The 61,586-nt window shown below is 38.6% G+C and overlaps 2 protein-coding genes across 2 annotated transcripts in view; both read right to left on the bottom strand.

Moving 5' to 3' along the window:
* The window catches only part of mtnr1al (melatonin receptor type 1A like), a 13,678-nt gene extending 7,253 nt beyond the window's left edge, over positions 1–6,425 (bottom strand). Inside the window, exon 1 of the mRNA XM_057349573.1 lies at positions 6,072–6,425. Within this exon, the coding sequence (XP_057205556.1) occupies positions 6,072–6,318 (247 nt within the window). The 5' untranslated portion in view covers positions 6,319–6,425. The remainder of the gene's footprint in view (positions 1–6,071) is intronic.
* A 4,783-nt stretch (positions 6,426–11,208) lies between these two features.
* Positions 11,209–57,218, bottom strand: fat2 (FAT atypical cadherin 2). Its single transcript, XM_057349661.1, has 24 exons — positions 57,058–57,218; positions 51,369–54,653; positions 49,663–49,974; positions 47,977–48,035; positions 46,503–46,814; positions 46,167–46,377; positions 43,307–43,446; positions 42,926–43,201; positions 42,362–42,566; positions 38,138–42,178; positions 37,846–38,042; positions 37,567–37,720; positions 36,842–37,075; positions 35,934–36,323; positions 30,878–31,089; positions 29,947–30,084; positions 29,571–29,714; positions 27,444–27,641; positions 25,446–26,247; positions 23,079–23,233; positions 17,843–18,275; positions 17,340–17,490; positions 15,010–15,527; positions 11,209–13,150 (listed from the first exon to the last, which is right to left on the bottom strand). The coding sequence occupies exons 2-24, from the start codon at positions 54,622–54,624 to the stop codon at positions 12,681–12,683; spliced, it is 13,008 nt and encodes a 4,335-aa protein (XP_057205644.1). The 5' UTR covers positions 54,625–54,653; positions 57,058–57,218; the 3' UTR covers positions 11,209–12,680.
* Positions 57,219–61,586: the final 4,368 nt, after the last annotated feature.

Genomic DNA, 61,586 nt, shown 5'->3' on the forward strand with positions numbered 1-61,586 from the left:
GTGTTTTACCTTTCTGTGTTTTTCTTATTTGCTCCTGTAAAGCTGCTTTGGAACAATGCCCATTGTGAAAAGCGCTATATAAATAAAATAAAATTGAATTGAATTGAATTGAATTGAATTGAATTGAATTGAATTGAATATAGGCAGATATCGATAAATTTAATTCCTGCATGTTGGAAATGACACTTTGGAACTGAAATTGAAGATTGTCAATTGTGCATCACTGAGATGCAATACATCATGACATTAAAAACAGCTTTGATGAAGTTCTACTATTTGTGATGGATCTGCACGCACTGTGCACCAGGTAAAAAGTACACAGTATATACTGTAAAGAAGAGAGCTACCTCTCTAATATTTGCACAAATATAATATGCTAGCCTGTGCAATAAATATGCCATGCAGTCTTACATAACAGCTACAGACTAAGGGCCACATTCCTGAAACATTCGTAAATATATGAGTAAATTCAGAGTAATTTGCGCGTAAAACAGACCTTCCAGAAAACTTTCCTCCGGATTCACAAGTACTTCATAGACGGCAGATTTCGTAGTAAAATTTGTGTATGTTAATAAATTCCAATCATTCGTAAACAGGGCGGCATGCAAGATCATTCACAATTAGCATAATCCCCACCTATGAATTACAGCTGCGCAAATTACTTCTAGGAATCTAGGAATGCTGGAATCCTCTGGACTTCATTCTCGAGGAGGTCCTGGCTGCAGGCTGCAGTACGGGGCGGTGCTACATATGGGGGCGGAGCTCCACGTGGAGCTCTGCTCCCTACGCGTTCCATTGGTTAGTGGTTGGGGTAATATTAAGGGCGGGTGTATGTGTCATCTCGCCCTAACCTCGCCTTATTGGTTAAACACAAGTAATGACGTCGATTCCTCAGTATGCGTCACTTCCGCTACATCTAGCATCTAGCAGTTTTTTTTCATAAGGTTTAATCCCCACGTTTAATGAACTTGATTGTCATTGATAAACAATTGAATAGTTCAGATGCAAAACCCTCTAAATGCCACATCATTAACTTGTGATGTTGAAGTGAACGTTTTTTTATACATAGCAGTTTGCTTCAAAAACTGCTAAATACCACATTCTGCCCTGTCGGAAATATATGTTATTAATGGATAAAATGCTTGTTTGACAATGCCAGACAGCTGTTTTACTTGCCAGTAATTGTATGTGTACACACATATTTACACACACGTACAGTAAATGTAATGCAAGCTGTTTATCGTTGTAATTTTATGTTGTTATATATGCTTATGTTGTAGTATTTTTTTAATCCTGCTGTATTCGTATACATTTTAATCATTTTTTGTAATTGAAATAAAGTGAATGATGTAATTCAGTAATTGTGTCTGCTTGTTTTTTATAGACAAGGAACATTGAAGCTATGTTAGATAAATAATAAGCATGATTGTATAAAGGCAACACACTAATTGGCTATTAAAATTATGGATGTATAAACCTAAAGAGAAACAATGTTTTTTAAATGTTTTTGGACTGTTTTCTTAGACATTTTCTTCACTTAAAAATAAAAATGTACATATTTATATGAAACAGTAATAATGTTGAGTAGACTTTTGTCATTTTTCTTTTATCTTTATATTTCTCTAAAATTTTATCTTAGAACATTCTGGAGGGCCCCGGATCACAGTTTGAAAATCCCTGGATTAAATAACAGTAATAGAAAAAAGTAGGATAATAAATGATAGGCTAAATAAATTTTAATAATAATAAAAATATTAAATAAAAACAAGTAAAGGACGGTAAATAAATACATGGACATACTTTGTTAAATGAAAAATGAGAAACAAATTGTAAACAAAGACTCTTGCTTACAAACTTACAAATGAATGAAACGCTTCCCCTGAAGTAACTTTCATTGTATTAAGTTTTTAATCATACTATTTATATTAATAAATAAATACAGAGTTTATATTACAATCGGTTTGAACGGCACCGCATTAAGTCGAACAACAATGTTTTTAACCTCAGTTCCTGGTTTCAAGGTCATTTCCTTGTAACCAATGGGAAGAGTTATGGACAGAGCGACACATGAAGGCCGTTTTTAACAATAACCCCGCCTGCTAACCAATGGGATGTGTTGAGGGCGGAGCTCCACGTGGAGCTCCTCCCCCATTTGTAGCACCGCCCCGTACTGCAGCCTGCAGCCAGGTGTACTTGTCATTCTCTGGTTTGGCTTCATTATATTGCATAAATGCATAAGATACTGATAGGCTACATGCTTAACAAAAAATGTATCAATTAAACTGTGTCCAGCTGTTTTTAGCCCGCTAAAATAATAATACCTGGTGCTCTTCTGAAAACGACAAGCTGGTTGCGCCTGAGAACGTTTTCGAGGCAATGTGCGTTATTCTAGATATGTGTTGGTTGCTGTGATTTAGAATATCCGCAACAGTTAGCCTACTTGTTACTAGTATCTTATTTCGAAGAATATTATTTAATATGAAAATGCAGGACCATTAATATTAACTTCTTCATTGTTGTGTATGATGGTTGGTCAATTTAGTGTTTGTTCAGCCTCTGATTGGACCGCTGTGTAAAAAAGGACAGTGACCAGCTCTGCGTTTTACCCAAATTTAAAAAGAAAAAAATGATAAAAGTACTCGTCAAATATCATTATGAAACCTAGTGCATCAAAATGCAGTGTCATCAGTTCAGAGCCGATCCTTCCTATACGCAGACTACGCAGGTTGCGTAGGGCTTCTAAACCACCAGGGGGCCCCCTGAGGACCGAACAAAAAAACACCATTGTAAACAATTAAGACGCTATTTTTATAACTTGCGGATCCAACTTTAGAGGCATCATTTGTAAATGTCCTTTTTAGTACTTAATTTATTTAATTACTATGACATACTCGGACATCATGCTGTGCGCGGCAGGTAATGACATGCGCGTGATGTGCCTTTACAAATGGCCATGGTTTTCCTTCTGGAACGGAAAAAAGGAAAAAACGCCAACATAGCAAAGTAAAAGAAAAAGAGGCATGTGTTTTTGTACTATTTTAAACTCTTTTTTTTTTGCCAAATTATGCAAGAACGTATTTACAAATTCAGTATTTGAACACTGGCATAAAGCATACCTGTCAACACTCCCGTTTTTCACACCCATCTCCCGCCACCCTCCCGTTTAGTTATTTCTCCCGTGAAACTCCCATATTTCAGTTATTTCTCCTTTGAAACTCCTGGACCAACGGGAACCGGGGGACGCGTGAAGGGACAAACTGCTCGTGCTTTTTCAAACCGCGTTTAGATTAAAGTTATTTCATGTCTGACGTTGAGATCTCTGGCAAAAATTTTATGCTAAATTAAGATGATACCTTGTCGACATACCATTCATGGATTCATGGCCCTGTGAGCTGCATTAAACAGTCTCTAGATTTACATTTAAGAATTTGACATGAAAATTATGTTATGTTAGATATAAAGTAATTAAAAGATTTAAAACGATTTATAACAGAGGGGTGCCCCATTTGCCCTGCGCAACCAACCAGCCAACCCCAAACCACCCCACAACCTTGGACGTTTGATATTCGTGAATTTAGGGACCGTCTCCAAAGTACACATACATTAATACACGTTTCTAACTTCAGTAATATTTAAAGGGAATAACTTAGACCACAAAACCAGCTCTACAGTGTTCATGTGTTTGTCAGCTATAATGCACACCTTTTGATTTTTTATATTTATGACAATTAACTGTCAAATCATATTGTATGAACACAGTACTTTCAACACAGTAAATATTGCTGTGTTTCGCTGTGTATATTAAACCCATCTACTGTGGGTTCATTCAAAAGATATATGATTATTTAAAGCTCAATAGCATTTAGAGGGAATGACTTACAGGCCCAAAACCAACTACAGTGTTCATGTGAGTCTGAGCTATAATACACACCACTGCATTTGGTTTGCCCAAGATAATATGTAATTTTTTTGTTTGTGCCATCACATTTAGAGAATTATTGATGTGTTTTCGTATACTTATCTTTATTAAGTAAACTATATTTATCATGCTTTATACCACGGGGCTGTTGAATGCTTCATTCTGATTGGCTGACAAACGTTCTATGGGTATGCATTAACTTTCGGTAAATGCACACCTATGAAGGTGTTCCAGGTCTGCTGACCGCATTACAGTTCCATCACTTCGCCAAGTTTAGCCTACTGTCCGCCAGTGAATATGTATCTAACAACAGACAAAGTGACAGGCAAATTCCATTGTCTGAGAAGAAATAACTATTATATTTATGGACAGCATGAACATTTGAACAACAATGGCGAGAGCACAGGACTGTTCAGACGAAAAACTAAAGCGTATATCAAAGGTAACGGCAAACTACATGACACAATCAGCGGGTTAAAGATAAAAACGAAGCACAAAAATAACAACAACAACATGTTAAATTCGTCTGTGGAATGGGTAAACGGGACTCAAAACACACATGTAGGAAGCTTTGTAGGCCACTGCGAGAACCGCAGCTGGCGCAGAAACCTCCGAGTCACCTTTTTCTCTTAATACTTTTCTTATACGACAGGGGTGTTAAATACGACGAAAACAAATCAAATATAGATACTTGACTTTTCACTCTCAGTGAAGCAAACGCGTGTGCACGTGCACTGTCTGTCTTCCTCTCGCTCTCGGAAAACTGCATATGCAGCTCAAGCAACGGCTTCAGATGAGATGCGTAAGAAATTAGTCCTACCAGCAAGTGCATTCCGGGACAAATACCATACAAATGTCTTGAGATAAAACATCGTAACAACGTCTTGTGGTGTTGTGACCGTGGTATAAGCGGAATAATTGACTCAACCCGAGGTGTACCGGCCACTCCGCTTCGCGTCGTGGCCGCATTACCACCTCGGGTGTGCATTAACTTTCGATAATTGAACGGCCTGTCCTCAATTATTCCTTACTTATTTTTGTTAACCACCACATTTGCGTGTTATAGTTTTTTGACAGCTAGATGGTTCCAAGCACGTATTAATTAAGGTAAAGAATCATTTACATGTCAAACAAAATGTGAATTTTATTTTAGAATGAATTGTTCTTACTGTCACTTTAATGTTTTTTTGTCTTTCAATCTTTATTCGTTAAGTGTGTTAATTGGTTTATTATTTTTTTATTTCTTATAGTTTACTGTTATGTTTATATAGTTTGAACTATTATGTCAAGTGCCCTTCAAAAAGGTTTGCTTAGGGCCCCCAGATGTCTAGGATCGGCACTGCATCAGTTTGTCTAAAATAATACAGAACGTTACATGCGGTTTTACGCACTATTTACACGTATTATGTAGCAGGTTTACACTGCTTTCGAACCAACTAACATTTTGAAAATACGAACATTTTCATGAATCCGAAAATGTATGTTAGAATTACTTTACGAACGATTTACACAACAATTTGTTCTGATCGTGTTTCATGAATGAGTCCAGAAGTTTAATTAATAGGGGGCTTGTCAAAAGTTCATGAACTCTCAGCCAGCATTAAAAATGTCTGTATAATGTCTTTATTTTAAGAGAAACCTTTGACAGTACATTTTGTCCTAGAAATTTATTTGGTGGTGTATTATTTAAAAAACACAAGATTTTGTAAATGTAATGGGTCCAATTTACAATAATGAATACTACACTTCAGTTAATATCAACAGTAATAAAATATACTTGTTGTTTAATTTAGAATTACATGACGAAGTTGTCAACATTTTCACATGAAAGGTGACTTCGTTTCAAGCACTTTTGAGATAATTCTATCGTAAACTGAAATAAAGGAAAAATCTTTTTTGTCTTTCCTGTTGGATGATCTCTATAAATGTCAATGATTATTGGTCAGACTGCCCCTTATAACCACTAAAAACCTAAATCTCTAAATGAAAAGGTCGGCTCGTGCTCTGTGCTCTTGAGATAAAACCAGTGGTTGCGATTCAGATTTAAGCTGAAATGGTCAATATAACATCTCAATCCATGTATTTTCATCTTGTCTTTTTTAAATGACACAATCGTGTAGCTTGAAACTGTTATCGTATGGGGGATATTTACCTGCCTTCCTGAGTTTTCGGTTTCTGAAGACAGACACAATGACCAACAGGTTGCCCAGTACGTCTACTATGATGGTAGTGATGAGAACACAGGAGAGTAAAGTCACCACCCAGGGAAAGAGATACTCGCTGTCCCGGTTTGCGGTAGAAATGTTCCTCAGAGGGGCATCCGTTCCTTCCACCATCCTCAATTCATCATCGTGGGACAGCGGTGAGGGGTCCTTGCATCTGTGAAGCAGCGCGTGCATTCAGACCACGAGCAGCTGCTGTTTGCGTTACACACTGGCGCGCGCCGTATAACACGAGTCGTTCAAACGCCCGATCATTGTACTGGTAAAACGACATTTGCATTGCGATTTAAATATCTTTATACTTGTGATATTTAGTTTTTCTTGTTAGTTGTAGTCCGGTTCAGTCATAACGCAAAGAGTCCTTATAGAGCTGGTATAAAGACGTGCTATCAAAGTCGTACCCTGCAGATTTATGCTAGGTTTTAAGAAAAAAGTTCTGTTTGACAAGCAGTGGGATATTTAATCCAGCGGTGAACATCAGATGTGCTGTGGATGATAATACGCAACTGTCAAGACGCCCATTTACGAATCTGATTCACACGTGAAATTAAGAAGTTATGTTGATTCATCCACCCTACATTCATAATGCGGTCTCCAAAAAGGCGCCGGGAAATGAAAAAGTTTTAAGGTGATCGGGAAATTCAGTTGGAGATCTGATTCACATCCGCGTGCTTCTTGAGTTGCGCTCGTTTGAATCTGGATGCCGGTGATGCTGCGTGATGATGTTCGAGCTGATCATGCGAGGGGGCACCTGATGGCTCCATCACACTGCCATGTGCGCAGGTGCGCACGAGAGCATCTTAAAACAAGCTCCGTAGAAACACTACAGTTCCAAGATCGGAAAGCCCAGAGGGCTCCTCGCAAACTTATGCCAGAATGAAAATGTAACGCCAAAAGCAATGTTTTCCCTATGGTAAACTGTTTTTGGTTGTTTTATTACAGTGTTTTAAAACAGTTTTCTTCTTAATAAACATTTTGTCATATATACATCATTTACAATGTGCTGTTTGAATTTTGATACACATCAGCACAATAAAAAAATATGTTAATGTGTCCGTTACGTTTCCACATTCATTCATCAGGTGCCCATTTAAAAGACCCGAAACATCTCAGAAGACCTGTGACATCAATTCATTCATCAAACAAACACATTCAATAACCTTTGGGTCTCTTTTGAGCTGGATGCTTGTGTGGTTGTCTCGTTCACATTTCCCATCATCCATCATGTGTTTTGGGCGCGCCCGTTTCCAATTTTCCTAAAATTTCACAAATCCATGCAGAAATGAATTTTTGCTGGTTTATTTGGTTTCTCCATTCAAGCAGAATGATGCTTGACTGCTGTAAAGAGGTTTGCTCAGGAAATTTTGTACTTTAAATCATAGCTGTCATTGAAACATTAAACATTTTCAACAAAAGAATATTTAATTATGTGATATAAGAAAAATCTACAAAAACTCAGGAGAACTACTTTGTCAAGCGGAACAAAGTGTTCTCGGTCAGGGGTGTGCTTGACTCCATGCATCACCTGCGCAAAGCAATCGGTTTATGACATCAAGATACCGCGACATCGTTTCTAGGCAAGTGCTTCCTGATCGATCTCGCGGTAGTGTGATGTGAGCCGTTCGGTCTGCGAAGCTAAGTACGAAGTCGAAAGTATCTATCAAATTGAGCAAGAGCTTCGCTTGTGAGACTCATGTAAATTGACCTGGATTTCTGCATTTATCTATCGTGGTTGATTTTCATACAGTTAGGACAGTGAAAGGAAGAAAATACTTATACAGGCCTATTGAATGAATTAACAAAAATATTCCAGAAACTCCGTTTGCATTAAATACATAACAAAATCAGCCTAAATATCTGAGATATTTGTATGTTTAAAAGGATTATCAACCAAATATAATAACTTTAAAAAGTTCAAATGCATAATGTATTTTAAGCATGAAATCATATGCCCACTTGGAGCCCATGAAGGTCTCATATGGGCAAAGCTATGTGGGACCCATATTGGTATCCCACACGGGGCCCATATGTTTTGCCCATCTTAAACCTATGCCCATGTGGAGCCCATATCTCCCAGATAAAACCCATATGGGGCCCACATACAAATGTTCAAATGTACGCATTTAAAGGAGTTCAAAGGCATAATATGTATTTTAAGCATAAAATCCGTGTGCCCACATGCAGCCCATAAAGGTCCCATAAGGGCAAACCTATATGGGACCCACATTTGTAATCCCACATGGGGCCCATATATTTTGCCCTTTTTTATCCCATGCCCATGTGGAGCCCATGTCGCCCAGATATAACCCACATGGGGCCCACATACCAATGTTGGCTGGGTGTGAGGTCTTGAAAATTAATTTGCTGAAGGACTGGGGATTTGCTAACGTTATGTGACTGCTGTGCTTTTACTTTGGCATAAATCTTGTGAAATTGCTGAGTAACAGTATAATTAAAGAAAACCCCTATCTGGCGAGCTAAGTCAAAGCGCTTTGATTTACGACCGTGTACCATCGGATAATTCGTTTTTATGAACAGTGCAAACAAAGTGCAATTTTTTAGCACATTAAAGTGCAAAACGCGCCTCTCTCACTATACATTTTAACGGGGGCTATGGTAACCTCCCCCGCTGTCAGATACATCTCTGCCATGAGCACTGACGCATTCGCGTCCATATAGGTGCATTCTTTATTTCATTAACTGTATACTTCTACATTGCACAGAAATGTCTACCTATGTGTCTGTATGGTTGTTTACTGATTTAGTGGCACACACCACTGAAAACATATGTAGAATTAAAGAGAGTGGTCTTGTGCTACCACCACTCGTCGCCAGAGGCTGCAGTGCAGCTGAATTTCCGGTGGATTAAAATGCGCTATGTTAAGAAAAATACTTGATGTTTCGTTTGGGTTTTGTTGTATATTAATTTGATGCACTTAAAGAAATATTGAGGAAAACAAACCAAAAATTAGTCTCGTATACGGTGGAATATGTAAATAATGAACGGTTTATTCGTTTTTCTGTTTTGAAAACAAAAACGAATAAATTAATTATCCAAAGGTAAACCTGAAGTTTGCTTTCCTGTAGCTCAGTGGTAAGAGCATTGCGTTATCAATCCCAGGTGGGTTCGATCCCAGGGATTGCACATGCCTATGTATAAATGTATAGGATAAAGCAATGTAAGTCGCTGTGGATAAAAGCTTCTGCCAAATGCATAAAGGTAAATGTAAATGAAGTTTACAGTAAGTTAGGAAAACAAACAAAAAAATTGAGGTAAACGGCAACAACAAATCTTTTGCTTTATGATGTTTCCAATTTGAAATAAGCAGAACCATCAAGTTTTGAGTTTGTTGTACTCTTGCTTGTTATTTCCTTTTAATTTTGAACATTTAGTAAGGTAACTCCTTTTTGATTTACAGTTAAATTAAAGGAAGGTCCTATTAAGACAACCTAAAAATTTCAGCTACATCAACAATTATCAAACAGCTTTCACAGAGAGTGATGCAACAAACACGACTGCAATGGCACCACCGACAACCTAAGCATAAGCACCACTCTTCTGAAGGATGGTAACCGCAAAATACAACAAACTCTTCTAAATATCCAAGAAAAATGAACATTCATCATTAACAAGGATTTATCCTTTATAAAAACTCATAAAATAACTTAATTTAAAATATTTACTCCCCTAATGCAGTCTCACTGAAAATCTTTCCAACAAATCGTGTTGAATTAACTTGTTTACATTAAGTTAAACTAACTCAAAAGTAAGAATTAGTTACAGGAACTCAAAATATTTTTTATATTAAAGGTGCAGTGAACTGGCTGTTGTTATTGTTTTAGACTATTGTCTGATGTCTACTTATGACGTTCGCGTGGTTTTTAGATTCAAAAACATCAAAATGAATAAGTAGGCTATTTTCTACCCTGGTTTTGAGGCCGGCTGGAGAAACGCTACGTAACGTTACGTAACATGATTTTACTCAAATTTACGGACTTATTTCCCGGATGTGATGGCAAGGCTTTGGTATAGTTTGTATAGCCTATAGTTGTATGGTGTTTAGTGATATATGACCGTACATGTCAGCATTTAAGACCCGCGAACCGGATAGAAGATCACCGCGATCGCAGGTCTCAAATGTTATAGTTTTCATGATAAATAAACAAACAGAAGACTCCCGGCCAAAATGACCCAGCACCAGAAATAACATCAAAACACTTCAAAACAGCCTCCATTATTCGCAAACGGTGGATAAAACCTTGAAAAATGATATATGAGCCCGCCAAATCACAGAGATGCCGATTACAATTATTACAAATGACTAGAGGTCCCCAGGTAATACTATCAGGGCATATCAAGCGATCTCTAACAAAGCAATAGTGACGCTTAGTACAAATATGTTTTACTCTCATAAGCAGTATTGCTGTGCCATTCCTATCGGATCCAATATTGACGGCACAGCACTGCTTTTTAATTTTAGTCTCTCCGACTTGTTCAAGGAATCCGTGTTGAAATGAAGCGAACAAACGCTCAATGTTTTCCCCACGTGAGCTGGAACTTCTTTAAAAATGCATTCCTACTGTCGGAATCCTAAGGAAGGTTGTGCAGCGACTGTGTTCTTCCACAACCAGGCACTGCACAATATTTTGCGATGTTTAACGGCATGATGCTTACACTCGCTCTATCTGGTTACGTGCAGCTTGTGTTCAGTACTGTCATGCGTGAACCAGTGGGCGGGGCTCGAGAAGTAGGCGTTGATATTCTTTCTGTGGAGGCAGGGTTCAACCTATCAATGTCATCATAGATAGGTGCATTCCAGGACCTGCCGTTCGCTGAGCCTCGTGTCAATAACAGATGTTTTTTCAGTAACAAGGGCATTTTCAGGTCTGACACTTACAGGATGTTCGCTTGAATACGATTCCCTCTTATATAACGAAAGCTTGGGTTAAAATTGTGGTCCTAGTTCACTGCACCTTTAAATTAAGTTTAAACTACTTTAACTATTTAATTACTTTGAACATTCGGGTTTACAGTGTACCATAAAACAATAAAAATTGTATGCATAGTACTGTACATTAAACAATTTTATTTTTGATAAAGATATTTCATAGTATTTTCTATAGACATCAGAAATGATAAAGACAACATAAATTCTCTCACAGAGGAACTCATTAAAAAGAGCTTTTGCCCACTTGTAACAAAATATAAAAAATGACATTGGCATTCGCAACATACCACACTATCACACCACTGCACAAACAACTGTTCATAATCACAAATATTACAATAGCTTCCATTAATATTTACATCAACACTGTACTGTCATTTTGAAAGACTACAGACTAAACACTACAATGAAGCAGTTCTACAGAGCACATGCAGTAAAGTGAAATGGCATGGCCCACCGCACAAACCAACGCACGGTCAAAGATTTAAAATTAATCACGTCAGTAGCGTTCACCTATTGTTTGCATGATGTGAAAGTCCCCACTCATAACTTTTGAAATCAAAACAAAAGAACCATAAAACCTCCGTCATTGTTATGCATACAAATCACAAAGAGAGTCACTTTAGAATAAAAAATGCAGTTGTTGTTGTTTGTAAATTTCACACGTTTATAAATTGTTCAGTTCACGTCTCATCAGCTGACTTGCTAAGTGTTTTTTTGATCTGTTCATGATTAGTAAGCATTATAACAAGTTTGTCAAGTAGCATAATGGAGCCTAAAAAAGCTGCATTTGGGATTTCTCATGGCTTGAGTTTGACTGCCTTTGATCACTGGAAACGTCTAACACTGCATAACATCTGCAGCATCAGAAGCTGAAATTTGTGCCAAGTTCACATTAAAAATGACCGCCTTACTTTAATAACTTTTCACCAAGTACTGCTATTTGGACACATTGTAACAGCCAAAACTACTTTAAAAGTATTATTTCTGAACTGTCAAGAACATCAGCGGTAATAGGGGTTAGTTTTGTTTATAAACAAACATGGTGTTTCACATTGCGGAGTTAGTTTTGATACAGCAAAGAATCACCAACATCTGCTTCAGTCTGTTTTCACAAATCAATATACTTGCATAGCGCTTTTTATTGTTGTAAAATATAACCTGCGTTGATAAAAATGTTTGGGAACCATTTGAATATTCTACACAGGTTGAGCACACGAACTTCAAGAAATACACACCTCGACTATGAAATCTTTTAAGCATCTGGTGTCCAATCTGATGACATGCAACACAATCAGTCATTTAAACAAATGGGATGATGTAGATTTTCTAAAGTAGAAATTAGGATACTAATACCAAATAGGGGGCATTTACAACCTCACTTTTGACTTTTTACGGTCATGCAATAGTTCTACAGGAATGTAAAGGGTAAAATAGTTGGAATAATTTTATTTTGCACTGATATATTTTTCTTTCCCTGAAAACAACTGTTAATACTGATAGTCTTAGTGCTTCTGTGGCTTTCCGCCATTGAGCTTCATATACTATATGTAAGACATCACCTTTCGCACCGTAATGCATTGCAGTCTCTTAAAACATGACCTCCTCACAGCTGCCATAGTCACTTTCTACCATATCCGAGCCGGCGTAACTGCGAGATGACCTGCTCGTTCCAGCTCGATTGGATCCGCCACTGTCCGCGTAGGAAGGCTGGGCCACGGTCAAGCGCACGCTCAGTCTCTTGTAGCTGCTGGAAACGTTGTCCATGCTGCGAGTGTGCTGGGTAGGGTAGTAGCTTATGGCAGTGTACTCGTTCGGACACTGAGGGGTGGGCAGGGGCAGCCCATCCGCCCCTAAGAAGTCATCTAGGTTTTGGTTGCTGTAACACGGAGGCAATGGGGCTCGGCGATCGACGCGCTCAAGAGGGAAAGGGAAGCCTCCAAAGCGAGAGTTTCTGCGGGACTCGGTAGGAGGGTTCGAGTAGGTGCTTTCCACAATGTCAAACTGTGGGAATTCTTGAATGGAAGGTCGGCCGTAGTAGTCAGGATCGGCTGGATACACTGGGAATGAGAATTCAGAAGGATTAGAGTGTTGTTGTAGCACTGCCTAGTCAATTACTTCTGACACCAGTAAAAATATTGAACAGATTATATTCTAATAGAGTTTACAGGGAATCACATGACGTTTTCACATATTAGACGAAATTCTTATCAATCACTCCTAATGCAAATTTTGTCACCCAGTGGCAGACAGAAATAAAATCTGAGTTGTACAGTAATGTTGTGTAAAACCAATAGAGATGTTGCATTGAATATGGCAAGTCATTTTTATACCCTTGTAAACAATAAGTATACTGTACTTCAAGGTCTTTTTTAAGTACAGCTACTTAAAGTTCAAGTATTTTTAAGTATTCTTTATTCAATAAGTATATTAATATCAATGCCCTGGTAATATACTTTTAAGTGTACTATTTCAATGCTACTTGAGTTTAAATTGGCCCTTTTTACTTTATAAGTATTCTTAAAGGTAGTAGTAAACTAGTTTACAACTACGGTTTTTGTATGTACTGCAACTATACTATATACATTAACTTATAGGTATACTGATAGTTTACTAGTTCAGTACTTGTAGCACTTTTTTTTGTAACACTTTGAAGTATACTCTAGTACAGTGGTTCTCAAACTGGGGGCCGTGGCTCCAGGGGGTCACAGATTCTGTGGCATTTTATTAAAAATATAGAAATTGATCATAAATGTTATGTAATCAAACCAAAAGAACTGATGTTCCAGCCTTGTCTGACTGAATATGTTTTTGGTTTAAATAAATTATAAGTTTAAGATTGTAAGTCTTTATTTTGGGGGCCGCAAAGCGATCATAAGCCCTACAAAAAGGGGGCCTTACAATGAAGAAGTTTTACTTTACAACGTTAGAAGTTTAGAAGTTTTATCCTGCAAGTAGACTTGTAAGCTTTAGCCTGCAAGTAGAAATAAACTTTACGTAATACTTATAGTTTACTATTAATAAAACATTGTGTAAAACCAAAAAAACTATTTAATGGGTGACTCAATCAAAAGATCAAAACTACAAGCCAGGCCTATGCAAAGAAAATATGTTTTCCCCTATACATAAATATTTTTGTCAAAATATTAAATCATTTAATATAGTTTAGAAAATAAATTGAATAATATATTATATATAGTAATATACCAATATATTGTAATATATATGGAATTAAATTGTTTTTTATATTGCATTATATTTTACAGTATATTCATATTTTTGTTTTGTAAGAAGTATACTTAGAATACTTCATTATACTTTAAAGTATTACTCCATGAAAAGACTAAGTACAAATATAGATCAAATATACTTTTCTGTCAGTATACTGAAAAGTCACTAAATGTACACTTGTAGTATAATTTTAAGAATTTTTAATAAAAAGTAGACTGAAAGTATACTTTCTTATTTGAGGTTTAAAAGAAGTCTACTAATAGCACGCTTGAATATACTTCATTTGTGTAGGGGTAAACATGTTGACCGGCAGCCTAGTCGACTGCTTCTCTGGATGACTGATCGACTTGTAATTATGAATAGTTCTGCAGCGTGTTCTCATTTGTACTTGAAGTTGTATTATATTGCTTGAGTGTTAGGGATGCAAAATTGTCCTTGAGATCACAACATGCAATGACAGTTATGATTTGTAAGCCATAGTTTTAGTAGAAGAACAGATAGAGAGTGCACTTAGTGCCGTGGCAAAGATTCAATATAATAGAATACGACCTACAGGACATATGCTTTTCATTCAACCTACACAAGCACACTCATCTATCTGTCCTCCACCTTACTGTTCTCTGCTTCTCTTGTCTTTCACTAAATTCCACATTAAATAAGGCTGCAAAAATGGAACGTGCATTCTTACCTTCATAGTCATGCTCCCAGTGGTTTTTCCGAATAGAGTCATTATCAGAGCTGGAGGAGGGTGGAGGAGGTAGATTGGGAGCCACGCTACAGATCACAGGACCTTGAGACCTATGCGTGCGAGGTCCTACCTGAGGACCGAGCTCCCGCTGGCTGGGTTGTTTCAGCGAACGGAAAGGACTGTTGTCCAGATCGCCTCCAAAGCCAACGAGGGTGCTGATCTCCATAGGAGAGCTGATTTCTGTTTCTTTCATCGTGCTTTTGGATAAAGTTGGGAAGTAACCGTTGGAATCCTGCACACAGGCCGACTTGTGCTTTTTATGGCTGATGTACCGCTTTCGAAGACACACGAAGGCCACGACGAGAAGAACGAGTCCCAGTATCCCTGCGCAGATCTCTGCGATCTCCACGTAAGGGGGGGATGTGGTGCGTTCGCAGTGAATGGAGTTTTCTGCCATTGTGCACGCGAAACCTCGGACACAGGGATTTGGGTTGCATGCATTTGCATCAATCTGACATCTGTAAAAAGAGAAAAAAACAGACTGACCGTGAGAAGAGGTGTAGGAGTTTGGACCACAGAACCATACACATAAATATATACAGTATAATACATTGTAAATATTGATGATTATGTTAACAAAGGACGTGAAAACTGATTTAAAGGGAAAGTTTGCAGCAAAAAAATCTTTCTTTTCATTAATTTTTTTGACCCTCATGTCAAGAAGATATTTTGAAGAACACTGGTAACCAAACAACATTGGCTCTCATTGACTTCCATTGTATGGGCACAAAACCACTAAGACATTTCTCAAATTATCTTCTTTGTGCTCCACAGAAGAAAAGAGTCATATACAGATTGAACATCATGCGGGTGAATAAATGATGAATGAATTTCATTTTTTAGGTGAACTATCCCTTTTAGTAAACATAGTAAAAAAGATACTTCTAGATCTTCATCTCTAACATGCCTTTGTAATTTCTTTTATTTTACTTGAAATATTTTTGTAATATTATCATTATTATATAATTTCATGAGAAAGATATGACAAATATCCATTTGATATGACAATTTGGTGTCCTACATCAGGGGTTCCCCCCGGGGGTCGCAAGGCCGCGAGGGCGGGGTCACAAGATGATTTCCAGAAATATTTTTTTTATTATTAGAAAAAGCATATGTAATCAATAAGTGTAACAAAATATAAAAATATTAGTTAAGTTAAAAATAAAACCAGGCAAATAAAAAGCCATCAGCCTTTGGAATTTCCTCCCCCTTGATCGTGACCCCTGATGTGATTACGTCACATTAACGACATCAGCGACCGCATTGGGTTAGGTGCAGCAAGACCATTTACAGCACCACGTTAAACATTCCCATGTGCACGCAGATTATTTTTCAGGCTTTAAATTTAGGATATTCTTATTTGTCAAAATGAAACGTTGATTAATATCGACCAAAGACAACGCAGGGAGGCCAGCGGAGGAGGGCGGAGAAGAGCCACAGTCAGACGGGCCATCGTCCTCAGTTACGAAAAGAGGCACATCCATCAGCACTCGAATCAGTTTGATGAAATCCGACAATCTGTAGTAATAGTTCATAGTTTATGTATAACAACAAGTAAAGTAATGAGTATAAATAACTATAAAATAATATTTTGTTAGACTGTGCTCTTTTGTGTTGTCATTATGCGTGTTTGGGTAGAATACGTGCATGTGCACGCAACGTTTGTATACTTTAACCACCTCCGAGGATAGTGGGGTCTCCAGTCACTGGCACTGTTATTTTGGGGGTCGCGAGCTGAAAAGTTTGGGAACCCCTGTCCTACATAATGGTTGTGAATGGAGTCCAACAGTCCCGTATACAGACATTAAATAATAGACTATCAACCCTTGCCGAATTATTGCATTTCTGATATTTAACATGAATCCATTAACATTTTTCATAACTGAACACTGTTTGTAAAATGTCCCACCTTGGAACTTAGAATAATGCACTGAGATGTTGGTAACCAATGTTTGTGAGATGCTTTGAAGCAAATGCAGCAATTTATTGATTGAAATTCCCACTTTACGACTACTGTGTGCAAGCTTTAAAGTTAAATATTAATGGGTCAATCAATAATGCTTGTAAATCATAACCTCAGAGGCACAAAGCTACATCTTCATACATATAAGAGAGTTACTACTGAATCCTAAAAGGAATTATGCATGTGTTCATGAACCGACCAAATTATATATTCTCACACAAATCGGTCAGACTTCTCAATGAATTCACCAAGGACACGAGGAGGAGACACATATGTGATCACAAGAGCTCCGCTGTGTGATTCTTACCTGTTTCCAGTCATTTGCTCAGAACAGTTGCAGATGTAACTCTGAGTGTTTGGCACGCACAGGCCTTTGGCACAGGGATGAGATGCACAGGGATTGACCGTCTTCTCACAGCGAGAGCCATAATACAGCAATGCACAGCTACAGCGAAACTCTGGAGGAAGAATGTAAAACTGTGTCATGTGCTTCTGACAGGAAAATGGTCAAACTAGCAAAGGCATATCAATAGGAACTCCTCAGGGCTCAGATTAAAATGTAAACTGACACTGGAGGTCTTTTGGAGGAAGATACTGGTGAGATTTTAATCTCCCTATCTTTATTTCCATATCTGAGTAGTGCTAATAATCTTGCGTGTATTGAATGACATGTCAGTATGCTTTCTGTTTGATTTTTCTATTTATTGTCTTCTTAAAATTGTGAAGCAATTTATTGCGAAGTGTTTAGAAATAAACAACGATATTAGCTGGCCCAGATCTTAGCGCAACCCTAACATATTTTATTCTCACCTCCGCTGAAGTCTTCAACACAAGTGCCTCCGTTCCCACAAGGATTACTGGCACAGCTCTTCACTTCAGAGCAGCACTGGTAGATCCCGAAGAGTCTGCCGCCCCGCGGGCCAGATCCCTCCTCCCTTCTCACCGCCTCTCCATTGAACTCCAAGATCTCCAAACAGCCGGTAAAGCCCGGTCGCTGGGCATCTGCGCTGGGATTAGAGCTGGCTAGCACCAGCGCTCCACCAGACTGGGTCAGTTTGCAGGGTTGGGGCAGAATGAGGGAATTGGTGTGGCTGGCATCTATGGTGAGCCTAAGGGTTGTGCCATTGACCTCCAGGGAGACGTGGTGCCAACGGCCATCAGCCACAGGGCGGTTGGCCACCTGCAGACTGGCGGGGGGCATGTTGCCACATCTATAGCTGAACCGCAGCTCCTTGTCTACCAGCTAGATAGACAAACACAGACAAAGAAGTTTCGTGAATGAGATTTCAGATCAGATCATATCCGTTACTTAAAGGTCCACTGTGTCATTTTTTGGAGGATCTATTGACAGAAATGCAATATAATATGCATAACTATGTCTTCAGAGGTGTATAAAGACCTTACATGGTGAAGCATTATGTTTTTATTACCTTAGAATGAGCTATTTCTATCTTTATACACCATGGGTCCCCTTACACGGAATTCACCATGTTGTTTCTACAGTAGCCCTAAACAGACAAACTGCTCCACAGAGCACGTTTTGTAAATACGTGATCTCCTTCAGCAAAGAAGTGAAAACGTGATGACATCTTAGTAGTTCTGTGTCAGCCACCATAGTGCTTTGAAAGGGAGGGGTGAGCGGTGGAGTGAGCCATTGGTTGCAATTCACAACCTCACCACTAGATGCTGCTAAATTTCATACACTGGACCCTTAAAGGGATAGTTCACCCCAAAAATGAAAATTCTGTCATCATTTATTCACCTTCTTGTGATTTCAAACCTGTATCACTTTCTTTCTTCAGCAGAACACAGAATAAGATATTTTGAAGAATGTTACAAAGGTACAATGGTGGTACTCATTGACTTCAATTGTATGGACAAAAAAACTATGCAAGTCAATGGGTACAGCCGTTGTTAGGTTACTAACATTCTTCAAAATATCTTCTTTTGTGTTTTTTAGAAGGAAGTCATATAGGTTTGAAATCACAAGAGGGCGAGTACAGTAAATGATGACAGAATTTTCATGTTCGTGTGAAACTTCAAAACTGGTTTCTCAAGCGCTTCCATTTGGACTTAAAATCACCTTAAACTCACATTATTGGTTAATCAAAAGATTACATGTCAGACCACTAAAAAAACAATATATTTTCAAAGCTGCAATGAATTGCAGTGTACACTCTTTTGGATGCTAAACTTGCTGTACAAATAACTTACTTATAGTCATCTCTGCACTTTAAACCACCACAGAAAAACATATTTGAACATCAAAGATATACCACACTTCACCTTTGAAACTTTTATTTAACTTCGCCTGATCTATAAAGAACGCCTGTAGCTTGCATTAAGTTTTATGGGCCGTTCTGAATAGAAAAGGAGCGGGCAGGTCTCATGCTGAGGTAGGTTAGATAGGTTGTGTTTTCGCACAGTGGGAAGCGTGGGCTCTCCCCGCGGGAGATAAGAAGCACTTTGAGCGATGAAGGTAGATGTGAAAGACCGCGCTCGAGGGAGAGCGACGTCGGGGCCCACTCCAATCAAAAGCATTTGGATGCATGCTGATATTATGCCGCTTCAGCGTTCCAGCGACAAATAATAGATCACTCCCATATTCATTCATTAGTTTCCAGTTCCGTGCATTAAAAAAACATAGCGGGTGTGTGTACTTCAAATTTGAAAGTATTACACCGATGCAGAGGGTATGCATTATTAACCATCATCTCCCTCACACAGGCCTCTTAATTGCTGCGGCAAAATCTTCAGAGTTTCGCGATGTGAGAACCGAGCACAGAGCCTTTTGCTCTGATCTGATAGCGCTCGGCCCATGGGTTCTGCTCATTTGCTTTCATTGGTTGGGTTGTGCTGTTTGATTTCGCTGTGCCGAGCGCAAAGAGAAAGAGGAGCTTCTCTCCCGGGAGGACTTATTGAAGGGGGGGCGTTCGATCTAAGATTCTGTTCCTTAAGGGCAATGCTGACTTTGACAGGTAAGACGGCTGTTTGTCTAGCAGAGTCCACATCAAAAACACGACCTTGCTTGTAAGTCAACAACAAAACAGCAGCTAACTTAACATTTATGGTCAAGAAAAGTTCAAACTTAAGCAGCGATGTTCCCTCACGACCTATTCACAAAGAGGCTATTAAAAAGGCATTGGTCTGTTTTTTTTTTTAAAAACCTAGAGCATGCTAAGTGCAGTCTAATACTAAATAAATATGTAACTACGCTTGCATCCATGAAGGTAAATGTGAAGCTGCCTTTAAATCTGAGAAAGTCTGTTCCAGAAAGGATCAATTCCCATTTTATAACTGGTCATTTCAATTGGGTTTCATGTTGTGCAGATCATCTACTAAAAACTAGAGTTAGATAATTCTGACATCCTTATGTTACTAAAAACGTTTTACCATTGAACACAAAATAACTTATTGTAAAAATACAACTGTATGCAAAAAAATACGCTGACCAGTCTATCTTATTTTTTATCATCACGTGCCCAAAATGCTTCTCATGATCTTAAATCATTTCAGTTTTTCTGAATTTACTATTTATAGCTTATTTGTTTAGGTAAAATTATCAATTTTTCATTCTGTGAACTACTAACAATATTTCTCCCAAATTTTCTATTTGAATTTTTTTGCAGAAAATGAAACTGAAGAAACGGGTCAAAATAACAAAAGATGCTGTGTATTTTTTCAGAACTTGAAAGTTCATATTCACTTTTAATCAATACAACAGTAATATTTGTACATGTATTTAAGTTCAAAAATAATTTTGTCACAATCCACTGTCTGCCCTTGTTTTACACCGGACTACACTCCCCATAATCCTTTGCACCCGTCTCACCTGATCCCATCATTTGGACATTATTAGTTAATCCCCATCATCTGTTTACTCCTGGTTATCTGTGCTATTTAAATTCTCTCCTTAGTTCAGTTCTTTGTCTGGTATTGTTTATGTAATGGTGTTGTGCTCGTCTGTGTCATCATCATCCTGGATATTATTAATATTGGAGTATCTACGTCTCTCGAGTGTTCTCTACACGGACTGTTACAAATTTTTTTTATATGATAACCTTGATTTTTATCACAGTTTCCTGTGTCTTGTCATGCTGTCAGTCTTTCACATTGCTGTTGGATGACTTTGTCACTCCTGAAGTTTGATTTTGTTGAAATTCAACAGACACTGGACTGGATTGACCACAATACACCTAGAAATGCAGATTAAAAGAACATTTGCAAAGGTCTCTTAATTTTTTCTGCTGCCAGTATATTCATTTCTTTCATTACAAAATGAAATTTTTATATTTTTGAAATGGATGACTTGGACTAAATAATGAATAAAAAGCAGCGAATCAGAATCCAGCACATATGGAAATTTCTTCAAAGCAGTTTAAAAAGCTTTCCAGGTTGAGACCTCAAGAAGCCGGATTATAAAATGCCAAGTGTGTGATTTTGCAAATTTTAGTCCAAGGGTGACTACTTTGAAGATGCTAAAATTTGAGATAGAGTTGCTACTAGTGACAACATAATTTCCACATGTGGAAAAAATATGACCCCTGAACACCCCTTTATACATACATTATAGTATAGCAGTGGTTCTCAAACTTTTTAGTTGTAAGGCCCCCTTTGTGTAGAGTGCATCGCTTTGTGGCCCCCCAAATAAAGACTTATAATCTTAAACTTAGAATTTTAATTAAACCAAAATCATATTCAGTTATACAATGCTGGAACATCAATTATTTTGGTTGGTGGTCTTATTTGTCATATTTTTCTTATGTTGGATAGCATAACATCTATGAAACATCTCTATATTTCATAAAATGCCATAAAATCTTTGGCCCCCCTGGATCCATCTTGTGCCACCCCAGGGCCCCCAGTTTGAGAACCACTGTAGTATAGTATGGATTCCTTCACAATTGGACCTGATGTGAACTAAAAACCGAATGATTGTGATCAACGCCTCATGCTTTGACTCCTCACTGTGTTAAACGCTAATCAGTTTCAGCATGTATATCATGCCTCAGATCTTGTTTCTGCTAATAATGTTAGATCGCAGCTGTCAGTATTCATAAATGCTACACCTGCTTAACTGACAAGTCACCTTTTCGTCTGTCTTTTGTCAGCAGAGGCTCAATTTCCATTTAAAAGTAATTACTAAAAAGACAATATTATAAAGTATCAGTTCGGGAGGTACTGTAATTCAAGTAATTCAGTTTTACAAGTTTCAAAGTTATCTCTTCTCTCCAATTAAAATTGGGATGAGACAGGAGCTGGTAAGAATTGCTGAGGTGCCCTGGAATGTTAAGTCTCCAGAGAGGTGCGCAAATTGTGTCATGTATCTCTGTGAAGTGCGTGAAGACATGTGCACCAGAGAGATCGTGGCTGACCATGTATAACAATTCCTTTTGAAGCCTCCTCCAACAATGAAATGGACCAGCTTGACAAGTTTCAAAACCCAGGGGTAAAGCTCTTTTGATGTTGCAAGCCACTTAAATGGAATATTCTATTGTGATGTATAAATGAGACGCCCTTCGGGACCAAAAATATAGGATTTTTAAGCAGCGGTTGCAGTTTCAAGGAGTACTTTCTGCATTACTTATCCGTCTTGAAATATATAGAACATGAATACATTACTGACTGAAGCATCAAAATTAATACTCCAAAAATGCTCAGTGCACAGCACCTCTGAGAGCAGTTAGTCATGAATTCATCAGAACACTTACAGTATTTCATATAAACAGGTTGATTCATGGCTGATATGCTTGAAGGCATAACCACATCAAAAGTTCTTTCATTCCCTCCTGCAAAGTGTCCTTGAATGTTAACATTTCCAATTTGCAGTCAAGTCAAGTTTCTAAAGCAAACATCTGGGCACAGTAATGTGCTTTGTGAACATCCGATTTGTCGTTGGATGGATTCAAGTTTCCTGTATATTTGCTTAATTTACACATCATGTAAGAAAGCTGAGCTTTGTTCTAACTTTGGGCTACAATTTGACAGGTGAAAAATATAAATTGATTAGAGTTTTCTTTTGTCAGTTAATTGGAAAGTGTCGTACCTCTAATGTTCCCCAGTCAGAAGCATTGGTAGTCATCACGGTGCCTTCGGGATGGGATGTCTTAAGTCGGAGAGATAGATGAAAGTTGTGTTTGTCTTCCTCCATGTGATAGAGGTATTTCAGATAACCTTTGCCATCAAATCTCACAGCAGATTCTGCAATACGGAAGGCATGAATTGAAAATACATTTTGCAAAACATAAATCCACCTGCTTGCCAATGAATGAAATATGGTATTATGCAAAGTACACAATATATATTTTAGACTAACCAATAACTGTCTATGTCTTGTGTCTTATAAAAAAATCTTGTTTTTCATTCTCTCCCTTGCTTGCTCCAGCTTTAATCCTCCTAGTAGCATGGCCTTGTAAACTAACGGTACTGTTTAGCATGTTGACAAGATGTTATGTGCTCTCCTAAGTTGCTTTGGATAAAAGCATCTACCAAATGAATAAATGTAATGTAAATGTAATATCATCCATCCATTTCCCTACTGAGATGGCAGAGAGTCATAAAAACAACTGGGCAGGTGTACACAATACTTCTGTCATTTAATGTACTGTAGAGCATCTTTCATACCCCTTAAATAATTTGGTGATGACATTCATAGACATCATTAACCTTCATGTCATTCCAAACCTTGACATATCTGTCATGGAACATAAAAGAAGATGTCCAGACGGCTATTAAAATGAAAGTAGACAGTAATCAAATTCAATTTGCACAGTGATAGTTCACCCAAAAAAGAAAATTCTATCACCATATGTAGCGAGGAAGGCGGGGCGAGAGCCGTGGGGCGGGTAAGGCGGGGCCGGCGGCATAAGTGGCAACGAGTGTCAGCTGTGCGACCGCCGGTCCCCGCATGCCTCACGGGGGAGCTCGGGAGCATAAGAGGACGAGCGACCGGACCATCGAGAGAGAGGACCCGGGCCCGGAAACTGTTAAGTTTGTTTATGTTTGTGTGGCCGGCAGTCTACCGTGAGGTGGCTGCCGGTCTTTTATTCTTGGATTATTGTTTGTTTATTTTGATTAAAGTTTTGTGAATGATCGCCGGTTCCCGCCTCCTTCCTTCCCTACATTGAACTGTGTTACACCATACTTAGGCTCTTTTTTGTTCTGCGGAAGAAAGAAATTCATACAGGTTATTTTGAAGAAAGTTGGTAACCGAACAGCACTGGCACTTATTGTATGGACACAAAACCAATGCAAGTCAAAATTCTTCAAAATATCATTTTTTTGTGTTCTTCAGAAGAAAGAAAGTCATACAGGTTTGAAATGACAAGAGGGTGAGTAAATGATGACAGAATTTTTATTTTGGGGTGAACTATCCCTTTAACTATATTTAAACCTGACATGTGAATCACATGACATTGCAATTTGCATCTTTAGGAGCCACTAGTGAAAAAAGCATAAATTAATCCCATTTTAAGTTTCACATATGGCACAGGGGGAAATTATTTTGGTCTTTTTCCTCACACAAAGCTATCAAGTGCATTCAGAAGACTTCAAATATAATACAGAAGTTTGAAAAGGCTATTTTATGTTATTTTTTGTCCTTTTTCAAGCTTCACTGACCCTCATCACCATATGTTTGTGTTGTATGGAAAAGAATAACCAAGGTTATTATAGTTTACTAAAACTATTGAACATTTTTGTTAATTGAACATCGATCTAGACATTATTTAAAAAACTTTAAGTTATTAAAATTAAGGCACTAAAATTCACAACTCAAAATAAATAAAAAGTCAACTAAAATTGAAATAGAGATAAATTCAACTTATACAGCAAGATAAAAATGAACCAATAAATAAAATGACAAAAGCACACAACAATAGAAATACTAAACTAAAGTTAATCAAATTAAAATAAATAATAAAAATTAGGGCTGTCAAACGATTATTTGCGCATCCAGAGTACAAGTTTGTGTTTACATAATACAGTATATGTCTATGTACTGTGCATATTAATTTTGTATTCATAAACACATACACATGCATGCATATATTTTTAAACAATATAAAAATTAATAAACATTTATATATAATTTAAATTATTGGTGAATATAAACTAACATCTAAATATTTCCTAAATATGTGTACATGTATGTGGATGTGTTTATAAATATATGCACAGTACACATGCATATATTATGTAAACACAAACTCTTATTCCGGTTGCAATGAATCGTTTGACAGCCTTAATAAAAAAAGTTACAATCATAATAACCAAAAATCTAAAATTAAAAGCTTGATAGGAATAGCTCCCAAAATTTCAAATCTAGATGACTAAGACCAAAGAATTTGGGAAATGATATATTCAAGGCCTCTGGGTCTAATCTTAAGTGAATTAAAAATAAAAAGACGCCTACCATTGCAGAAGCACACGCTCTCCCAGCTATGCTGTGGGGTGATGAAGTTAGCTCGTGCCGTTGCATAGTTGCTCATTCTCCCGTTCTTTATCACGACTGAGTTTCTGCAACCCAGTGGCGGGCACCCAGCGTCCACACAACCATCATGCTTCAGTCTCAAGATGTTCAAACCCAGCGCATCTTCCACAGCTGACAGGACCCCAGTCAGCCGCTGTGCAGGTATGGGCTGAACAGAGCCATCCTGAGCTCGACGGACCAGCAGTACCTCCGTGTTGACCGAGTTAGGCACTTGTTGCAAGCTGGCAATGTGCAGCTCCTGTCTGGGTATATTGAGTTCTGAACTCAGACTGCGCTGGAGGCCCCTCCAATGATCGGCCACAAACTCCTCAGCCGAAAGACCGGCCAACTGCAGCGTGAAGCCTTGATCCAAAACGTGCCGAGCGGCAGACCAGACGTGAACCTTTACTGCAGCCCAGACGCTAAACTTCCCATCAGAGACCGTGATGTTTAGTTGGTACAGGCCTGGCTCCAGGTCCTTCTCTACTATGATCTTTCCATCCAGTGGGTCCACAGAAAACAAGTGTCCGTCTAGGACATCAGATACGAGTTTGTAAGAAAGAACTTCTTGGGGGTCTTGGTCAGTGGCGTGCAGTTTGCCGATCACTCGTTTGGTGAACGTCCCTCCAGCAGTGGTGATGAAAACCTCCAGTGGAGTCACAGTGGGTGGATATCTGCTCTGCTCTGTGATGTTGATCTTCACCACACAGATAGAGGAAAGTGGAGGGTGCCCGTTGTCGGTGACCTGTGGAGATGATATTTACAGTATGTGTGAAGTGAGAATTTTTTTATATAGTTTGAAGAGTTGTGTAAAATCACAAGCTCACAGGCTGTTGTTATTTTTCTTAAAGGAAAACTGTTTTTTATTTACTCTTGTGTTGCTTCAAACCCTTCTTCCATAGTAGGGAGATTCTTTCTATATGAATAATGCGAATGGGGACTGAAAGTGAAAGTGACCTATTAGTCAGATATGGTGACCCATACCCGAAATGTGACAAAAATGAAAGTGCAAAATTCAGAATTGAATTGAGAATGACCCCTAAATTCCAATTCAATTCTTGAATTTGAATTAGAATTTGAATTGAGATTGCATTTCAAATTCAAATTGCAGGAAGTAGAATTGGAATTCCATAAAATTCAAAGAAATTCATGATACATAATTAAGGTGTTATTAATTTAACAATGAAGCTTTACAGTACATATTACATATGATTACAACATGAATTATTGTATGGACTTTATGTACACAATACTTTATTATAGTAAATAGGCCTATTTTTTACCACAAGTGAACATTAAAAACATACTCTATAAAACAGATCATTAAAATTATAATAACTTTCAAATTGTGGAAAATGATAGGATAGCACTTCATTTCCCAGAATACCTTGCTGTATCCAAGTCTTCAAAATGGTTGACCAAACATTTAGGACATTTTGTTTGGAGCTCACTCTAGTGAAATAAGCTAGTTGAGGGCCAGAGCTGGTTTGTACTTTTGTTTTTTGTAATTACAGCAATATGCAAAATGATAACACAGGTGAAAGGACATCTGTGCTCGTTCATTTTGGTGAGGAAGAAAAATGTATGTTAAAAGTATCACATTCTCACTGATATGTGATAAGAATGAATTTCTCTGAATTGCAATGAATTCAATTCCACATCCTGTAATTCAAATTCAATTCAACATCCTGTAGGGTGGAGTCAATTCACATTCAAATTCAAATTCATTCATTTAATTGAATTAAATTCTGAAATTCTGAATTTTGCACAGCCCTGATGGATAATAGACCTTGCCGTCTCCTATTGTGTTCCATGCTAGAACGAAACTCATGCGGGTTTGGATCAACACGAATTCTATGAAAACAGATTCAACATTTTCCCATCTCCAAACAAGCTTTTCACATGTCGTGGTAACTGAAGTTTACGCATGAAATCTTTTACCTGAATTTTCAGCAGATGCTGAGGCTTGACTCTTCTCCTCAGTGGGGAGGATACGGACAGCAGTCCTCCTTGGTCAATGTGAAAGCTCTTGTCCTCATTTCCAGAGACAATATGGAATGAGAAGGGAGGGCCGTTCTGAGGCGTATCTCTGTCTGTAACCAGCAGCTGCAGAATGCCACTGCCCATAGCCTCTCCTTCCTGTCAGCCAAAAAACACCATTAATCAAGTCCCAAATACTCTAAAAATCCAGTCTAGTTTTGACAAAATTAGCAAAAAAACATCGCTAGTTCATTCCTTGGCATTTCTATTATATTATTTTGCAGTAGTAACAGAACATACCAGGCTGAACAGAGACAAATAATTAGGTTTAATGAGGGTTATTGAACAAAATGGTTGTTAAACCGTTGTTATTCTCATAATCATATATAAGAAGAGACCTGGCTTTTAAAACTATATCTTCTGAATGGAAAACAGATTTAATTTACCAAAAAACACTGTAATCTTTGTTTTATAATAAAACATCTTTGTGTTGTCAAGTTGACAAGCTCTATTTAAAGGGATAGTTCACGCAAAAATAAAAATTCGGTCATGAATTACTTACTCTCTAGTTGTTCCAAACCCGTATAAATGTATTTGTTTGGTTGAACACAGAGAAATATATTTGGACGAATGCTTGTAACCAAACAGTTCTTGGACCCCATTGACTACCATATAGTAGGAAAAATGACAATGGTAGTCAAAAGTGTCCCAGAACTGTTTGCTGTCTTACATTCTTCAAAATATATTTCTCTGTGACTGTGTTCATCTGAACAAAGAAATTTATACAGATTGGATGAACTATCGCTGTAATACTTTTTATTAGTAAAACATTTGCAAGACCCACAGCAATGAAGCAAACCAGCATGAAGGTGACCAATAGTAATGATTTGTGAAAAAAATCAACATCATAAAAATGTGTAAAATTTACAAAAGACTTAAGTAACAAATTAGTTCAAGAATTACGTACGCTGTAAAAAAATCCCATAAAATGAAAATAAACCATAAAATGACAGTTAAAATTACATGAAAAATCTGTAAACAAAAAACATCAGGCATTTAAAAAGTACTGAAGATAGAACGATAAATGACGATAACATAACTACTAGATTAATACTTATTTATATATGGTCAGAAGAGAATTTAGCTCAAAATTATATACCAATATCATCTGTAAATGAGTTACCAAACCTGTTTTGTATCAAGTAGACTAAGAATAGTAAAATAACTGAAATTGTAAAGAAATGTCCAAATTCAACAATATAACTAACAAATAAAAATACTGTAAATTCTCTTTTTCTGTAGCACAATATTGCAGTATCACCCTTATATTTTAGGTTTCAATATCACGTGTTCAATGCAAGTTTGTTTGGCGCATCATTTTGGTTTTCTAAGACACAGCACAAGTTTACTGAAATTAAAACACAGCCAAAACAGATGGAGGTTTATTATTCCCTATACATGTCTACAAAGCGCTACCATTTGGACCGACATGTGCTTTTTGTCTCTGATTGTTCTCTTCAAATCGGCACAACTGGAACAGGTAATTGAAACAGAGTGCTCGCCTGGCAGACATGAGCCTAATTGTTACTGACCACCTACAGGGTGCCAAATAGCCTCTGCACTCGAAAGACACCGACACGTGGGGGTAAATGGGGTGTGAAGAATATTTCCAAGTCAGCAAACTTGGGTCTATAATTAGAAGCAATGAATACAGCTGACTACAGGGGTAAACAGCCATCCAAATACTGCCTCAGAGAATCATGGCAGGGAGGCAAATCCATTGCTGTATGGATCCATGGCTGATCGGCTCTTTAGCCTGAACTCTTGGCCTCCTGCGCCTGTGTGAGATTTATAACAACCATGAGAAGTGAACTGTGGCTGAAAACAAAAAAATGCTCCCCTAGAATGTGATGTTGGCATTATTCTGTCTTTTATGATGATTTTATCTGGTTTGGGTTTTGATGGAACCCAAAATATCCCACTGCCTACGATATCCCACAATTCTGTGTGTGCTGTTATAAAAAGGATCATCATTTAATTTAAATAACTCATAAAAAAAATTACTCAAGAGAATGTCGACATGTTTACCTGAAGAAAGAGGTCGCGGTTGATCTGCGAGAATATTGGTGGGTTGTCGTTGACATCAGACACAGTCACCGTCACCTGGACGGCAGAGGATAATGGCGGATCTCCTTCATCGTTCGCTTGCACAGTCAACGAGTAGTGTGTTATCTAAAAAGACAGACACCTAATCAGTGGGATTATAAAGATATAAAAATCTCTGCACATAGAGTCTTCAACAGCAGTCAAACATAAATGACTAAAATGTTCTTCTTTGATCAGCACATTCAAAGCAAACACGACCAACTCTCTGATAAAACAAGTGAGTACATGTCACGGGCGGTGAATCATACGTGCCGCCCGAATTTGCCCCCTTTTCTTCTCCAAACTCAACAGAACTCACCTCCTCCCGATCCAGCATGGAGCGTACTGTGATGTGGCCAGAGCGAGGGTCGATGCTAAACTGCTGCTTGGGATTACCGCTTACAATGGAGTAGAAAATGAAGTTATTTGGGGGCCCGTCGAGGTCGACAGCAGTTACCTGAGACACAATGAACAGGAGATGAGCACACCGAGTGGTATTAAGGGGACGTTCTAAAACGCTTAACGTGAAAAACGCTTAACGTACCTTAACAGCGATCAAGGAAAACAACGTTTCTGTCAAACGAATGGCACGAATGCTCGCGTGGCTATTGCGTCAGTGGGCTAATTGGCGTTGCCGTTTATCTGCGGACCAAGAGCTCGTTCTTTTGACAGCAGCAAGTGTTTAGTACAAGGAAGGTTTGACAGAAATTTGGTTTTCCTTGATCGCTGTTTAGGTACGTTAAGCTACGTTAAGCGTTTTTCACGTTAAGCGTTTTAGAATGTCCCGTATTAAGCAAAGCTTTAAAGCTGTGGATTACGGCACGTTTTTACAAATCGGCAGTCTGAATGAGAAAAAAACTGGGTGCTGATTTTTCTGATCACTTAAATGACAGATGCAGGAAATCATTTACTAGCAGCTGCTACTATAGCGTGGCCAAATACAGTCAGTCAGATTGAGAGCATTTGGCTTTACTTTGCTTCATTTAGCATAGACGGTGTGCAGAAAGTCTCAGAATTACATCAAAGCGGCAGAAGCGTATTTAGATTAGAGAATGACAAACAAAAGAAATAATTAATTTTGTTAACAGTGGTACCAGCAAATACAGATTCAAAGGTAGGCAGCTTTATATTGCGTTGTGTTCAGGAAATGAAACAGGAAGTAATCAGCAGGTCTGAGCATACGGACGTCAAGTCTGAAAGGTGTTATCACTGGAGGTGCAGTGACAGTTAATGAGAACAGATTGTGATACCTGCAAAACAGTGTCCCCAGGTGAAATGTCCTCAGCGGTCACGGCACTGTAGCTGCTGCGGTTAAAGACGGGCGTGTTGTCGTTGACGTCTGTGATATTGATGATAACCGTGGCAATGTCACTGAGCAATGGTTTGCCCCTCGCCCCCTCCACTGACAGGTAATACTGCCGGCTGAGCTCGAAGTCCAGTGTAGCGTTCACCGACAGCGTACCTGTGGCACAGAGCAACAATATCACATCCATTTCAGGCTGGGACGCTGAGTTCCTCACAGAAAGTGGCCTGAAGTGACCGGACTATTTGAGGTTATTTTATTTAAAATATTATTTCTTAATTGTTCTAATGTATTCTTTTATTATAAATAATATATCTTTATATATATATATACTGTATATATATATATATATATTACTTNAGAGAGTATATATATATATATATATATATATATATATATATATTGTATTATGAATTGAATACTATTTATTAAAATGTATGAATGACATTTCAATAGATAAGAAATTAGAGAAGGAAATGTAATTTTAATTTTAAATTTCAAAGAAATGTTGTCTTAAAAAATACATTTTTGGGGGTATCTTGGATACTGCTTCATGTTGAGACAAAATAAATATACTGTATATATATATAGAGTATATTCAGTGTTTCCCCTAGGTTTATGGCTTTGCGGGGGGGGGCTGTGGTCTCTATATTTTTTTGTGGCGGAGGTCCGGACAATACTTTTAAAAATAAATAATGTTAAATCAATCAATCTAATGTTTTATCAGGCCATTTACTTTATATTCTGATAGTCACAGTCTGTATGAAACAGAAGGTCTGGTAACTGAGAAAATGTGTTGTAGGCTCTGGTGCTAAAGCGAAGAACCAGTGGTCTATTTTAATATTTAAAAAAACTACTGACAACAAACTGTAACAACTGAAATAAATATATCATGAGCAGGAGTTACAAAGTTACTAACAGCCTTTCCATGCCATTCATAGAACTGATTCTAAATATTCTTTCCAATTAAAACATGATTCACAATGAAATGCTCTTAACATGCTGATTATTTATGCTATTAATATCATAAATGTTATATGTAGATACAAGACGTTATGTTTTATAATCTGTCACAAACCTATATAGCAAACAGTAAACTGACTTGACAGCTAAAAATACTTTATTACTGCTGCATTTTCGTTTACTTAAGTGTCCATTTATTTACCTGCTCTTTGTGTCTGCAGGTCTTATATGCGACGTGTCTTTGGCGGGAGAAGCAGCGCTCACGGAACAGAAAGGGTTAAAATGAAGCGCGTTTGGCGCTAAATAAAGATATATCGGCAAAATAATCAACATAACTTTCCCTGAGTGCGCGTGATGTGTACAACTAAGTTATGTAGACGCGCTGCTCAATTTAAACCACAGAAATAGTCTGATTTTTTTAATGGTTCATTATGTCTTGCGGTCCGGATGGAACGAAGGATAAACTGGGTGAAAACCTGTCATCCGGTGGTAACTGGGCTTTTGCTTGTCAGGGGCAGGGCATGCGTATTTTCACCACCCTGGGAGCGTTTAAAAACGCAATTTTTTATCTGCTTTTCAGGTGGTTGACGCGACATATTTTCCCACACGCGCTCTCGGTCCGCTGGTGAAAGTGTGCTTACCTGTGTATGTGCGCGGCGCGCGCTTCGGCTCGGAACTCAGAGAGATACAGAGAGCAGAGGAGAATTGTAAAGGCGCGACCACATAGAAACAGAAATGACATGCCGCCATGTAAATAAGATTAATAACATAATGATATTTAGTTTGTTTAGTACGAGAACAAGGTATAGACATGTTATATAGGAAAGGTACCTTAAATGACTTCTCTTGTGATCTAACTCTAACGCTACATAAAAAAAATAATTAACTTGACCTTCAAGGGAGGCGGGAGGTGCGTTGGAGGGGCGGGGCGCCCCCTAAGGTAATGGTAGGGGAAACACTATACTGTATATACCGTATACACACTGTATATATATATATATATTTTTTTTTTAATAAACTGTATATATATAAATGCTGATCCTATAACCTGGAATTTTGAGTTAAAAAATAAGCATGCTCAGGAGTTTTTTCTTTATGCTGCTGTACTTCTGGACCCTTCCATATTTTATGATTCTTATGTTTTGCCATATATCATTATTATTAGTCACCCTTTATTTTTGTCATTGGGTTTTGTAAATATCTAACCAATAAAAAGTAATAAAGAGTGCTTGTCAGCTTCAACAAGACAGTATTAAACCATTTAAAGAGTACAATGTTTTTTCCCATTTCCTGAAAATCAACGAATTTGGACATCAGAGGTTTTGGAAGGACAGCAGTGATAAACATGTTTTTAATGAAAGAAGCAGTAATGAAAGATTTACTGCTCATCTGCTCTATATTTCTCTACTAACAAATTTTACGTCATTGATTAGTACATACTGTTTGTTCAGTACAAAATAGTGCCAAAATAGTGCCTGCTGCTGATGAAGGTAGACATACGGACTAAAGTAGATACAACCGATACTGTGATACTACCACAGTACATCAGTTCAAAACAGAGAGAACACAGAGTAACTAATAAATCTCATGTACTTCCAAGAACTTGACTAAAATCCTTTAAAGTGATAGTTCGCCCCAAAAATAAAAAGTCTGTCATCATTTACTCACCCTCTTGTCATTTCAAACCTGTATGACTTTCTTTCATCCACAGAGCACAAAAGAAGATATTTTGAAGAATGTTGTTAACTGGCCACCATTCACTTGCATTGGTTCTGTGTCCATACAATAGAAGTGAATGGGGGAAAGTGCTGTTTGATTACCCACTTTGTTCAAAATATCTTTTGTGTTCTGCAGAAGAAAGAAAGTCACAAGGTTTGAAATGACAACATAAATGATGACAGAATTTTCATTTTGGGTGAACTATCACTTTAAGACAGCATTTAATGACCACATTTGCAGTATTTAGATATTTAATAAAGCAAATAAATTAAATCAAAAGTGCAATGCTGCCTTTTCTGTTTTTGCCATAATTGTTTATCTTTGACATACGGGTAGACACTAACATGTTTTATTTTGTCTCATACAGTCATAGGTTCATGATGGGCCTGTTTCTGTCCTTTCTGCCCCCCACATTATAATAATGAAACAAATGGTTTCCTGCCAGTGCAGGAATTCAGTTTTCAACAAGTGCAAAATTGCTCTCTGCAACATTCTATTATTGATTTTAAAGATCAAGTGCTGTGCTGTGTCATTTAGTGGCCTTCTTAGAGACCCACCACCATATTATTAATAGGGCTGTGTTTGTCCTTGGCATACGTTCTGTCAATAAAGGTGCGCTTGTGCTTGTGAAGCGCGCGAATTAAGGAGCTCTTGTCAATGTCAAGAGTGATGAAGATGCGCATCAGTGTTCTCTTTCAAAATGCATTTCAACAAGAGTGGCTCAGTCGGGCAAAATGATTATTTGTAGCTAATTTGAAATTGTAATTCATGAAACACAATGTATGGAGTGAGCAATGTGGGTCCTATTTGTATTTGCTGGAAATGTCAGAAATAACAAAATAGTTTGTCGGTACAGATATGACGTGTTCTTGTCAGAGATAAAGTACAATCTGACACTGAACCGTTTTTTGTAATAAGATGTAAAACTGTGACATCTACTGGAAAATTAAAAAACTGGAGGAAATCAATTTCATTTTTGCAACATTATTTTCTTGTCTACAAACAGCTATGAAACTACACCATACCATATAAAAGGTCATAATTATTTTTAAATGTTAACGTTGGTGACATTAGTGTTTTTTAACAGTAAATCACAACAGCTCAGGCTTACGTTACCATCGTCTGGCGAGGATAAACTTCCTACTTCCGTTGTTTAACGCTCTGCCTATTTTTAATTAATGGTGCAAGAACGAGTCAGGAAACATGATGGAGTTTAATAGATTACAGTAACCTGCAAACTAGTCATTTGCAAAAAATCAAGTCTACTTTAAGCTAGGCCATCTCAATTTAACAGAAACATTCGGATCTATCCACTACAAGGTAACGTAAGCTGCAATGATAATTATTAATAGACCTTTAAACAAGATGTAAACAACATTGCTCCAGAAGCAATTCCTGTTTCAGATTTTAACAGTGCACAAATGTTTAACAAAAAAACCCAACAAAACAAGTAGCCTAAGTCATTCAAAAGACAAAAATCATTCTAAAGACTTAATTATATGTTAAATATATTTTGTAAAAATTTAACAGGAAATGCGTAAATTTAGGTCATTGTTGTTAACTTCTTGCACACACACACACACGCACACGCACACACACACACACACACACACACACACACACACACACACACACACACACACACGTTGTAGGGACTTTCCATAATTCTTCCTGTGAGCAGATTTCATTTTTTAACTGAAAATCCATTTTCAATCATTTTCAATTACCAGTTCTTCTTAAATGTCAGTGGTGTTATGTTGTTAATCTACAGCAGTTTCCCTTCTATTTGATTCAGGAGTGTAAGCAACTGCAGTTATGGGTTTATAGCTTTTGAATGAAATTACCACTAAACAGCCTATTTTATTTTTGCATAATGCCTGGTATCAGAACTAATCAGAGTTTAGTATTGTTTTGACAACTAATAAAGAGATCAGTCCAAATCCCCATCAAAGTCGCTTAGGATAAAGGGTCTGAGGATTCAAGATAAGAGGACAGAGAGAGTGGCAAAACTATGTGGAATGAACAGATGGGAATGAACAAGCTGACAAGTGCCCAAGGATTCAAAACATGTCAGCACACGTTCTTCAATTTAACATTTACCCATGCTGAAGAATTTTCCCTCCCTCACAATACAGGAATGAGCCAATGAACAATGTGCAGAATTTTGCAGAGCTGTAATCTACAGTAGGCAAAATAGCCTAACTTTTAACCAACAAAATGATGTCTTAACCTTTAACCTCTAGTGTATTCCATCATTTAAACAAATCCAAACTGATTCCAAACAAGCATGAAAGAGCAACAAAAATAAACCAACCCCTTACCTGTCACTGGGTTTATTTTGAATCTGCCGTCCTCATTGCCTGAAATGATAGTGTATCGCACTGGCTCATTTTCTGTTCCATCTTTGGTAAGGGCAGACAGCGTGATCACTTCTGACCCGATTTGAAATGATTCTGGGATCTGTACGGAGTACTCTGAGCTCAGAAACAATGGTTGGTAGTCACTCAGGACGAATACATGTACGGTGATCTTAGCAAAGGAGAAAAGGTGGCGAGGGAGGCCTCGATCTGTGGCTTTCACAGTCATCTCAAAGATGGGCTTGGTCTCATCAGATAAAGATCTCTCCAGTCTCAAAATGCCTGAGATCTCATCTAGGGAGAAGAATCCACTGTCGGCACCTTGAAGAGAGTATCTCACCTCCGAGTTGATACCTGGAAGAGTTACGCAACATGGCATTTCTCAGTATTTTTCTATTAGAGCAGTAAAGCACAAGGAAATTAAAGTATGATGACTAAAAAAAATTGAGTTCTATTCACAACAAGTCAACGTAAACTAAATATTGCATTCTTTGATTTTGCTCATCTTGTGTTTAGAGAGGATCAAAATAACACCATTAAATCATTTGTTGAAGCCACATTGCATAGTTTGAAAATGGTAAAGCAGTTCGTCCCCGTGACATGAGCCTCTGTGTGTTCTCTGGATGTTCACACACATCTCCAGGTGTGATCTGTCCCTTCCAAACCATGTTTGTCTGTCACAGCTTTCAATCCTACATCAAGCACTGCGTACCTTTACTGTTCCACCTAGATGCATTGTGTCATGCAAAAAGTCAAGAGCTGGGGACTTTTCAATGCTTTCTGACTAAATAAACAGAAAATATGCGTCTATGCATTTGAAGTGGTTGTTCGTTACTCTGCAATGTGTCCGCAGAAATAGTTCCATACAGTACCTGTGTCCGGGTCTTTGGCGTAGATGACAGCAATGGGTGTCCTTATCGTAGTGTTGTCAAACACGGTAATCTCATAGTGGTTTGTGGAGAATTTAGGTGGGTTGTCATTCATGTCCTGCGCCATGAGCATGACGTCTGCCTGACATGAGTGTCCACCACCATCAGTTGCTTTGACAACAAGATCATACTCTGTTTCCCTCTCTCGGTCCAAGACAGCGAGTGTGAATAGCTCCCCTGTTCGCAAAAAAGTTTGAAACGAGACTTTGGTGACATGTCAGACAATAGGGTTAGACAGTGTCGTTTAAAATGTATGGTATCTGAGACAAGCCAATACTTGTAATTTGATAAATAAATGCAAGGATTCATTTTAAGGCATAAGTACATTTCAAACCATTTCTAATCTTGCCTTAATTTTTTTTAGGTTGCTGTCTCAGGAACTTACAATTAGACACAATCTTTTATCTGTAAAAGACATCTAGTATCTTGGTAACCAAAAATAATTGTCTTGTGATTGGGATCAGATAGGATTCCCTGGAAGAGCAGGTCACATAAAATAGATATCATAGATCAAGCACAAAGAATTCCAAAAATGTCAAACAGCCTGAGAAAACTATATCTTATCTTCTCTGCTGAATTTATTTCCTTGAATCTCCACTAAACAAAAACAATCTCAAATTGATTCAAATAGTGAATGCCTCTGAAACTTTGTTAAAGATTGGAATTACCCGTTTTGGAGTCAAGATGGAACTTGTCTGCATTTGGACCGTGAAGAGTAAATGAGATCTGTCCATTGGTTCCAATGTCCGGATCAGAAGCAGAGATCTTCAGAATGAACATGTTGGATGGGGAATTCTCCATGACTGCTTCAGTATAAAGTAACTAGAAGAGATGGGATGTTTTTTTCCAAATGCTGCATTTTCCAGTCAAACGTTGGCATCAAATTAACAAAAAAAATATTTTTTATTACCAATACATTTCCATTTATCTGCTTTTACGTGACTTACTTGCTCACACAGCGGACTGTTGTCATTGACGTCAAGAACATGGACCTCCACATTGGCAGAGGTTTGAAACCTTCCATCTGTGGCCATTATCCTAAGGGTGTATATGTCCTTGTCTTCTCTGTCAAGTGAACTTCGGGAAATCAATCTCCACTCGTCATCTGCTGCTGTGACTGAGAACTGTCCCAATGGGTCTCCATCTTGAGAGAGAACAACACCAACAATAATTGTACAAAAATTCATTTTTGGTGACCTTTTTAATAAATTAGCTTATTACATATATAATTTCTCTCACCTGTTATATAACATACAATCTGTCTATTATCCACAGACACATCTTTATCAGCAGTTGTCAACGTAACAATGGTCTCTCCAGGTCTGCTGTTCTCCAGGATGGATCCTTGATAAAGCTCCTCTGTAAACTCGGGTGGGTTATCATTTTCATCTGTAATGGTCACTTCGACTTGCGCTGAAGAGGACAGTTTAACAACATCCCCGTGATCGGTGGCTACCACATAGAATCTATAAACTTGTTTGGTCTCTGAGTCAGCTTTCTTTAAGGTAGTGATCCAACCAGTTTGTGAATCAATGGTAAACATGTCTCCAATGTCATCTGACTCTGACATGAGTGTATATGATACCTCTCCATTGACATTTGTGTCTGCATCATTAGCTGTCACTTGAATGACTGTTGTCCCAGAGGGCAAATTTTCTGCCAAGAAGGCCTCATAGGGGTCAGCCTCGAACGTAGGCTGATTGTCATTGACATCTTGAACCTCTATGTGCACAGAAACAAGAGATGCTATGTCTGTGCCATTGTGATTAGCTTGGGCAAGGACGTCAATTTTATATATCTTGGTTTTTTCATGGTCAATGTTTTTCTGCATCAAAACTGTACCGCTGTCTTTATCAACAGCAAAAACGTGGTCTCTGTTGCTGTCCACGGTGTTTCCGTTCACCAAGCTGTATATAAGGGGCATATCAGCGTCTGCCTTGACCGTTCCTATCTCGTATCCGATGGGGAGGTCTTCATATGCTGAGAATGAGTACAGTGGTTCGGTAAACCTGGGAAGAACCACCTCTGGCGGGAGTACTTTAACCTGTACTGGTACAGTGGAGTTGTAAAAAGGAATGCCTCCATCTCGAGCCTTAACTTTGAAATTGAAAATCCTGTTCTCTAAACCAACCAGACTCTCTTTGACTCTGACCACACCAGTAAATGGATTGACCTCAATAATGTCCTCTGTAACTTCCTCGGCTTCTTCTACCGTGTAAGTGACATCAGCATTTTTACCTTCATCTGCATCGTATGCCATTATCTCTATCACCGGCGAGCCTTTGTTCACCGTGGACTGAATGGAAACCTGATATTCTGAGGCTTTAAACTCAGGGGCATTATCATTCTCGTCTGTTAGAATAATCTTTACGGTGCAAAAGCCCACTCTTCCACCACCATCCTTAGCCATGACCTTAATAGCAATCACTCTTTGCGATGGATTTTCTCTGTCCAAGGACTGAGAAGTCACGATTTGTCCATCTTCACCGATGGAGAACTTCTCATCCGCTAGCTTGTTAATGATGGTGTAATCGACGCTGCCAAATGGCCCATCGTCCGGGTCAATAGCAGCCAGTCGAATCACACGTGTTCCTATTTCTGCGTTCTCTGCCAGATCGGCCTCATAAATGTTTTGGCTAAAATGGGGGCTGTGCTTGTTGCCATTGGACATGTCGATGTTAACTGGGGCGGTCTTCTGAAACACGCCATCGGAAACAGCAACAGTGAGGTTATAAAATGGATCTAGTTTTCTCTTGCACACATTTGAGAATGAGATGAGTCCAGATGATTCATTGATTGAAAAATATCTCCCTTCATTACCAGAGAGTATCTTGTATTGGAGATCATCCTTGCTGTCGGGGTCTGAGGCCTGAACTTTGATAGCTATGTGACCACAAGTGGCCATTTCATCAAGAGTGGCTTGATAAGATGACTCGCTAAAATTGGGAGGGTTGTCGTTAACATCTATTACTTTAACAACAATGATAGCCTCACTGATGAGTGGGGGTGTACCCTTATCTGTGGCTTTAACTTTCAATGTGAACTGCTGTTTGGTTTCATAGTCTAGGACTTGCAATGTCACCAAAAGTCCGCTTAGAGGATCAATTTCAAAACAGTCTGTTTCTTTGTCAATCAGTTGGTACGTTAAATCTGAGTTCCTTCCAGAATCTTTGTCTGTGGCTGAGACCTGTATAACAGATGTGCCAACCGGAAAACCCTCAGAGACATCTGCAACATAAATGAGCCTTTGAAAGACAGGAGCATTGTCGTTCATATCTTCCACATCAATCTCAACTTTGGCCTCGGAAAATGTACCGGTGACTGAATCTGTGGCACGGACAGTCAAAATATGCTTTGTTTCAGTCTCATAATCTAGAAAATCAGTGACACTTAAGACTCCTGTTTTGAAATCAATGTGAAAAAACTTGGAGGCGTCTTCTTCCTCTAGATTGTAGATAAGGCGGTATCCCTCTGGGTTTCTCGCTTGCACATGCAGGATAGTTGTAAAAGGAGTAATATTCTCAGGTAATTTCAATGGGTAGAACAGGCTTTGAAATATTGGATGGGAACGATTTTGCACTTGGATGTAGAGTGTTCCTGCCACTGACAGACTGGGCTCACCTTCGTCTGATACCAGCACAGTGAGCTCGTATTTATTCATTGACTCAAAGTCTAAAGGTCTTTGTAAAGACACATCGCCAAGCAATGGGTCGATTCGAAAGAGACCGAAATCATCCTCCAATACAAAATTCAAAGATCCGTTCTCACCAAAGTCATCGTCAGTTGCCTGCACTTGAAAGAGAACATCCCCTGGTTCAGTCTCCTCAGATATCATCAAAGAATGAGGCAAATTTGATATCCTGGGAGCATTGTCATTGATATCATCTATGAAGACCTTAACATGGGTGATGTCTACACGGGGTGGATGTTTCATGTCTTTGACTTCTACAACCACATCATACACATCCTGCTCTTCTCTGTCGAATGGAATGCCCGTCGTCTGCAGGACTCCGGAGGATGGAATGACTACAAATCTCTCATGTGGGTTTAAAACAGTGTACTGCAGAGGCTCATTGAGGTAGCTCCCGGTTGCTCTTAGGACAGCTACAATTTTTACAGATGTAGTGCTCTCCTGTACTGTAGCTACATGCATCCTCTCCTCAAACTTCAGACGTGTTTTTGTTGCATTGGTGATGTTGATTTTCACCATTGCAGTGTCTTTGTATAACCCATCTGAGGCAATGACTTTCAACTCATTGTAGGACTGTAGTTCAGACATGTCGTTTATCAAGATGATTCCAGCCGATTGATCTATTTTAAATATGTTATTATAATTACTATCTGAAATTTTGTAAGTGATGGTTGAATCCGCATCATGAGCTGTCACTTGCATTACTTCCATGTCTTTAAAAACAGGTAACATAAGGGCAGTTTCATATTCAGGTAAATCAAATTTTGGAGGACAATCATTAAAATCCAGAACACGAATATTCACTCTGCATGGTTTGGAAGCACTTAGCGAGGGCTTGCCCGAATCCCAAACCTGAACACTAAAGAAATACTCAGACGTTGACTCAAAGTCAACTGTAGATTTTAAAGAGATGGTGCCCATGCTTGTGTCTATTTTGAACACTTTCTGAGCTGCAGGCTCAAGGATTTGGAAAATCAGAAGAGCATTTGTGTCTTTGTCCGCATCTGATGCCTTGATCACCAGCGGTGTATTGTTGTCTCCAGTTATAATGCTGTTCACAGGTGCCGACTCAATGATCTGCCCATAGTAAGTGTCCTGATAGAAAACGGGGGCATTGTCATTTTCATCTATAACATACACGTAGACGACAGCATCAGATGAGACTCCTGCAGTATTTGTAGCTCTTATTTTCAGTTGATAAGAAGGATTCTGCTCAAAGTCAAGTGCCTTTTGGACAGACAACAGTCCAGAGTTGATGTTGATGTCGAAAATCCCACTGGGGTCTCCTTCAGTGATTTTGTACAACACTGAAGTAGGGCAGCTTGCGGAGACAGGTAACACTGGGGAGTTTGGAGCTATGGCCTCACTTATCTCAGTGATGTATTCATCGGAGGAGAACTTGGGAGGTGTAAATCCAGACAGCTTTACAGTGATGGTAACTGGGCAAAGGGCACTGCGTTGGGGAAATCCTTGATCTGTGGCTTTCACTGTGAGGTGATACTTCTCCTGAGGAAATCTGTCCAACATCTCAGCCACGCGGATGCTTCCTGTCACCTGGTTGATATCAAAGGAACCATCCACATTCCCACCTGGAGAGAATATGTGAACATATGAAGAAAATGTTGGCTTGTCAGAAACAAACAACATATAATTAGTATTTCTTAACCTAAAGGCAACATTTATTTTATATCTGTGCTTTCCCATGAATTCTAGTTGCTGCTTTTCTAAGTAAATATTAAGCAAATCCGAAATGCAAACATAACATATCTTACCAGTGTGAAACGAATAAACAATTTCTGCATTGCTTCCTGTATCCTTATCCAGGGCTTTGACTCTCAACACTTCTGTTCCAGCAGGTGCCAAATTACTTATGGTACCTTCATAAGTATTCATAAAAGCTGGGATGTGGTCATTACAGTCCTCTACGTGCACAACAACCTTCGCAAAGTTCTTTTTTATTGGGATCGTATCTCTGACCTGCAAAGATAAAATCAGTGTTTCAGGTGGTGTATGTCATTAAGATTTCAAAGAGACAGACAGGCAGTCTTCTGACCCTTTTAGTTAGGAATTTTGGGAGGTCTGGAATGTTTGGAGAATGTGGATTTATGGTTTTCCTTGGATTTTTACCCCTCCTTATCATTGTATCCATCACTCTTTTTACCTGAATTCAAATTTGTTCCACATCTAATTGCTAACATAAAACATCTTATGACATGACATTGTCATGCCAATTAAAGAACACTTTTTTCCAGAGTGTAGCTGAATCTAAAGGCCTATCATTAGCATTTACATACGACCTTGAGACAAGAGTCTAGTTAAGTCAAGAGTCACTTTACCATCACAATGAGAGTGTGAGTCGAAATGGTCTCGTAGTCTAGCTCTTCTTTCAAGACGAGCACACCACTTTTTTGGTCCAGGTGAAAATATTTTAGGCTGTCTGGGTTCAGGCTACTATGGATGGTGTAAAAGAGTCCACTGTTGGTGTCTGCATCCTGGGCACTGATGTGAAGGATCTCCTTCCATGGAGCTGTGTCCTCTGGCACTCTCACCTCATAGATGCTTTTCAGGAACATGGGCCGATGCTCGTTTATATCCATTACTCGAATGTAGGCCTGAAGGACAATCCCAGATAGCAGATTATTGTCTTACATTAATTTTAAATGCTATTAATATGTTGAGTGCTCAGTGTATGATGGATTTGACATGCTCGCTCATACCTGAGTGCTTATAGTCTGAATGCCATCTGTGACTCTGACAGTCAAGTTGTAATTCGACTTTACGGCTGCATTCATACGCCGGGCTTTGATAATGCTCCCTGTGTTCTTCTCAATGTAGAAGTCCTGTCCTTCATCACCACCTTACATACAACATCAGCTATTGGTTAAATTGACAAGTTTTGCACGTTTCGTGGTTTATCATAGACACCTTTCTTCAAAACCATAGCGGGTGAACCTGTACGCATTCATTCAAGGCTAAGTGAGTAATGTAAGGTTTTGTGACAGTAAGATTTAACTATGCTATAATTCACATGCAAGTCTTCAAAGGCATAGTTCACACACAATAAAAATTCAGTCATTGTTTACTCATATGGGTTGTGTTACCACATTAAAGCGAAGTAGTAAGTACCGTGTTTTAATTTCTCATGAACTAACCCTTCAAAGCCAGCATGAGCCATTTAAGTGCACAATAACTGGATGACATGCCCACATGAGCAACAAAAGCTTTGATGAAAATTTCACACACATTTCACAGTTTGACTACCATTCACACAATGTATCTGCATGACACCTGCATGAGCATTTGATCTTTTTATACAAGGTATGGGTATAAAGCAGAAAACAAGGTCCTATCAGGAGGGCACTCCTGAGTGACATTGTACATGTACATGAGATCAGCACTACTGTTTAAGGGAAAACATTTGGCATGTGCATAAAAAGAGCAGACGTCTTTCACATTGGGGGTAAATGCATGCCTGCTTTAACAGATGGTGTTTAGTAAGAAATCCACCTATTGATGGGTTTTTAGTTTCAAAGTGGCTTTTTATTTTAAATTTCACACATTAAGCAATCTTTAAATGGATAGATCATCGGGCTATGTCTAATGTCTAATGAATAATTCTTTTGACATTAACATTAACAAAGATTAATAAATGCTGAAACTATTTTGCTTATTGTTAGTTCATGATACTTAATGCCTTTACTAATGTTAACAACTACAGCCTTATTGTACAGTGTTACCAATGTGTCATTGTAAATGTACATAGTATGATACTTAATTAGGATTATGTATGACAAATCCAGAGAAAAGTGTGAGATTCTTATAATGTGTAATCCTGTTTCTGCATCATAAAATCTGTTCCACCGCATTGACCACAGTATCCTGATTAAAAGATAATGCTGCTTGTGCATAAGAGAGTGTTAAGGAATGTAAATTAGCACTGGTCCTGCCATAATCGTATCACACTTCTTAGCACCCTGTAGATAAAACAAGTTCTATAGCCAACAGGTGAACTTTGTGACTTACTACAGTACAAATAGTCCTGATTTATTTCACCCGCACCTCTTTTATCTGTGAGTGAGTCTGCAGGACTGAAGGTAAGAATGCAGGAGGAAAAGTGAAGGTCAGTGCTTAACTGGAGGCAGTAGTGGGTAGGTGGGCCCTAAGAGACTGACGGTGGAGCTATCAGGAAGGAGCTCCTCTGGTGCTCTGGCTTGTCATCTGAAGAAATGTTGCTCCACTAAGCCTTCTGGCACAGATCTTATCCCAGGGTGGGAAGCAACAACATCACAATGACACCAGACTCCCTGTACTCTACCATGTGCTCAAGACAGTCCACACTACAGTAGGATTTACATTCTTTAACCTTTGACTTCAATAAAAATGTTTGCCTAAAATTTGTGCTTTTGCTTAGCTGTTTTTATAAAGTAATGCTTTAAAATAGAGACGCACCGATATATTGGCCAAGTATCGGTCAATAAAAGCAGTTTTTCAAATTATCAGCTATCGGCTGATACAGTAGGTTAAAAATTGATCAGGGCTGATAAATCCTGTCAATCAAAAGAGGACAGGAAAAGGCAATGAATTTGATCTTCGTATATAGAAAATTTTAAGATCGGGTATCATGCTATGTTATGCATTCTGACTTCTTTACACTTTAAACATGCTGGCTTCTCATGCTTAACATGGTCAACTTGTTTAAAAACGAGTTGGACATATTACATAGTATTTCTGTGCTTGATACAATCCCCAGCACTCCAACCTGTTTCGGAAAGATTTTTATAAGTCTGGATCCCTGTTTCGTAAGAGCCATCCTATTCCTTTTATTGGGCAATTCTCCCGGAAAAGCACAGCAAGGCGAAAGAAATAGCCCGCCCACGCACCAACCGACGAGCGATAGTAAGACCCGCTTATCAAGATTGGCTGCGCTGTGGGCCTGCAGCTGCAGCTCATTACTCTTGCAATAGTGAGAGAAGTCAGTAGTTTGTTTGTTTACAGCATTTCAGTGATGGATGTTATATAACGGTGGATATAACGCTGGATTTGGAGATTGTTTGAAACTGATAGATGTCGCGGACCCGGTGCTAAAAGATGCCGGACATGAACTGTACGCAGTAAGTGAAACTGAGTGATATGTCTGTATTTTGTTGGCAATCAGTGCATACGTGCATAATGTAAAAAACACGAAGGGATTAATGCGATGATGTTGTGTGCTCGTGCTCTAGTTCCGTACCACCTGCCTGCCTCCAGCAGCTCGTCTTTTTCCGGAAATAATCGTACAGCTGTTTCTCTCTTTTATAAATTTGATCAAACTAAATACTCTTCGAAGATACGACGTATGCAATACTACTGTATAGGTCCTCAAGATTAATATGAGATTGGCAGAAACTGTGTGTGTTACCCGATCTTTAAAACAGACTACAGAGTTATACTCAATCATTTTTAGACATTACTAAAGTTAAAGAATGCAATTTTTAAGCACCAAACACAACTTTAAAAATGTTGATGTTTTTCAGACTTATAACTGGTTTCTAGCGGTCAACTTACAAACGTCTTAAGAAACAAATGAGTGTTGCTTACCAATAATGTCAAACAAAAGTAGATTCTTGGTTATCTCTGTGTGGATGATTCCCACCATATCTGTTACAGGATCTGTTTCCATAACCACATAGTTGAATGGGGGCTCATCGAAAGCCAACACCTCAGAGCTTGGCTCGGGTTTAGGAACCCACTCAACATGCAAACGGGCCTTAGACATTCTAGGAGGATTGCCTTGGTCTGTTGCTTTTATCTATGAGATTTTAGCAGAAAATGAAATTAAAAGGTGTAATTTTTCAGTTTACTCTTCAGATATAAATAAATGCATCTTTTATGTGATTTTTAAGAAGATTTAATGCAATATCTTAAATGTCATACCGTCAGAATACTGTAGTTGCCTCTAACAAACTCTCCTCTAGCTGTCACCACTCCAGTATGAGGATGAATATTAAATCTATCCTCAATACTGTCTTCCAGGCTGTACGTGATAATCCCATTAGGCCCCATGTCGTCATCACGGGCAACCATCCTGCAGATGTCCTGGGGCTCGGCTGTGCTCTGCCATTCGGGCAGTTTTACCTGGAAAAGCTTATGACTGAACTGAGGGCTGTTATCGTTCTCGTCCAAGACTTCAATAACTACGGTGGCAGTGGAGCTTAATGGAGGAGCGCCTTTGTCTGATACCATCACCTAAACAAGGGTATGGAGGCAAACAGACATCATCCTCAGGTGAGAAAATCACACGGGTGTTTCATTTGTTGTAAACGTAAAGCACAGGGCATTTGAAGGATCAATAGATAGTTTTAGCAGCAACAACGTGATCAAACATTGTGTGGCCCAAACTTAACTTCTGGTAGACCTCCGCAAAGAATCTATAACTGTTGAGTAGTTTTAATTTTATTTCAAACAATTAATTTACAATAAAATATTAATATAAACTAAATATAAAATAAATTGTTATATTACTAGCCACTTGCACAGAGTGATAACTAAACACAGACCCGAAGTTAACTTTGGGCCAAGTGTGTGCGTCCGACGAAACCGTTTATTGCATGCATTATCAAAGCAAAACAAATATATTTCATTTAATTATCATGCATAAAATAAACATTGTTATCAAAGCAAAAACAAATTTTAAAGAATTGGAGGTTTAAGTTTTGTGCCTTGATGTAGTATTTTGCTACTATGGAAAGGAATTAAATAAGACATTGCTGATATTAAAATACTAACATCTGCATGAATACTGAAATCTGCAAGAAATTAATAGAACTGGCTCCAAGGTTAATTATTTGTCTAAATGTATTGAAGTGTTAAAAAAACTCAAATAATTAATTAGTTACAATACAGAAAGACAAGTAAAATCCATTAAATTGTTATTAGGCAACAAACACATGATTTTTATCGATACAAAAATGTGAATTCTTCAACTGTTACCATAAGAAAGTGTTTTAACCGTCACGTTTAAAATTGTTCTTAGATTATCCAACATAATATTGCCATCCTATAAATCAGTGTTTCCTAACTTTGTGCATCAAGCATCCTTCTGTGTACCCTTTCTCTGGAAAAATGTAAATAATTTATCTTATATTGAACAATATTGCCTTTAGAACCATGCAACACATTTACTTTTAAGAAATACTATACATGAACTGTTCAAAAATACTGTTTTGAATGTTATTTCAGACTTAAATTTGGGGGGGAATTATTCCCACTGTCACCCACCCACAGTGAAAAAATGTGTTGGCTACCCAGAGGATATATACCATACAAAAAAACTGCATAATGTTCTCCAAATGAAGACTTAGGCCTTAGGATCATAACCTGTTAAACTTAAGGAAGCGAATGCACCAACCTCAATAATATGCTCTGCTTTTTGTTCTCGGTCCAAGGCAGCGAGAGTGTGGATCACACCTAAACAAACATAAAGGGGAAGAAACAAACAGATTGAGCAACGACAGAGCCTTTAGATGGACTGCACACCTGTTTATTCCCCCCATGTTGCCCGTTTTACTTTCTCTTCCCACAGGTTTTGTTTTAAAAGCCTTTTCTGTGTTTATCTACACTGTTTATTTTAGGTCAGCCTGTGGTATACGTGCCGTGGGAACAGTGCTTATTATTCACGTCCACAGTAACGTGGAACCACTGCAACCGAGAAGTGCAAAAAAACAGTGTAACGGATTAGCATGAGAGGTTTTCAGATATCTTTTCACGACAATCTACGAGAGTGCTCCATGACAGCGGATGTTAGCCTAGGAGTGGACAAAATGCACCGCTGCAAGAAACACTTGAAGTGTCATTTCGGTGGGAGAGGACAGCCCCCACGGCGTCTTTTAACCTCTGCTGCACTGAAAACAAATCCTGCTGGGATTTTATGACAGCCTGTATTTAGGCAGGTGATCCTGGAAGAGCAAGTCCAGAAAGCATGGTTTTGACATCAGTGCCCACCTGTGGGAATCCTACAATAGAAACGGTACAATAGATGCAAAATGCACAGATTTAAAATGTCTTAAGTGCTTTAGCATTCAGATATAAATCAACAAATACGAAAACATTACCACAAACACCCTTTGTTTTAATCAGAGAATTTAACATTTGATGATGTAAGCCGTATTCTCAACCCACCCAAGGACTATTCGTCTTATCTGTTTGCCCGTTCTAGAATATATATCCGTTAATATACCGTAAATGAGCTGTTATTGTGGCGCTAAGCTGTTGAGGCAGTTAGCTTAGTCACGGTGTTCTCTTTAGTGATGAATCATCTGTGCTCGTCCTGTTCTGGCATGGAGAGACGTGAAGAGAGAAGTTCATTCCTCTCAGCCCTGAGGGAAACAGCTAAACTGAAGTGAAGTGTGATTTGTCGCCATCTCTGCAGCTGATTTGAAATGCAGCGTTGATTTTATTACACTTTCATATTCATTTAGCATTCTCCTTGATCCTCTCTTGTAGCCTACTGTACGTCCATACGGCATTCATAAAAAGCTCTCTGTGTCTTTTAAGAGTAATAGTTCAATGTCAGACTAGTTTAATGAAAGACGTTTTCGCTTCAAGCGCTGTGAAAGAGATAATGCATTGTTGTACACTCTTAACATCTACAAACGCCGCAAGAGCATTTCAGTGTGATGTATCCTTTATATAATGCACCCCAACCCCCTATGTTCTGCTTTGTAATTCATGTCTATTAGCTCAGGGTGGAGCAGATAAAACAACAAAGGGACAAGACTTGGTAAGACAAGTGTAAGCTTGCAATGCTGGTTAATGCGGTTCCAATTTTCCTAGCTACTGTTCAAAGGCAAGGTTAAGCTGCAAAAAGGGTCGGAGGTGTTGCATTTTGTGATTGTGTGCCTGCTGAACAACTATTTTCACCCTTGACCCACAATTACCCACACTGATCACAGTATTCACAGTAATAAGAGACACTATTCGTTGTGCCCTTCACGTGGCATACCACCGTTACATAAAACGTGTGCCTAGACATGTTTACTCATTGGTATTATCACATGAGATGAATCACCATCAACAACATACTTAAAGTGTTTACCTGTTTTTGCATCTATGCTGAAATACACACGCTGAGAGTCAAGGATCTGGAAAGTTAGTTTGCCCTCGGAGGACTTGTCCATGTCGGTGGCAGATACTTTGAGGACAGATTTGTCCTTTGGCAGATTCTCTTGCACCGAGGCGAAGTAAACAGGTTGGGAGAGCTCAGGGGGATTGTCATTAATATCCAAAACCTCAATGTAGACCTCAGTCCAGGATAGCAGTGGTACGGTGCCCAAATCTTTTGCATAAACTGTCAGCCAGTAGTGAGGCACAGCCTCACGATCCAGAGGAGCTGCGGTTAGAACAACACCTGCAAAGCAGAAACAGAATCGATGGGAAATACCAACGTGAAAAGAAATGACCATTATGACATTCTGCAGTAAATTGAGCTATCATGTATGATTTTGTTCAAATTTTGTTGAGGTCCAATAGCCGCATGCAGTTATGTTTAATGTTCACCATCTGTTTTCTGAGATTTCTGAAAATTGTTGTTAAGAACATTTGACGTCTGTACTTAAATTCTGAAGTATTGCTAAAATAATAAGGAATCCACAGAACAATGTTCTGTTGAGTATGATGTGTACTATTTACAGCCACAGAAAAAATAAAGTTTTTCTAAATTTACTAGTTATAGGTATGTGTGAAACAATCATTTTGGCTTATTCTGTGAACTACTGAGAACATTTCTCACAAATTTCAACTATTTGTAAATATTTTTTTTCTGTGGCTGTAAATACACTATAAAGTGTATAGGGGGTATGCCTTTATAGAAATGTATAGAATATGAAAAAGACAAACATGATATATTGTTTGGCATATGTGTAGTTGTGTACTTTGTCAAATTTGTCAAACTTTGTAAATAGTATTTGTTTCTCAACTCAACTCAACTTTATTTATATAGCGCTTTTACAATTTTCATTGTTACAAAGCAGCTGTACGTAAGACATATTGACTATAAGCAAAACAATTAAAGTTGTACCTGCAAAAACAAGAAAAAGTTGAAAACACAGAAGACAGACATACCCACATACAAAACACTCCACACACACAATATGCACACGTACTAACACACATAGACATAGACACACACACACGGACGCGCACGCACACACACACGTACACAGACAAGTACGCGCACACACACAGACACGCACGCACACACACGCTCAGTGAGAGCACACATTTAAGATAAAGGAGAGAGAAGCACAGGTCAAATATAACAGACTATAAATTCCTTTATGCAATATTAATTAAGTAAAACTTTAAAATTCTAAAGCAGCCCCCCCCTGGCCAGGTAAATACTGCAAAAAACTGTGCAAACGGTGGCGAGGACCCCAAAACTCTAATCGAGAAAAAAAACCTCAGGAGAACCCAGGCCCAACCAGGGGATTCCAGTTCCCCTCTGGCAAAAGCTGCTGCCTCTGCACAAGCTCCAGAGAGCTTGCACAACAAGGCTAAATAAAATAAATAAACTTACTGATAAGGTAAATTATAGTTTAAGATTATCATTAATAATCTAATAGCATTTGAAATTTTTTGGCGAAGACGTGTCAGGTGACCGCGTCCTTCTTTATCCAGCTCTATCATCTCAGCTCTTGTCAGGTCACTGCTTCCCATTCTCCGCTCTACCATCAGGTCTGGCCATGAAGATGTGTCTCTGCCTTAGTGAAGCATGTAAATGAAATATTGTAATCTTAAACATACCTGTTTCTTCATCAATCGTGAAGACGCCATGCCCTGAGCCATCATAGATGTAATATCTGACCACTCCATCTCGTCCAAGATCATTATCCACAGTGGTCAGTGTCAAAACCGTGGTTCCTATGTTAGCGTCCTCCATAACTACTGCGTTATGAACAAAGAGGGTAAAGGTAGGCCGGTTCAGATTTTCATTGACATCCAACACTTCAACCTCAATGAAACATGAAGACGATAAAGACCGGGGCTTTCCATGGTCTACAGCTCGAACGGTTAGATTATAAAACTGCTGTTTTTCGAAGTCCAGTTCACGCTCCAAAGTCAAGCAGCCTGTGGAGGTATCCAGAAAAAACGTTCCAGTTTCACTGTTCCTCAGGTTGTAGCTTATAAGACCTCCGCTCTCCAGATCTAAGTCAAAACTTTCCACCCATAACAGCACCGTGCCTAAGGGAGCATCTTCAGGAACTTTTACCTTGAATACTGTGGGTACAAACTTAGGAGGATTGTCATTAATATCTTCTAGCACAACCACCAGATCTGCAAATGAGAAAAGCTGCGGGTCCTGCTTGGCTTGATCTCGTGCCTCAATTTTTAGGTCATATCGACAGAAGCTTTCTCTATCTAAATGGCCAATTACCTTCACCTCCCCTGTGAATTCATCAATCTTGAAGAAATCTGTGAAGGTTTGCAGTGAGTATTTCAACTCCCCATTGTCATCAGCGTCAAAATCTACTGCTTTTACCTTAAAGATGCTTTTGTCAACCTCTGTGTCTTCTGGGATCCTTATAATGTATCTTGGCTGAGAAAACTGTGGTGGATTATCATTGGCATCTAAAATACTGACGGCAAGCAACTTCCATGTAGCCATTTGTGGAGAGCCTAGATCATACACTGTGATGTTCAGAATGTAAAATTCTTTTTGCTCTCTGTCCAGTGCACAAATGACCTTGAGGTCACCCGTGTTCATGTCAGTAGTAAAACACCCGTCCTCATTTCCACTGGAAATTGCATAGACAAGCTTTCCATTAAAGCCGGAATCATTATCAGTGGCATTAAAGTGCAAAACGGACCCATTGAGAGCAAAGTCCTCCCTGATGTCTATCGAGCTTGGTGTGCCCATGATAAACTTTGGAGAGTGGCGGTTAATTATATGAACATCAGAGATCAACTCGTCGTCTTTGACGGATAGTGAAGGCTTAAATGATTCGATAAGCTTCTCTGTCACCTGCTCAGTAATTCCTGTGTCTTTGCAATATGTGGTGGCGTCAGTTCCCTTGGCTGTGATATGCACTGTTACAGTGTTGGAATCAGCCTTATATTTTCCATCTGTTGCTGTTATTTTAAGTATATATAGAGAATTATCCGTGTCTACATAATTGGAGGGAATGGCCTTGGCAAGTGTAATGGTGCCAGAAACAGGGTCGATAGCAAACAATCCGTCGTCATTTCCAGACTCTATCATGTACATAATCTGCTGCAGCTCATCCAGATCAAGTACTGACATCTCTGCAATGCTCTCCCCCACCGCGAAGTCTCGGGGTATGGAGGCATTGCACGCTACCCGCTCAAACACTGGAGCGTTATCATTGATGTTGGTCATGGTGATGGTTACCGAACATTCGCTCGCTCTGCTAAAAGGGCTGCCGCTGTCAGACGCCCAGATTCTGAGGTGGTACCACCGCTTCATGAGTTCATAATCGAATTCGTCAAAGGTAGAAATTACACCGGTGAATGGGTCTATAGTGAAAGGCACGGGAGATGTGTTTGCTATTGCATAGGTCACAAAACCGTTGTTATCTTTGTCAACATCAATGGCAGAGACGGCTAAGATGCTTGTTCCGATTGGAACATTTTCAGGAAGAGAAGCTTGGTATGAGGGCAATGTGAAACTAGGGGCATTATCGTTTTCATCAATTACATCTACTGTGACCCGGGTTAACGCTTCTCTGTTGTTTACCATGACATCAAACTCATAATGAGATTGTTTTTCAAAGTCAAGAAACTGTGTTGTTACGATTACACCAGTTTCGGCACTGATTTTGAATTTATGGCTGTCTGGGTTTTGCTTGATGCTTAAGGTTATATTTTTGACATTCTGACCTACGGACACTCTAACCACATGACTTTGCGGTGGAGAAAATTCGCTAAGTATGACTCGATAGTGTTCCTGTTCAAATTTCATAGGTTCAGATTGAGATGCTAGGATGTGCACATTTTTTATTGTCGTTAGCAAAGTGGGGTTACTTTTGTCTTTTGCTTGAACAGAAATGTTCAACCCAAATGGATTTTTCGACCACTCAATCCGTTTTGTTGAGACCAGCTCAAAGCCACCATCCCTCACAGCAGACAGAACAATCTGAAAGCTCTTCACTGGATCCCCTTCAACTATACTTAAAGACGCCGTTTTCTCCCTCTCCTTGGGTTCCATGTTGATGTTTACGCTTATCGTGCCATCATCCGTTTGAGGATTTGCAACTCTGATGGGTGTGATAAGGGTAAAGTCTTCTATTACCTTTTGTACGCTCACAACAACCGTTGCAACATTACCAAACTTTTGCACGCCAGAGATTTTCTTTGTCCTGTCCTCTGCCAGTACAGTGAGCTCATACTGGTCTCTCTGACTAGCGTTAAGTCTCTTGACAAGTGAAACAGTCCCAGTGAAAGGATCGACAGCGAAGGGGTGGGATCTGGTTGTGAATGAATAATAAAAGTCAGCGTTGCTGCCAATATCAGCATCTGTTGCGCTTACTCTCACAAGGCTCGACTTGATTGGTGTGTCCTCTTTGATTTGCACATGATACGAGGCCGGGTAAAAGAGCGGTTTCAGATCATTGGTGTCAAGCACCTGGATCAATACCTTTGTTCTAGCCTTGTTGTCATAGGTGCTCTCAGTGGCCTCCACGGTAAGAGTATAGATGTCCCGTACCTCTCTGTTGAGCACAGCCGAGTTACTGCTTCGGGTTTTGATTCTTAGAAAGCAGAAATCTCCCACGACTTTCTCCTCGGCTTTGAAAAAGCTGTCATCATCACCAGCCACAATCTTGTACTTGATGTCCCAGAAGGGATCAGATAGTATGATGCCCGTCTGTACGGGGTTCTCAACATAGGTTCTGGGGGCAGAGTTCTCATAAATGCTGGCATTATACAAATGATGGGTGAACTTCAGCGGAGAGGTGTCTTTAAGCAGACTTCCCTGACATTTGATTATGGTTGCTAGGACTGCTACGACAGTGAGAATTATGGCTGTGTCTGTGAAAGCCATTCTCACCGTCTCAACATGGACCCGCAGACCTGAAAAAAAGGAAAGGATGTGTTGAAAGGTGCATTTTAATATTTCTGACAGGTAAACCATGCTATATATGTGAAATATTTGACCAGTGTATAACCACAGAGAAGACCACAGTCGGGTGTTTTTTTACAAGTCCTGACAAGCTAGAACTGTTTAAAACAGATGATACATTTTCACTCGGTTTAGCCGGTCTTTGTCAAATACAGTTTGCATGTTTGAACGACTGTGGCACTTTTCCAACGACTGTTAAAAAACTTACTACAAAGGAATTCATTTTACTCTTACATTTCCTATATAAATTACAAGCGATAACCAAATAAACCATAAATCTTTTTCTCTCTATTTTCCTGTATCTGCCTCTCTATCTGTGTTTGAGGGGGGTGACTAACACACAAGTCACAAAGAGATAACTCATGACTAAAAAGGAACATGAAGATTGCGTGTGAGTTGGTTACATCAACAATGCTTTTCCAACTTATTTGAAAGCTTCAAAAATCCAGCCGGTAAAAGTTGTGAAATCCCTTGGGGTGAGTCTGTTAGCAGTAGGATGTGCCGTGTGCTAGCCTGCAGCCTACACTCTCACAAGTACCTGTCACCACACGCTCAGCCGGGCAGCAGAGCCTCTCAGATCTTATTTCACAATCAGATCTCACCTCGCCAGTTTCGTTAGATTCAATGACATTTAAGGATACTGTGAACATCTTAGCATGCAAGCACCTTTGCTGTTATGAGACTGCATAATATAATAAACCAAACCAAAAAGAGTGTTGGGAAAGTAACATCAAATGTTTTAAACATTTACTTTTGTAAAACATGTAAGCCAACAAGGAGAGGTATTTGTTTCAATTTCCTGTATTTATACATTATTATCAAAACTTTCTCCTGTATAGTTTGTGGTGCATGGGTTTATAGTCACTACTTTAACTTAAAACCTCCTGGATTATTCTAGCTTCTCGGTTGGTTTGTTGTTTGCAAAAGTTGTGGCCAGAGCCAAGCATCAACATGCCCATTGATGCGTCATTTTCTAGAGAACAACTAGTTCTACTGTAGTGCAGCATTACGAAGGACGTGAAAAGCCGCTTCAACTGCCAATTTTTTATGTGAAATATTTTTATTCGTAGCGAAATAAAGTTAGAGAGAAAGTGATGTGCGTACATAAGATATTTCTTGCAAACTCTTTGGCTGCAGATATGCAAACACTGATCATGTTTGTAATTCCTGCAATCATAATTAATATCTGACTTATTTACTCATTTTTCAATCTTGCAGAGTTTTAAATAAAAATATTTAATAATTGGTGTCAAGTAGGAGGTTTTCAAACGTTCCTGTAACTTACAACGAAATTGAGGTATTCTAGTAATAAAAATGAAAATATAATACATATTTATTTATTTCCTTTCCTTCGCTTCCTTGATGTTACAAACAAATGAAATTATTAGAATACATTTACATTTATTCATTTGGCAGACACTTTTAACTAAACCGAATGAGTAAACCGGGGAACCGAATGAGTAAAGGTTTTTGCAAGCGATTTGGTGCCTCGCTGTGGTGGAACAACCAGGACCTGTAGACCTGGAGCAGTGGGTTAAGGCAAAGCTGGTGAAATTGCTGTTACCGTTCTGAAGGCCAGTGTTAGCGTGTCCCTACCATCCATACCTAGTGCAATATTTCAAAATTATTAGAAGGGCTCTAAAGAATAGTTTGGAAAAATGGCTTAAGCCCATTTTATCATGCATTGGACAGGTGTCCATCATCTTCTTGTCACAGAATCGTAGATGACTTTCTGAGTTGTGCACAGCTCATAGTTCAATAACACTCTTCAATGACAGCGTCAGCTTCAGTAGCCTTCATGGCTGAGATAAGATCTTCGAAGATGTATTTATTTCAATTTGACCAAGGTTACATTAGACCTCAGCCATAATGTGATCAGCAATGTCAGAAATGCATTCTCAATAAAAATTGTGGCATGCATGTTATTAATAAAAGAACTGATGATTTTCTTTTTTACTAGCATGTTCAGCAGACAAAGGCATGTGCTACACACTTTCAGTTTGCACATGTGTGGAAAGTAGCACCCTCTAGTTTGCTATGAGGAACTTTTGAATGATTTCTTTTAGAATATTTGTTCTGCTTTTTCCTGAAAAAAATAGACTTTTCTTTATTATTTATAGACATAAACGGGTACATATGTTTTATTGTAACACATTTAGTAACAGCTTGACTGTAGCCCATCATCACGTTTACCGTAACAAAACTCCATTAACACAAAACACTGTTAACACAACACCACCATGACTTTTGCGAATCCACAAATGTAAACTGTTTTCTAAAATCATCTCTCTTATAGAAATCGGGCAAAGAAGTTTAGCAAACTGACACCGCACGTCTGACATCTCAGAGACATACCTGAGGTCCTGGATTCCAGCAATGCATAAAGTTTTTCCAAAGTCCTCACACCTTCGGTATAACAGTATTCCAATGTGGCAGTAAAACTATTAGCTTTTCGTCCATAATGAACTCTAAAATTCTAACAAAAAAGCTAACGTTGACAGTTCAGAGCATGCTCATGACTGTAGAGAGTTGTAAGGCTTATTCCCTGAGGAATCAGGTTCATCATCTCCTCCCCAATTCTGATGACATTGTCCCTCCCTCTAAACTCCTCCCCCCCACCCTAAACTCAGCCCAACACCCAGAAGCAATCAGCCACAGATTGGAGGCGTTTTTGTGTTTCTTTTCTTCCCCTCCCCTCTTTCTGTCTCTTTCTGTGTCCTTGTCTTTCTTTCTGTTTGTATTGGATTTTGGGCGAGGTAGAGCTCCAGCGCTGTCCCACAAAGTTAAAACTATCCTGTTTAAGGTAAATACACAGCTCAGATAAAATAGCTGCTTCTAAAGTTGGTGGACAACATTTCAAAACAGATTTAGGAAAGTGTCTGAGTGTGTCTGAGTAACTACTAAGCTAAACACAAAACTGCTCCAACTGATACCAGAAGGCAATTAGACATTCTTAGTACTCGCGCTACTGCTAACAGCCTGAAGCACATGGTCTTTGTCTAATTGTTATGTAAACAGAGATCGCTGTTCACATTCAGACCTACTGTAAAGTGTTGCAGTGAAGATCAGCACCTCCTTAAATGTGGAGAAAATTTTCTCCACTTTAAAAGTTCTCCAACTGTTGATCTAGCAGACTATTCATTATGGAGACCCAAAACGACTCCAGTACTGTACATTGAGGTACGACAGCACTTTTTCATCCCGCCACCAACCGAAGATGACGTAAACAGACCCCACGCATGGTGCCAAGACCTGCCATGGAGCGAGGGAGGATGCGCACATGGACCCAGCCAGCAAGGGAGCAGGCATGGCCCACAAATAAGACCCAACAGACGGTGGGCACCGGGCCACTGGCAGCAGGTGGACTTTGCGGTGCACTTTGAAGATGAAGTGAAAAATGTAGAAGCCTAAGGCTACGAGAGGAAAATTTAGAGAGATAGCCACCTGCAGCTCTATTTCACAATGTTTTCATTTTGGATAGTTTTGGATTATGAAGGGATTATTCTTGTTTTCTTATCAGTATTTTTAGCGAACCGTAATAACATCCTGTTCCTTTACATTTTTCCACTGATGTGAGTCTATATCATATCTTGGTAATGCATCAGTCATCACTTACTGTACACGAAATACACTAAATTAATCTCTTTAATCCAAATACTCACAAGATGAAAGATACTGTATGAAGTGTATTTTAAGGAGCATCGTCTGTGTTTGACAGAGACGCAAAGGTTTGAGTGACATCCCTGTTTTGTCTGCTTCCCTGTCTTATAATGTGTTGACCTTTCCTCGTTGTGTGCTTTTCGCATTCTCTGTGTGTCTTCTTTTGCTTTTTTCAGTCAGAGGGACATGAAAGAGTAATATGATACATGTCATTGTATTAAAATATACTTGCATTTTCAGTATTATAATTTTTGCCTTGTTTTACATTAAAAAGGAAAACTTCAAGCTATATATACTTGAAAACAGAATTGTGAGATAAGATTCATTTTCAATGAATTTTCATAGTATGTATTTCATATATTTTTGTATGTATTGTCTTTTAAGATTGTCTATTGAATATTTTATTGAGGAAAAGACAATACTGTGAATGTAAATGTAAAATTTATTGATGAAATGAATGAATGAAATGATTTTGTAGTTTGAATTTTTTATTTCATACATTCTTCATCTTTTAAATGTTTTGTTACAGAATTCTGGATTTATGAGTTGTTAATTAATGAATGCAATAAATCATGTTAAGAATGTAGAAAAAATCAACCTCGAATTGAAAACTTTAATTTCTACCTAAATCATTATTACATCAAATTGTCTATTTGCAACCAATTTAACATAAAGTTGAAAATATGTAAACTTTTCAAATCAAATAAACAAGACAGGAATTATTTTGTGCAATGCAAGTTAAATGCATGGAAAAAAGTCACAGTGATATAAAGTTACAAGATGGCAATGACGGACCATCCAGTAACGCAAAACACTGTGCCTTGCAGTAACCAACAATGAAAACCAAAACTTGAGAACTCAAATGAAAACTTTGAGTTCAAATTTCTATTACTTTTTTCGTGCCCTCCAGAAAAGATAATTCATAACCTCATATTCATAATAAAATCTTAAAATGAATACAACATAACAGTAGGCCTATACATAATCTAGCAAACAAACAATTTGTATTGACACTAATATTTGCAATATTCGGAGTAATAATCAAACACAGCCGAAAGAGAAAGTACTATTAACCGTTGGTTCCCATGATAGTTCACGGGCTGGCTGACAGCCCAGGGCTGCGTTTCCCGAACAACGACATATAGCTCGCTGGTTAACCATCATAGTATGATGGATCATTGGGGAAATTAATGATGTAGTTACGACTGTCTCCCGAAACCGTGGTAACTCTGTCGGAGATCAATCATTTGAACCAAGTTGGTTCAGCAATCTAGTTGATGATGCCACACAGGTGGTGGAGTAATGACGTCTACTAATAAATACGTTCAGATCAAAATAATGTCAAATTCTTGCTGTAAATAACATACATTGCATTCAAGGACTACTTTTGTTGTTCTATTTTTGGTATCTGTTGTTTTATTTCACGATATTTAAATAATTTAAGTGTCCTCCTACATCATTCCGCCCAGGGATTCCCCAGGGTCATAGAGCAATCAGGTCATGCGCATGCGCACTTTTCAAACAACAGCCCTTTTATTTTCTTGACAAACTAAAAGATGTAAAATTGAATTTGTATATATTTAGAATGATGGATATGGAATGCACTGCTTGTTGCTTGCTTTGATCAAAAGCTTGTTGCATGTAAGTCTACATGTCATAATAATAAGGAACTATGCTTCTAACCACAGCTCTAGACCTGTAGTTCCAATGACACAACTTTGCGATGCTGCTTGCGATTGATCGTTGGAACGATGGTTTTGGGAAACACTTAAATCGTTGAACTATCCTGGAACGACGGAACTTGCGACCATAGTTGGCTAACGATGCTTTTGGGAAACGCACCCCTGGGCCTTGGTCTGTCAAAGTGATGAACAGACGATTGACTGAAATTCACAGCTGTCTGCAGCATGTAAACAGTGTTCTGCACTCAATGACCACATGGCTGACAGACGTGAATAAACTCTTCAAATGTGTTTACACAGAGATCAGTAAGTGTCCAGTCTTCATCAACAAATTCAGTAATGGTCCCTTGAGGGCTATAATAATTAAATTCCCAAGTCAAAACAAACTTTGACAAATGTTGTTTTCATTTATAGTAAACACTGATTAAAGTTTGTCATCAGTTTTTTACATCACAAGTGGGAATTGGTTCACAACTAAGATATATTTCGTTTCACGTTTGTTTCAGGACATCAAGAACTAGTGGAGGTGTTTTCTGATGTTCAAACTGTGCTTACAAGCACAATAACCGATGACAGATGCTCATAACATTAGTTTGCTACTTGAAAAACCTGCCAAAAGTCGTTATGAAACAAACAAAGGGAAACACCACAATTCAATGAAAAACATTGTGCAATGTCAAATTATTCAATTGTATGCAAACACGACAACTTTCCTGCCTCTACTGAGTGTCCCTTTTTTAACCAAAAAAGAAGAGGCTGTCAAATCGCATCCAGAATAAAAGTTTGTGTTTACATAATATATGTCTATGAACTGTGCATATTTATAAACACATACAGTATATGTATATACTATATTTAGTGTTTATATTTACCAACAATTTTAATTAAATAATTAAATTAATTAAGCAATTAATCATTTGACAGCCCTAAAAAAAGTTAAATTTAAATTTTTACCACATAGTATTAAATTGATTTAAAACAAATGTGTCCAGTATACGGTTTCAGTGGCAACAACACAAACAAACATTATGTGGCCCAAACTTAACTTCTGATAGACCTCCGCCAAAAATCAACAACTATTAAGTAGTTTTATTGTAATTTAACACAATTAATATACAATAAAATAATAATATAAATTAACATTAATATAAATTAACTATAAAATAAATTGTTATATTATAACCAAACACAGACCGGAAGTTAACTTTGGGCCAGGTGTATGGGGTGGTCTGGAAATCTGGGGTTCCGGGAGTTTTCCCTGTGGGCCGCTAACGTATAGGGCCGGAACGGAAGCTTGGGCCGCTCAGACAGATGTATTATAAATGCGAATGCACGCAACTGAATGCAGAAGACACGTATGCATGCCCCATCCCCCCCCGGTCGACAGACCTAACCATGCACCCCACCCCCGTTGACAGAAATGGTGGAAGGGCCGATGTGGGCCAAAAAAGCCAGGGCCAATTTTTCTTCCCAGTCCAGCCCTGGATGAAATCATATATACAGAATATACTTGGAATAAGATGCTATACGCAAGATTAGTTA

Source organism: Triplophysa rosa, linkage group LG13 (genome assembly GCF_024868665.1).
Source record: "Triplophysa rosa linkage group LG13, Trosa_1v2, whole genome shotgun sequence".
Classification (NCBI taxonomy): domain Eukaryota; kingdom Metazoa; phylum Chordata; class Actinopteri; order Cypriniformes; family Nemacheilidae; genus Triplophysa; species Triplophysa rosa.

Coding starts and splice junctions, on each gene's coding strand:
- fat2 (XM_057349661.1), bottom strand. CDS start 54,624: ATGGCTTTCACAGACACAGCCATAATTCTCACTGTCGTAGCAGTCCTA. Junction 31,090..35,933: donor CAAAATAAACCCAGTGACAG/GTAAGGGGTTGG, acceptor TCTGTGCCACAG/GTACGCTGTCGGTGAACGCT. Junction 29,715..29,946: donor CCATGCTGGATCGGGAGGAG/GTGAGTTCTGTT, acceptor CTGTCTTTTTAG/ATAACACACTACTCGTTGAC.